Source organism: Amblyraja radiata, chromosome 1 (genome assembly GCF_010909765.2).
Source record: "Amblyraja radiata isolate CabotCenter1 chromosome 1, sAmbRad1.1.pri, whole genome shotgun sequence".
Classification (NCBI taxonomy): domain Eukaryota; kingdom Metazoa; phylum Chordata; class Chondrichthyes; order Rajiformes; family Rajidae; genus Amblyraja; species Amblyraja radiata.
This window is the reverse complement of record NC_045956.1, coordinates 8077219-8141321: the sequence shown is the minus strand read 5'-3', so window position 1 is coordinate 8141321 and position 64103 is coordinate 8077219. Positions and strand designations below refer to the sequence as shown.

The window sequence follows — 64103 nt, the reverse complement described above, 5'->3', positions numbered from 1 at the left end:
TTGAATGACGGTGCTGGCTCGATGGGCCAAATGGCCTACTCCTGCACATATTGTCTATTGTTCAAGAGCCTGATGGTGGTGGGTGGAAACTATTCTTAAACCTTGTAGTCACAGTTTTCAGACTCCAGTGCCTTCTTCCCAATGAATGAGAGCATGGCCTGGATGGTGTGGGTCTGATGATATTGACTGCCTTTTTAAGGCTGCGACACCTATAAATCTCTTAGTTGGGGGGGAGGTCTATGCCTGTAATGGACCAGGCAATGTCTACCACTCTCTGTAATCTCTTTCATTCCTGGACATTCGAGTTGCTGAACAAAACCCTGATGCAACCAGCCAGTGTGTTCACTACCATACACTCATAGAAGTTCGATAAAGTATTCATCAACATGCCAGATTTCCTCAGTCTTCGAAGGAAGTTTAGGTGTTGATGAGTGTTTGTTGTGATTACACCAATGTGCTCGGCCCAGGACAGACTTTCATATGCCTTTGGGACGTGGGAGGAAATTGAGGCACCTGGAGGAAAATATACACAGTCACAGGGTGAACATGCAAACTCCACACAGATTGCACCTTAGGTCAGAATTGAACCAGGGTCTCCGGCAGTGTGAGGCAGCCGTGCATGAGTATAGAGAGAATGTAGCAGGGGACTGAGCAAAAAGCCTTGAAGTGCTCCTGTTTTAATGAGGAGGAAGTGTTGTCAATTCGTACTGATTGTGGTGACAAGACAGGATGCTGATGATTTAGAAGGGAACCTGTAGATGGTGTTTTCTCATGCCGCTGTTGACCTTTTGAGATATGCTGTCAGAATCGGTGAGAAGGTACAGCAGCAGTATACTTTGTAGATAGAATACATTATAGCTTCAGTGTGCCAGTAGTGGAGGAAGGGAATGTTTAAGATAATGAATAGGGTGGTAAGAAGGCTGTTTTTTCCTGGATGGTGTTGAGCTTCTTACGAAGCTTAATTTACCCAACCAAGTGGAAAGTATTTGTGCAGAAAAGATGCACCAGGATGTTTCCTGGACTTGCGGGCTGAGTTACAGGGAGACCCAGTGTTACCACCAGGACAATTGAAAACTACAGAATAATGGAAGGCCTAGATAGAGTCAATTTGGAGAGGATCCTTCCAGTAGTGGGAGAGTCTAGGATAAGAGGGCACAGACTCCGAAAAAATGGGTGTATCTTTAGAATGGAGATGAGGATGAATTTATTTTGTTCAGACTGAAGAAGGGTTTCGGCCCGAAACGTTTCCTATTTCCTTCGCTCCATAGATGCATGGACGGGAAAGGAATGGAGGGTTATGGTCCGAGTGCAGGTAGATGGGACTAGGGGAGAATACGTGTTCGGCACGGACTAGAAGGGCCGAGATGGCCTGTTTCCGTGCTGTAATTGTTATATGGTTATATGGTTATGCTGCTGCACCCGCTGAGTTTCTCCAGCATTTTTGTCTACCTTCGAAGTTCAGGAGAATATTCTTCTTCCCAAAAACCGCTTCTGGATTAAGTCCAAGAAGGAACTGCAGATGCCTCTGGCTTAAGTCCTCCCTCCACCACCTCCAGTTTCAATTCCATTTGGAATATTTTGGAGGACCAAGAAACCAAGAACTAAGGGAAGGAGGAACATCAGGAGGAGGAGGAACATCAGGAGGAAGGAGGGAGGGAGGAGATAGGAGATCTGCAGCTGCTGCTGGAGGTTGAGATAAGATCTTTGCTGCTGTTGCTGGTCGCCGGCTGGTGACGTGAGAGGCGGGCGCCGGGTGGAGAGGAGAGGAGACGAGAGGAGATGAGGGAGACGCCGCTGTCCAACTGCGAGCGGCAGCTCATCCTGCAGGCCATCGCCGACAGGCAGGTGCGGTTCAACTCAACTCAACCGGGGCGGCCATGCGTGTGTGTGTGTGTTCACAGCGGCTCACGGTGTGCGGGCCTGCGGTGTAGGGCCGGGCGGCAGCACCTCCTCGTGTGCGTGTGTGTATGTGTGTGTGCGTGTGTATGTGCGTGTGCGTGTGTGCATCTTTGCTCGTGTGTGTGTGCGTGGGCATCTTTGCTCGTGTGTGTGTGTGTATATGTGTGTGTGTGTGCATCTTTGCTCGTGTGTGTGTGCATCTTTGCTTTGTGTGTATGTGTGTGTGTGTGGGCATCTTTGCTCGTGTGTGTGTGTGCATCTTTGCTCGTGTGTGTGTGTGGGCATCTTTGCTCGTGTGTGTGGGTGGGCATCTTTGCGTATGTGTGTGGGCATCTTTGCGTGTGTGTGGGCATCTTTGCTCGTGTGTGTGTGTGTGTGTGTGTGGGCATCTTTGCGTGTGTGTGGGCATCTTTGCTCGTGTGTGTGTGTGTGTGTGTGGGCATCTTTGCTCGTGTGTGTGTGTGTGTGTGTGGGCATCTTTGCTCGTGTGTGTGTGTGTGTGTGTGGGCATCTTTGCTCGTGTGTGTGTGGGCATCTTTGCTCGTGTGTGTGTGTGGGCATCTTTGCTCGTGTGTGTGTGTGTGTGTGTGTGTGGGCATCTTTGCTCGTGTGTGTGGGTGGGCATCTTTGCGTATGTGTGTGGGCATCTTTGCGTGTGTGTGTGGGCATCTTTGCTCGTGTGTGTGTGTGTGTGTGTGGGCATCTTTGCTCGTGTGTGTGTGTGTGTGGGCATCTTTGCTCGTGTGTGTGTGTGTGTGTGGGCATCTTTGCTCGTGTGTGTGTGTGTGTGGGCATCTTTGCTCGTGTGTGTGTGTGTGTGTGTGGGCATCTTTGCTTGTGTGTGTGTGTGTGTGTGTGGGCATCTTTGCTCGTGTGTGTGTGTGTGTGTGCCCGCACACCGTGGGCATCTGTGTGTGATGGGAGGGATGATGAGCGGATCTGTCTGGGCGGTGTTTTCAAAATCAGCTGCCTCTCTCAGTCAGTGCTGGGACTGCGTTTCTTTCGTTCCAGTTGGGGGGAGGGGGGGGACTTTGCCCTCCCAGACCCCCCACCAGTTCATTTCCACACCACCCTGCTGTATCCCTGCAACTTTCTCCCTTCCACATATTCCCACTTTTGTCATCAACCTGCATGGTTTACTGCAGTAGTCCATCTGTGCAGGTGTCTGTCTGGGATGTGGGGGGAATGGACAAGAGTAAAATCTGAAGGCAGGAACGGTATCCTGACGGCAGGATAGGGACAAAATGATATTCAAGTCGGGGGGGAATTAGAAGATCAATGTCATCTGGGGTAAATGCCCCTTTTCTGCTGCAGTTAGACCTGACAGCTGTACTCAACAGTTTGGTATCAAGGGCAATGTTTGAGTTGTGATTGACGTTAGAATCAACAATGGAGGTGAAACAAGGATTGAGGTTGGCTGAGGGACTATGGATGCAATTAAAACATATTTTATTGGTAATAAGTTTAAGATTATTCTGTTCTTATTCTGGCTTTTGTTCCAACTCGTATGTGTCGATTCATTACCTGCCACGCTTTGTGCAGGCTCTTCATTTTCTAGCTTTCTTCTCCCTCCCTACAATCATTCTGAAGAAGGGTCTTGACCTGACAACCCGAAACATCACCTGTCCATGTTTTCCAAATGGCCACTGCAATGCTGCCTGACCTGCTGAGTTACTCCACCACTTTGTGTCCTTTCGTGTGTTAACCAACATCAGCAATTCTTTGTTTCTATGCCCTTCCTCTGCTCATTATACTGCCAATTTTGGTGTTGGCTGCAGATTTGGTTATGTTGTTATCCTAATTAATAATGTAGATAACAAACTAATGGATCCAGCACGGCTCCTGCCGCTCCTCCTTGTCACTGGTCTGGTCTCTGAAGAAGAGAAGCATGGAGAAGATACAAACCACTTTTTGTATAATGATAAGCAAAATATAATGGGATTAAATAGAATTTCACACTAAAACCAAATAATGAAATAAAGGAAAATGGTTTAAAACATAATGAATAGATAGTTATGAACTAACAGTTGATGCAAATATCTAGGTCATGGGTGGAAATTGTTTTCCAGGAGATTTGATCTTAAGAAAGGACAGATCTTGGCAAAATGTGCATGTTGCCCCAGTGGAAAAGGTGACATTTCCACAAGCACAATAATAAGAATATAATTGGAGAGCTCATGTCTTAATTACATCAATAACGTTGGAGAAAGTTTTTATCAAGTAATAAGGAAAATTCGGACAATATTCACAGGGACTTAAATCTTTGTGTTGATCACACAAATTAAATTGATGGAAGTAGTTTGGAAGATGAGTTTGGTGAATTTCATGGAGTAAGTCGATAATGGTTCTTAGATCTTGCAATTAATTAGAACTAGATAACTTACATTTATTGCAAGAATTCTGATGTAGAAGAGAGCCTGCGTTCTGCTGGCTGTGCTTGGAAGGTACAGTCTAACATGACTGCTTTAACACCACTGCTGTTTCATTGGGTGGCAATTGCAAGCTGTTCCAATCTCTGGACAGATTGAAACCAGATTGGGCGGGTTACTAAAAGATTGTGCACAGCAGACAACCATTAGACATTCATGCTATTTTGAAAACGTAAATTTGAGATACACATTTTTAAAAGGTAAGTGTAACTTCTGGCAATACACAATTATGTAGACCAGGAAAACTAGATGAGAATAGCAGTATTAGCAAGTAGGCTGTGGAGTAATTGTTAGTTACAAGAACTGAGAGGTACCCATTCCTGCATTCTAATTCGTAACTAAGGTAAATAAACTCTGTTTTGGTGATATTTTTATTTCCTCTGATATTTTGTGAAATGAAAATTGAGGTGTGGGAGAAGAGCTCTATATTCAAGGAAAAATAAACAAACTTTTACATCCAAGCGGTGACCTACCATAAATATTGGTATCAACTTTTGTTATTACATTGCTGTAAGCTGTCTAGTTTGTTTTAAATTTAGTTAATGTGCTTTATTTTTGATCAACAGCGTCTTGATGGAAGGCAGACATATGATTATAGAAATATCAAGATAACATTTGGAACTGAATATGGCTGTTGCATTGTGGAACTGGGTAAAACAAGGTAACAATTATTTTTATCAGAGGAGAGCTTTAATTCATTATTCTGGTCTATGTTTGAAGCATTATTCCTTACTGGAAGAAAATTGGCATTTTAAATGTTGGAATGGGTCATGGTGTACTGCCTTGGTACCCCATTGTTTCAGTACTGTCGTATTGGATGAGTACGTTTTGATGTCCTCTCTCCCCTATCCTTTCTTACTAACTGGCTGTGCTGCATTGGGGAAACATTCAGCATTACGGGCTTCCCCCTATTCTGTTAAGATGTTGAAGGAAAGACAAAGATACAGCCTGTATAATCATATGTATGCTGGACCTGGTGCATGTTCCCTGTGATTGGGTAACATTAATTCAAGTATGCTGTTTAAATTTTGCAATCCAGGTTCTAAGCACATGGGAAAGAAAAGAGGTGTAATTTGATGGAGGATTGGAAAGATGAATTGATAAAAGGGATTGGGCAAAGCAATGAGAATAGTAAGGGGGAAAAGGGTCCACGGGTATAAAAATGAAGAGTGAAATCAACATCTGAAATATAAACTTAGTTGAAGTCCAGCATCCAGTAATTCACTTAAACAGAAAATAATGTGCAGTTCCTCAAGTTTATCTATTGAGCATTGCAAGCTTAGTCTTTCCTTCTGTTCTGTTAAGTATTTCCAACCTCTTGAAGATAGCCACAGAGTAACTCAGTGGATCAGACAGCATCTCTGAAGAAAAGGAATAGATGACGTTCCAGGTCGAGTCTCCCTATTCCTTTTCTCTGGAGATGCTGCCTGACCCACTGAGTTACTCCAGCATTTTGTGCCTTTCTTCGGTGTAAACCAGCATCTGCAATTCTTTCCTACACATTCAACCTCTTGAAGTTGTGGAAAAAGACAAAAAAATGCCAGGTCGCGAGGGAAGCCAATCCCTACTTATTTTCAATAGCAATTCAAAATGACATCCATCTGAAGATGTAGAGTGGTTCCATTTAACTCCATTTCAAAAAATGCTCCTCTGCCAATACAGAGCCTCCTTGATACTGCACTTTAACATGATTGATATTGATATTTTATCGTCCTGCTTTATTGTCAAGAATAAATTAAAAGATGCTTAATTGTTTTTCAACTGTGATTTCAGGGTCCTTGCACAAGTATCATGTGAACTTGCTACTCCTAAACCTAGTCGGCCGACAGAAGGCACCATCTTCTTCAATTTGGAGCTCTCTCCAATGGCATCTCCTGCATTTGAACCCGGCAGGTTAGTTTAACAGGAATGAAAGACAACTGTTGTAAATTTCGAGTAACCAACCAGTATTTTCTTTCCAATTCCAATCATGTTTTTTTTTTTTCGTTCTTGAATGTGGAAAATGTTTTTGACTAACACCTTTCACCATCAAAACTCTGAAATGACCTCAGTTAGGAAATTCCATGCAAACATGTGTCGTTAATGTAGAAATCTCAAGAGTTATTGTTGGTGATTCAAAAGCTTTTCCTGAGCGTCTGCTCCTCTACCTTTTCCTTTGGGTTAAATTGACATTGGTCCCTAAATTGTTTGAATTAATCTCAAGTTAAAAGACAATGAAAATTGTGTGCATTATTGCATTAAGTCTACAAGTACTATCTCACAATTACTGCTTGGAAAGACTACAATATTCAGAATTTGAGAAAACCAAAATAATATAAAATATTGATGCATGATATTTCAGAATTTATTTATTAAATGAATATTCTGATAGCATGTTTACATAAAATAAAAATTGTGCTTTTTTGTCCTGGTGTGGTACCTGCAAAATCAAATGTTGCTCAGGCATCTTGATGGCACCATAGCTGCTCAGTAGCAGAAATCCTTTTGAACTGATATTTTACAGCATGTTGGAACAGAGTGCTTCTCATTTATGGGTGCTGTAGTTTCAGCAATCTACTCTTCGTTTGAATTAGGATAATTTTGTGTGTTGGTACACTTCTTTACCACTGTTTGTGTAAAATGACTGGATGTTCTTTTAAAGTGATATCGTAAAATATGATCTAATTTTTTTTTGATTTGCAGACAATCGGAGTTGTTAGTCAAACTGAACCGCCTGTTGGAGAGATGTCTGAGGAATTCAAAGTGTATAGACACAGAATCCCTGTGCGTTGTAGCAGGTGCAAAGGTGAGACAAATTTGTACGGTGCTTTCTGATTGGAATTTGAGGACTTTTTTCTTAAATTTGTTCTCACTAACCACTATCACTGCTGAACTAGACAGTAATTTACATGGTAGAGAGAGGGATTTGTGACAGGCTGAAGTACAGCTCAATGCACTGACACATTGAGAATGACCATTATATTTTTTCACATACAGAAATCTCAGTATAGATGATTTGGTTTAAGTTTCCCTACTGTGGCGCAACAGTAGAGTCGCTGCCTTAAGGGCCTGTCCCACTTGCGTGTTCTTGGCACGCAAATTACGCGACCTTGTGGTCGCGTTGAGCCACGATGGTCCTGTAAAGGTCGGGCGCGATTACCAGCGTACGCACAGCTGTCTGGAGCGCGTGACGTCATTTGAAGATGGACACAAAACTGGAGTAATAATAATAATAAATTTTATTTTTATAGCGCTTTTCTAAGACTCAAAGTCGCTTTACAATAGTAACAGACAATAGCAAACGGAGAAGCGGCGAACAAACAGCGCCAGCGTCCTCTCCGTGCAGGACATAAAGAAAGAATACAGACATAACAATAATAGACATTTAATCGGAATAACATATAATCGGAATATAACAAATAATAAAGACATCACAGAGACACAAATTAAAAACAGAATTCAATCCAAAAACAGAAAATCAAAAACACAGTGTGAAGAGAGAGCAGCGGCAACCAATTCGTGCCAGCGTCCACTCTCCCTTCACGGCAGCCATCTTGGACACAGACCTACAAGACTACAGTTAGACAAAAAAAAAAAAAAAAAGGACATAGAGTGTAGGAGTATCCTACACTCTATGTTCAATTAAACATAGAACACTGCAGCACAAAAACAGGCCCTTTGGCCTACAATGTCCGTGTTGAACATGATACCAAGTTAACCCAATCTCCTCTGCCCGCATGAGATCCATATCCCCCTTGTCCCAACATATTCATGTGTTTATCTAAAAGTCTCTTCAATGCCACTCTCTTATCTGCTTCCACAACCACCCTTGGCAGGGTGTGCCAGGCACCCACCGTTCTTGGTGTAAAAAAAAAATCTTGGCCCACACATCTCCTTTAAATTTTATCCCTATCTCCTTAACGCTATACCCTCTAGTCTTTTACATTCCCCTATGCCCTCTAGTCGTGACATTTCCACCCCAGGAAAAAGATTCGGACTGTCTACCCCAGTGGTTCCCAACCTTTTTTTGGCCATGCCCCACCTAATCACCTCTAAAATCCTGATGCCCCCCATATTTTAGCACGAGCAGACAAAGAAATAATTCTCAGAAAATGGAATTTACTCAAAATAACATCTGAAACATAAACTACATATGTTTACCTGATGCCCCCCTTAAAAATCAAATTGCCCCCCTATATGTGTATCTAATTTTAAATTGCCTCGTAATTTGAATGATGCAAAGCAGACATGCTTTGTCATTGAAGTATTTGTTTGTGATCTTTTCTCAAACAGCAACATTCAGGTCTAGAGTTTGATAGTAATTGCCACAAAGCTACCGTGAGTGACCTGTATCGGCAATGAATAATCCTTAATCTCAGGGAGAGTTGTGCTTTATTTGCATTAGTTAAGATTACTGCTGATTCTGAATCCATTTAACTTCAAAATTAATTTTTCAGAATTATCAAAATGATTACGTGCAATACTTTGCTTGTTGTTGGACGGATTTGGGTGTTTGTCCTGCATGCTGAATCTGGCTTTCGCGAGGGGCTCAGTTGCCCTCTTAATTACGGCCACACAAAGAAAAAACACCACACAAAGAAAATCTCATACTTCAATGACGAGTTTCTCGGACAAGTTGGTTTATTCAGTCCTTGACAGTATATACAAGTTCAAGTTACATTTATTGTCATATGCACCAATTGGGACAGTGAAATTTCAGTTACCATATGAATATTTTTTTGTCACCGCAGTCTGATTCACAAACGTCCTATGTTTATGTGGGTTTCATTCTAACATGACCTTTAAGTTACCGTCACTATGTTGGCCTCATTTCTGTTCAAGCCTCACCTGCAAGTTAGGTTCTTGGGTTAACCATATTGCAATCAAGCTCAATTTTGTTACACTTTCCAGAAACTCATACAGTAGTAAAATTAATATTATAACAAACAGTAACTGAATTCATAAGAATATGTATTTTAATTAATTAGAACAACAATGACTCATCTTATTATTAGCTCAGTTGATGGCATTTCTGCCTCACTACTAAATATGGGTTTAAGTTCCTATCCATGACTGCCGAATTGTTCCACAAAACCTTTTTTCTTAGAGGATATAGATTTTATTGCAATTCTTTGAAGAACATACAGTTCTCTCAAAAGCCTCTCTGTGTACCTGAACCAATATCAATAAATATAATGAACTTCATTCATTCTTTTCCTATTAGTGGGATCATACTGTAGTTATGAGTGGTGCTGATTCGAAGGGCCGAAGGCCTCCTCCTGCACCTATTTTCTGTTTGGTGCTATATTTGCATGCATTTTACAATTCAGCAGTAATTCATTGCATGTGAAGCAATATGGAATGTGATAGAAACTATATAAATGCAAAATTACTTATTGTTAAAGATAGTACAGTTAGTTAGCTAATATTTAGTTAGGTAGCTAATATTTTTTCTTTGATTCAGAGAAAGGAAAGGAGCAGAAATTATGACCTAAATGATTATGCAGTCCAGCTGCAGTGAAGTTGCATTTGATTCCTTTTTTTTCACCTGAGCTTGAAAACAAGTTTGCTCTTTATACTGAGATAGTTGTAGTTCATATCTCAATCAACATGCCTATATCTTTTTTTGCAGAAGGTTATTGGGCAGAATGATAATGGGTCTACTAATGATTCCAAAGGGAACTGCAATTGTTCAGTCATACACATAACATTCAGCAATATTACTGCCGATACCAAATCCATTTAAACATTTAATTTCAAAACAAATCATTTTAAAATGGGTACTTTATATGCAATATCTGTGTTGTTTACTTTTAATAACATTAACATTGTACCAAACTATAACTGAGTTTAAAATTTATTTTATCTTCGTTTAGATAAAATCACAAGATTTCTTCTGAATGTTAGCTTAAATGATGGCAGTTCTACGTCCGAACAGGATGTACATTTAAACTCAAATCCTGAACTTGAGGTGCACGTTTGGAGCATTACTCAATGCAGCAATGTTTCAAACTCCTGTTAACATTTTCTGAAGGATACTGAAGATCTTATTGTCACTGCATGTTTGTCATTGGATTGCACATAGAGCTCATTGTTGGAACCTAGTTTGCTGGGATATCCCAGTATTATGCAAGGAGATCCTGCTCTTTGGTCCTCTGCCAGCCATTCTTGGCTGTGGATCAGAGAACCCATTCATCCTGGAGAATAAGTAGTTTTTTTATTATTAAATATTTATTTTAAAACTTCCATGCATGATTTAATTTTGAAATGTTTCGAATACATCTGAATATTGGAGACATTTAAAAACTTTGAGAGAAAAGGGTATGCTGTGCTTTTTCCCAGCTTTTCCTCCATGTCATGTGTTCATGGCAGTTTGCAGCCCAAATTGTTCCGGGGGTGTCACTGACTGACACAGAGTGCAGAAAGTCACCTGCATTGGCCCTCTGCACCTGACCCAGGAACGTGCAAGTTGGTTTGAACCATGAGAGCTGATGCTGGGCAGCAGTCCATATTCAAGAGATCATAAGAGTTGCTAGATCCTTACCACAGCAGTGACTGAACAACTTTTGAAATGTTGTGGAAGGAGACAAGGTGCTGGAGTAACTCAGCAGGTCAGGCAACATTTCTGTTCTGATAGATAATGTTTTGTGTATAGACCTTTATTTTGCAAATTTATATTGTCATTGTAACTGCCTTTTAATTCTAAACTATATCCACATCTTTTCAGTACCACCAAGAACATTTTAGGGTTTATATACCAATCATGTTACTCAGTTTTGTTTATTGGGGTTTTAGAACAGACTTTACTTGCCTTGTAAAGGCTCCTGGGATGCTGCGTGGTAGCAGAAGGCTCCCGGGATGGTGCAGAGCTGGGAACCCACCCAGGAGGCCCGGTAGCCGGGCAAGGGAAGACCCGGCCGGCTGCAACCTGTAGAGGGAAGCCACCGACCCCCCCCGCAGCAGTGCGGGGCGGCTGATCTGGCTTGCCACCATGAAGAAAGTCCCAGCGATTCCTTTGAATTCTCTTGGGTAATGCCTGTAATATAAGTTTAATTTGGTTTCTTTGCTGTTGTTTCAGGTGTGGCAGATTCGTGTAGACTTGCACTTGTTAAATCACGATGGCAACATAATTGATGCAGCAAGCATAGCAGCCATTGTGGCACTGTCTCACTTTAAAAGGCCTGATGTGTCAATCCAAGGAGAAGTAGTCACTGTAGTGAGTATTCGCAAACCTCTCTTCATAATTCTGTTCCACAAGGAAAAATCAATGCATCATCACAATCACCCCGACCCGGACTGCTTTCCTATCTCATCCATCTGCTGACACTTGGTAACATGTTCAAAAACAAGTTCAGTCTCCATTGTACCACGAAAATCACTGAGCTCTAACTTATCACCACTTCACCTCTCCATCATGCTGATAATAATGTTATAATGTGCCGTACATCTTTCTACTGTTGAATCCTTCTAATACATCTTTGACAATAGCAGAACAGTTGTCTCTTTCTTGCCATAATAAACTTGAGGTGAACCAAAACTCTGCTCTATCACAATTCCCGTTTGTCCATAGACCTCTTTGCAAATATCAATGTTTGACTCACTGTTGCGTATCAGGCTATCTATATTAACAGTCTCAAAGAGGGTATTGTTTTCAGACTCGAGCCAGATCAATGAACTAACTGAAGAGCTTCAGGAATGTCAGCTAAAGAAAGAAAAACAGATTGTAAAAGCCCCTATATAAATGGTGCAATGAAGTATCTTTCAGCTAAAGTAGTTTTGAAGCAAAATAGGAAATGCAGCTGGCATTTTTTGCAAACAGCAAGATCCCATAATGACACTCTGACAATTATTAGAGATGAACCGTATACTCGCATTATGCGTTTAGAAAAGTAAGAGGCATTTTCATTGAAAATTCATGGATGGCTTGACTAAGTAGATGCAGAGTTGGATGTTCTAATGATGCGGTTGTCTTGAAGCAGGGTTCAGTTTCTAAATAAAGAGTCAACCAGAGAGAGAAATTACTTCACCCAGAATGTAGCAATCTTTTGAGTTCTCTGTCAAGCTTCCATGCTGTGGAAGTTTGTGCTAAGTATGTTCAACACTGCGATTTATAGCTTTTTGGATTTTAAACAACACAAGTGACAGAGAGTAAGTGCAGGAAACTGGCACAGGTAGAAAAACAGCCACGGTGTTACTGAATGGAAAGAAGGCACAAGGAGCTGCAGAGTTTGCATTTGTGGAGGAAAATGGAAAGGTGACGTTTCGGGTTGAAGTCAGATGTCATCTGTCCATTTTCCTCCACAGATGTTGCCTGACCTGATGAATTCCACCAAAGACTCTCTTTGCTGGTCTTATAAGATTTCATTGTTGGTCCCCAATAAAGCTTCTGTCAATAATCACCCTTGTGTCTGTTTGATAAATGTTGGTGGTAATATCATTTCGTAGTGAATCTTGTTATTGCTTCACAATAATGCAATGTGAATATAAAGTGTCTCCTACGTGGTATGTTAAATCTGCCTGTGTCGTCTGAGCCCATCACCATCCTTCTAGGGCAATGCACCCCTTAGTTACATGATTCTGATATTTATTGGCCTTTCACCAGTGCTTTCACAAACGAGAGATCATTAAAAATTATACTGCTAAATCTTTGTATCCAAATCCTGATCAAGTTCCACTGAATCCATACTGTTGTGGTCACTCATGATACAGTTGGGTGCAGAGGAGGTATATCAGAATGATAGACACAAAATGCTGGAGTAACTCAGTGGGACAGGCAGCATCTCTAGATTGGAGAATATCAATTATAGGAGAGGATGGATGGACTTAGATTGTTTTCTATGGAATGCCAGATGTTATGGGGGAGACCTGATAATAAAAGAATATAAAATTATGAAAGACATAGATAGGGTAGATAGAACCTGTTTCCCAGGATAAATATCAAATACTAGACGGCATAGCTTTTAGGTGCAAGGGGCAAAGTTTAAAGATGTACAGGGCAAGTCTTTTACACAGTGGACGGTGAGCTGCCGGAGGTGGTGGTGGAGGCAGATGTGATGGTGGCATTTGAGAGACTTTTGGATAGGTATGAGGATATGGAGGGTTATGATTATGTTCAGGCAAATAGTTCATGACATCATGTTCGACATAACAAGAGGATTTCAGTATCGGAGTAAAGAGGTTCTTCTGCAGTTGTATAGGGATCTGGTGAGACCACATCTGGAGTATTGCATACAGTTTTGGTCTCCTAATTTGAGGAAGGACATCCTTGTGATTGAGGCAGTGCAGCGCAGGTTCACAAGATTGATCCCTGGGATGGCGGGACTGTCATATGAGGAAAGATTGAAAAGACTAGGCTTGTATTCACTGGAGTTTAGAAGGATGAGGGGGCGATCTTATAGAAACATATAAAATTATAAAAGGACTGGACAAGCTAGATGCAGGAAAAATGTTCCCAATGTTGGGCGAGTCCAGAACCAGGGGCCACAGTCTTAGAATAAAGGGGAGGTCATTTAAGACTGAGGTGAGAAAAAACTTTTTCACCCAGAGAGTTATGAATTTATGGAATTCCCCGCCACAGAGGGCAGTGGAGGCCAAGTCACTGGATGGATTTAAGAGAGAGTTAGATAGAGCTCTCTGGGCTAGTGAAGGGATATGAGAGAAGGCAGGCACAGGTTATTCATAGGGGACGATCAGCCATGATCACAATGAATGGCGGTGCTGGCTTGAAGGGCTGAATGGCCTCCTCCTGCACCTATTTTCTATGTTTCTATGACATAGATATTGTGGGCTGAAGGCCCAGTTCTTGTGCTGTGCTGTTCTATGTGGTGGAATGCTGTGTATTCTAAATACTGTAACTAGTAATCTAATTGTGATGCTTGAGTTTACTGATTGAATCAGGTGGAGAAGAGCGATAATGGGGAGATTTTGGTGACTTGTGCCTTGCAGCAGCTCAGTATTGTTATCAGAAAATCATTGAAGTGGAGTGGAGAAAATAGTTTGATTATAAAATGCTACACGATTTTCACTTGAAGTTTGTTTATTTATTTGGAAGATCGAAACTGTTCACAGAACATTGTCTCAAAAGGAGCACTAAAGCCCTGTCCCACGGTACGAGTTCATTCCAAGAGCTCTCCCGAGTTTGCCCTGATTCGAACTCGGATATTTACGGTAATGGCCACTCGTCGGCACTCGGGGCTCTCGTGGACATTTTTCAACGTGTTGAAAAATCTTCACGAGTCTTCCCGTGCTTACCTGCCGTTAGCGTTACGAGCTGTTAAGAGACGTCCCCGAGCTCCGACGTACCCGCTACGTTCATTCTCCATGCTTACCACGAGTTTGATTTTTTTTTAAACTCAGGAGAGCTCTTGGAATTAACTCGCACTGTGGGACAGGGCTATTAGTAGTACTTTAAAATGATCTTGTAACACATAAGGGGAGTTATAAGATCACAGTGTAATTTGCTGATTTGATGGGTGTGATTAGGAACGTCTTCTTACTAAAACCTTTTCAATGAGGTGAGGTGTCCACCAGTCCCAACTGCTGTGTGTCTTCTGTTACGGATTTTGGGTCGAGTCTCTTTACTTTTTTGCCCCCCCCCCCCCATTCATTGTTGGCAACATTCATGTACGGTACTTGAGAGAATCTAATGAGCATAAGGAATAAGAGTAGATTTTGGCCATCTACTCTTCCATTCAATCATGGCTGATCTATCTTTCCCTCCTAACCCCATTCTCCTGCCTTCTCCCCATAATCTCTGACACCTGTACTAATCAAGAATCTATCTATTTCTGCCTTAAAAATATCCACTGACTTGGCCTCTACTGCCTCCGTGGCAAAGAATTCCACAGGGATATGGGATAATCAAGGGATATGGGGAGAAGGCAGGAACGGGGTACTGATTGTGGATGATCAGCTATGATCACATTGAATGGCAGTGCTGGCTCGAAGGACCGAATGGCCTACTCCTGCACCTATTGTCTTATGTATCTATGTATTCACCACTCTGACTAAATAAATTTCTCCTCATCTCCTTCCTAAAAGAACGTCTTTTAATTCTGAGGCTATGACCTCCAGTTCTAGACTCCCACTAATGGAAACATCGTCTCCACATCCACTCTGTCTAAGCCTTTCACTACTTTTAATGAGGCCCCCCCCCCTCATTCTTCGAAACTCCAGCGAGTACAGGCTCAGCGAGTACAGGCCTACATGAAGTAGCTGAGTGCATTACTCAGATACTGGTGGCAGCCATGTGATGCATAGCGTGTGGTCGAATATGTGTGTGGTTTCCTGCAGACTTGTATGCTGTTTCGTGTTATCCTCGAGTGTGGATAATTATATATTTAATTTTGACGGTTACAATGTGGATATTGCTAACCTTAAGGTGGGATGTGCAGTATGGCCATGTGGTGTTAATGACACAGTATTTTTAAAGAAGTGATGGTGTGAATTTGCTTCTCTTCTGCAGTGAGAAAAATGAAGAGGTTTTTCCTGCAGTTATAATACCTTATGATCATTTGGCTGCTTGGGAATTTCTCCTGGTTTGGAGTGAAGGGGAGCAAACTTCCTGGGGAATAGCTGTAATGTGAGAAATTCCGCTTGCGGTCCATAAATTGAAGCCCTTTTGATCAACATCCAAGTGCTTCAATGTTTAAGAAGGAACTGCAGATGCTGGAAAATCGAAGGTAGACAAAAATGCTGGAGAAACTCACCGGGTGAGGCACCATCTATGGAGCGAAGGAAGTAGGCAACGTTTCGGGTCGAGACCCTTCTTCAGACGTGTGGGGGGGGGGGGGGGGGGGGGGGGAGAAGAAAGGAAGAGGCGGAGACAGTGGGCTGAGGGAGAGCTGAGAAGTGGAGGAGAAGGCAGGGACTGCCTGAAATTAGAGAAGTCAATGTTCATACCATTGGGGTGTAAACTGCCCAAGCAAAATATGAGGTGCTGCTCCTCCAATTTATGATTACAATTACAATTTACGTGGTCCTCACTCTGGCCATGGAGGAGGCCCAGGACAGAGAGGTCGGATTCGGAATGGGAGGGGGAGTTAAAGTGCTGAGCCACCGGGAGATCGGGTAGGTTAATGCGGACCGAGCGGAGGTGTTGGGCGAAGAATCCACTGCTCTATATTAGTGAGACCAAGCGTAGGCTTGGCGATCGCTTCGCCCAACACCTCCTCTCGGGTCGTATTAACCTACCTGTACCATTAGTGCCAGTCCATTTTCCAGATGGTGTGGTGTTAACTCAAATAATCACAATAGTGTTTCATTCCAGGTAGAAAATTGCAATGGACATTCAGTATAATTTCCAGACGATAGTCTCAAAGCCTGCTAACTTTCCATTACATTCCACTATCTTGAAAGTATTTTTTTCCTTAATTACATTTACTCTCTTCAACTGCTTTTCCTATCTTTCTTCAGTCCTTGGAGGCTGGCATATTTAGTTTCCAAGCTTGACTAAATCATAACCAGGTAATGTCTTCCATGTTTATTCTCAAGATGAATATTCACCCAAATTCTTATCCATATTTTATGTTAAAACTATTGTCCAACCTCTTTCAGCAGCAACCTGTTCCAGCTGTACAGTTCCATTGTGTCTAATGTAGGTGTCAAAGTATCTTGAAGTTGACCTCCTCTTTCCCACATCACCCACTGTTGCAACATATTCCCAAACCAAATCTTATCCCCAAATCTTGAAGACTGGTCTTTAGAAATTTAACACTAAGTTATCTATGATTTATCTTCTTAGATCGACACTGAAACATTTTAAACATGCTACACGTTAATTAGCACTTAAATTAACATCTTGGCACATATCTACAACACTAAACAATCCTTTTCTACTTTCAGAACATTACCTGAAGAAACTGAATGAGCAGATTGTAATTGAGAATATTTTACAAAGCATCAGCTACTGCTATAGTTATACTTGGCATATTGAAACATAGAAACATAGACAATAGGTGTAGGAATAGGCCATTCGGCCCTTCGAGCCTGCACCGCCATTCACCCGGAAGGTCCAGCAGCTGTTAAAAGAGAGGAACACCGCTTTTAGGTCTGGCGATAGGGCTTTATACAGCACGGCCCGAGCTAACCTGAAGAGAGGCATCAGAGAGGCCAAATCAGACTACAGGAGGAAGATAGAGGACCACCTGGACAGCAACAACAGCAGGCAGGTGTGGCAGGGGATCCAGTACCTCACCAACTACAAGGCCAACCTTGGAGCTGCTGAAGGTGACGCCTCGTTGGCAGAGGAGCTGAACCTCTTCTTTGCTCGCTTTGAAGTGGAGCCACCCGAGACAGCCACATCACACCACATGGTCCACAGCAGCCTAACCCTCAAGATAGAGGAGCATGAGGTGAGGCGCACGCTGCGGGCCATCAATCCAAGGAAGGCTACTGGACCCGACGGCGTCTCTGGACGCGTGCTGAAGGACTGCGCTGACCAGCTGGCTGGAGTCTGTACGAGGATTTTCAACCAGTCTCTGGCCCAGTCCACTGTTCCACCCTGTCTGAAGTCCGCAACCATAGTCCCCTTGCCCAAAAAACCCCACATTTCCAGCCTCAACGACTACCGGCCAGTCGCACTCACACCAGTGGTGATGAAGTGTTTTGAAAAACTGGTCCGGGGTCACATCACATCACTCCTGCCCCGAAGCTTTGACCCCCACCAGTTTGCGTACAGAGCGAATAGATCTACAGAGGACGCTGTAGCCACAGCTCTCCATGCTGCACTGTCCCACCTGGAGCAGCGGGGGAGCTACGTGCGGATGCTCTTTGTGGACTACAGCTCTGCCTTTAATACCATCCTTCCCCACAAACTGGTGGACAAACTGGGGGACTTGGGACTTCCACACTCCACCTGCATGTGGATAAATAGCTTCCTGTCGGGTCGCAGCCAGAGAGTCAGAGTGGGCCATCACACATCCACGGCCCTCAGCCTCAGTACCGGCTCTCCACAGGGCTGCGTGCTGAGCCCCCTGCTCTACACCATCTACACACATGACTGCATCCCCGCCCACCACAGAAACACCATTGTCAAATTTGCGGATGACACTACGGTGGTGGGACTCATCTCCGGGGGGGACGAGTACGCCTACCGGGATGAGGTGGAGCAGCTGACAGTGTGGTGTGGAGAAAATAACCTGCTCCTTAACACCTTAAAGACCAAGGAGATAATAATAGACTTCAGGAAGAATAAAACGGACATGGTACCATTAATTATCAGAGGGGACTGTGTGGAGAGGGTGGCGGATTTCCGCTTCCTGGGAATCCATATTGAGGAGGACCTGACGTGGAGCGTGAACACCTCTGCGCTGCTGAAAAAGGTCCAGCAGAGACTGCACTTCCTGAGGGTGCTCAGGAAGAATAACATCACTCAGAGACTGCTGCTGTCCTTTTATCGGTGCTCCATTGAGAGCCTCCTAACATACTGTGTATGCGTATGGTACACCAGCTGCACAGCGGCTCAGAGGAAAGCGCTCCAGAGGGCCATTGACAACGCCCAGAGGATTGTCGGATGCCCTCTCCTTACCTTGGAGGACTTACACAGTTCCCGCTGCATCAAAAAATCCCAGAGTATTATAAAGGACATTTCCCACCCCGGACACTCCCTGTTTGAACTGTTACCGTCAGGCAGACGGTACAGATCTACAAGGACAAGGACAAACAGACTTAAAAACAGTTTTTACCCCACTGCTATAAAGGCACTAAATGTAGCCGCCAAGGAACGCAGGGGCGATACATACATACATGAAATCGACAGAAGGATGTAGGGCTGGGTGTTTATGCGTGCTATTTTTATGATATTTATTTTAGTTGTTTATCTTTTTAAATATTTTACTTTGTATGTATCGTTAGCTTTTAGAAATGTTTGAATGGTGCACTGACTGGCTGACATTTTACAATTTCGTTGTACATGGTTCATGTTACAATGACAATAAAGAAACTATTCTATTCTATTCTATTCTATTCTATTCAATATGATCATGGCTGATCATCCAACTCAGTATCCTGTACCTGCTTTCTCTCCATACCTCCTGATCCCTTTAGCCACAAGGGCCACATCTAACTCCCTCTTAAATATAGCCAATGAACTGGCCTCAACTACCTCCTGTGGCAGAGAATTCCAGAGATTCACCACACTCTGTGTGAAAATTCTTTTCCTCATCTCGGTCCTAAAAGATTTCCTCCTTATCCTTAAACTGTGACCCCTTGTTCTGGACTACCCCAACATCGGGAACAATCTTCCTGCATCTAGCCTGTCCAACCCTAGAAGATTTCATTTTGTCTTTATATTTCTTACTGATAAACTGCTGTAATTGCTCATTGCTTTGCATGGTCAACTGAAATGTTTTGAATAATACTTAATGTGTTGAAACAAATTTCTGTCTCTTAGTATACAGCGGAGGAGCGTGATCTGATCCCACTGAGCATCCACCACATGCCCATTGCAGTCAGCTTTGCTTTCTTTCAGCAGGGGTGAGTACAAAAATTAAAGGTGTTTTCGTTCTTGCACTTTTTGCTCCGTTTGAAAATAATTTTAGGATGTGGAAACACACTGAAATCAGATGTAGAGATGAGATGTTCAACAGCAGCCAACACTTAGTTAAAGCAACTTGATCTACCATTGTATCAACTCTGAAAAGGATCTTTGTCTACTCAGCAACATTTGGCATTTCTGTTTTTCAACCTGTTGAGAAAGGATCCGAGAGATTCTGTGGATAAATAGTATATTTCTCTTGCATATGAAAATAGATGTACGGTTTAGGACAGAGTGCAAGGGAAACTTGTAGAAAGGACCGTGAACTGTAGTTGTGAACAATTGGAGCAGAGACTGCATCAACATTTAAGGAACCAGCCAAGTTGTTGAAGGAAGCGCAAACAAGAATTAAGACTGTTCCCTTGTAACTAATACTCTTATGTCATAGAACCTACTTGTTAGTAGATCCAATTGAACACGAGGAGCGGGTCATGGATGGACTCTTGGTGATTGCCATGAACAAACACCGTGAGTTGTGCACCATTCAATCCAGTGGTGGAATTATGCTCCTAAAAGAACAGGTCAGTAAACTTGTGCACTTCTGTTTTCAAACAAGTCTACAAAGTATGCTAGAAATCTAAAACCATTTCCACGTGCTGCAGGTTAATTGCTACCCAAATTAACACTAGCACAAATTAGGGCAGCACGGTGGTGCAGCAGTTTAGTTGCTGCCTTACGGTAGCAATGTTACAACATTTTGAGATTTTAAAAATCAAGTCTGTAATTTATCCCATCAGATAAAGCATAAAAATAAGTTTAATTTGACACCTAATTCACTTTCATATCTCAAGTATTTAAAAAGTTATGGCCATTTTCATACTCGGAAATGAGCATCTTGTTCCCTATTGATTTTCTATGGACATAACAAAAAAGCTGTGATCGTGAACAGTCAAAAGCCCATAACTTTCTTAAAAATTAAGAGAACTGAATGAAATTTTCAGTTATCATAGATTGAAGCATTCTGAAACAAATATAAAATAATCTTACTTGGATGACCTGAAATTAAAGCATATAATTAGTTAGTTACCTAATTGTAGCTAATTTCAGACTTCAATTACTAGATCTAAACATCTATCCATTTCTTAATAAATGATTAACATTTTTAAATAGCCTAAATGTCCAAATAATATTCACAAATAATTCACAATAAAACATGATTTTTAAATCTCATTTAGATTAATTTATAGGCCAAATGGAAGGAATTTAGTGTTCAATTGCTGTAAATAAATGCCCATTTAAATCAGCTTTCCAGTGGGTCCCTGTGGAACGCGCTGGTTTAGAACGTTCACATTGCGGTAGATTTGTGCCCCCAAATGCCCAGAAAAATACTGCGGGATATAATGGGCCCAAAATGAGCTACTCGCAACATTAAACTTTGTATAAAAGGATCTTTAGAAGCCCTTTTTAATGTAAAAATATACAGCATACCTTCAGCTGTCTGCTTTATGAGACCCTGCGGTTGCTGGCGGTCGCGGGTTTAGAGATTGATTTTTAAACTACTATAACTATTATACGAGGCCTTTAAAACTAATAATAGCTTTTGCGACGGGGTCTTCCAGCGATTTTTCGTTAATAATTAACTAGGCTGAACAACTTCGATTTGAACAGCCTAGAGAAAATCGCGTTTTAAACCCGCCCCCTCTAAACGGCGCCAAAATCGCGCACACCCGCAGCGACAGATTTTCAACGACGCTTCAGGTAGGCTTTGCAACATACCTACTTACGGCACCAGACCCGGGTTAGATCCTGACTACGGGTTTGTATGTTCTCCCCGTGACTGCGTGGCTTTCCCCCGGATGCTCCAGTTTCCTTCCATTCCCAAGACGTACAGGTTTGTAGATTAATTGGCTTCGGAAAAGATTGAATATTGTCCCTGGTGTGCAGGATAGTGCTTGTGTACGGGGATCGCTGGTCGGTTTGGAGTCTGGGGCCGAAGGGCCTGTTTCCATGTGATATCTCTAAACTAAATGTCAGCACCATTTACTCCTGCATCAATTCATTTATTGTTAAAAATGTCATAAATGCCTTTGTTAGCATTAGCTGTCTACTTAAATGCATTCCTCCCATTATTTGGCCTCCATAAACTTGTGTTCATCTAAATCCCTACTTCAGATTCAGATTCAACTTTAATTGTCATTGTCAGTGTACAGTACAGAGACAACAAAATGCAGTTAGCATCTCCCTGGAAGAGCGACATAGAATATGATTTCAATAAATAAATCTATTTACATGCATACAGTCATAGTGTTTTTCCTGTGGGAGGAGTGTGTGGGGGGGGGGGGTGATTGCCAGTCACCGAGGTACATTGTTGAGTAGTGTGACAGCCGCAGGGAAGAAGCTGTTCCTGGACCTGCTGGTCCGGCAACGGAGAGACCGTAGCGCCTCCCGGATGGTAGGAGGGTAAACAGTCCATGGTTGGGGTGAGAGCAGTCCTTGGCGATGCTGAGCGCCCTTCGCAGACAACGCTTGCTTTGGACAGACTCAATGGAGGGGAGCGAGGAACCGGTGATGTGTTGTGCAATTTTCACCACCCTCTGCAGTGCTTTCCGGTTGGAGACAGAGCAGTTGCCATACCATACTGTGATATAGTTGGTAAGGATGCTCTCGATGGTGCAGCGGTAGAAGTTCACCAGAATCTGAGGAGACAGATGGACCTTTTTCAGTCTCCTCAGGAAGAAGAGACGCTGCTCATTTTAGACACCACCACCCACCCCTCGTGTTATTTGAAAATAATTGCATTTGTTAATGCAATGACTATTTTTAAATTCTCATCCTTGTTTTCAAATTTCTCCTCCCTGCCATCTGAGATATCTGTAATTTCTGACTTGTTTTCCTGGGATATTATACATTGTCCAACTTTTAAACCTCTTAGGTTCTGTGCTAAACTACTCTACATGTTCAACTACAAAATTTGGTTTGATAAACATCCTGTGAAGTATTGTGAGACAGTTTACTGCTTTAATGATGCGGTTGTTTTGTTGTAAGGAACATTGGGCACATTTCTGCTTTATTTTCCTCTCTAAGAATAATATAAATGTTATGGTGACGATGCAGATTAGGATGATATTCGACATATCAATGGGATAAAAGTGCGTTCCTATAAATTGCTTCTTCATTAAACTAGATAAAACTAGCTAAGGTTCTGCACTTGATCAGCCAATGACCTTGCCTAAAAATGAATACATGGAGGCTTGTATGGAAAACAATCTTGGCTTGAATAGTCTTGTAATTGCTCAGACTGGTGCTGTTCACCCCTTTAGCATCTCACAGAATGAATAACAAATGGGTTAAAGTGGTAAGAGGGCTGCTGAGTTCCCATCCTCTATAATAATCAATAACACTTGGTGATGAGGAAGAACAGTAATCCAATCTCTTCATTGTAGATTCTTCGTTGCACTAAAATAGCTGGAGTGAAGGTGGCAGAGATCACAGAACTAATGCAGAAGGCTCTTGAAAATGATAAAAATGTCAGGCAAGTTTATTTTGAACAATTTAATATTTGTATTCACAGGTCTTTGTTTGAAAAGAACTAAACTTGAGTTGCCGTTCTTCTGATGTGTGAATGGGCGTGGTCGTCGTATGTGTATTAGATTTTGACATAGAAAGTGATGCACTGCAATTATTCACCCTGCTACACCAACAGTATCTCCAAAATGTGACTTCCGCCACCAGAAACGGCAAGGGCTACAGGTTCATGGGAACAACATCAGCCGTAGGTTGGCCTCTAAGTTATGCCATGTCATTGTTTGGAAATACATGACCATCGCTTTATCATTGCTGAGCCTGAATTCTGGAATTCTCCCTGATAGCGTTGGGAGCAAGTTCACCAGAAAGACGGAGGCTCACCACCAGTTCCTTAATATGTGCGGTAGTTCCCAATAGATTGCCTTGCAAAGATGCAGATCCAGAAAATGATTTTATTAAATCCTGTTTCTGGATTTGTCCTTTGTATTTATAAATAATTAAGTGTCACAAATCCTTTCAACATCAAACCTATCTTTTCTTTGTAATTATTGTCTTCATGTTTTGAGGTGCATAGATTGTTTGTGGCCTAACTCATTTGTAAGAGAGCAATTCTGACAACAGTTTAAGTTTAATGTTTGATTTTTTTTTTTTTACCTCAACACGCATCAGGGTGCAGGTTGACTGTTCACTGCATAATGTTATTAATGGATAGGAAAAAATTCTCACTGTCATTTGCACTATTTTTTTTACACTATTTCCAACAAATCATCTTGTCAACATTTTACTTTTATTTTTCGCAATGTGTTTTCTCAGATCCTTGGTACATTTTCATTTGATCTTTATCGATAGTATAGTTTCCAACCAAAAAAAAACTTAAATAACTTGGCCAGACATCATTTCCTTTTTACAAAGCCAAGTGACTTTATCTGATATTTCCAAATCTGATATTACCTTGATTTTCCAAATCTGGATAATTTTGGGGAATTTTTCAGCTTTTGGGGAATTTTTCAGCTTTTCATACCTGAGGTTGAAGTCCAAACTTTGAAGCTCCAACAGTTCACTCGTTATCACTTCCCTGGTATTTGTAATCTCCTACCGGCACTTGATTTACAGCTATTACTGGGAATTGAATTGTATACTCCACAATGAAGCTTGATGCAAAATTCATGTTCAATTCATCCATCATTACACTGATTTCCATTATTAATTCTCCAGATTGCTTATCATAAGGTTATTATTCACTTTAAAGCAACTACAGTGCCCTCCATAATGTTTGGGACAAAGACCCATCATTTATTTATTTGCCTCTACTCCACAATTTGAGATTTGTAATAGAAAAAATTACATGTGGTTAAAGTGAACATTTTATTTAATGCTATTTTCATAATGCTAGTTTCACCATGTAGAAATTGCAGCTGTGTTTATACATGGTGTTCCCCTCCTATTTCAGGGCACCATAATGTTTGGGACACATGGCTTCACAGGTCTTTGTAATTGCTCACGTGTGTTTAATTGCCTCCTTAATGCAGGTATAAGACAGCTCTCAGCACCTAGTCTTTCCATCACCTTTGGAAACTTTTATTGCTGTTTATTGACATGAGGACCAAAGTTGTGCCAATGAAAGTCAAAGAAGCCATTATGAGACTGAGAAACAAGAATAAAACTGTTAGAGACATCAGCCAAACCTTAGGCTTACCAAAATCAACTGTTTGGAACATCATTAAGAAGAAGGAGAGCACTGGTGAGCTTATTAATCGCAAAGGGACTGGCAAGCCAAGGAAGACCTCCACAGCTGATGACAGAAGAATTATCTCTATAATAAAGGGAAAAAAAACCAAACACCTGTCCGACAGATCAGAAACACTCTTCAGGAGTCAGGTGTGGATTTGTCAATGACCACTGTCTGCAGAAGACTTCATGAACAGAAATACAGAGGCTACACTGCAAGATGCAAACCATTGGTTAGCCGCAAAAATAGGATGGCCGGGTTACAGTTTGCCAAGAAGTACTTAAAAGAGCAACCTCAGTTCTGGAAAAAGGTCTTGTGGACAGATGATACGAAGACTAACTTATATCAGAGTGATGGCAAGAGCAAAGTATGGAGGAGGGAAGGAACTGCCAAGACCCAAAGCATACCACCTCATCTGTGAAACGCGGTGGTGGGGGTGTTATGGCCTGGGCATGTATGGCTGCTGAAGGCACTGACTCGCTTGTCTTCACTGATGATACAACTGCTGACTCGTAATGAATTCTGAAGTATATAGACACATCAATGCCTCAAAACTCATTGGCTGGCGGTTCATTCTACAGCAAGACAATGCTCCCAAACATACTGTTAAAGCAACAAAGGAGTTTTTCAAAGCTAAAAAATTGTGAATTCTTGAGTGGCCAAGTCAATCACCTGATCTGAACCCAATTGAGCATGCCTTTTATATGCTGAAGAGAAAACCGAAGGGGACTAGCCCCCAAAACAAGCATAAGGTAAAGATGGCTGCAATACAGGCCTTGCAGAGCATCGCCAGAGAAGACACCAACCAACTGGTGATGTCCATGAATCGCAGACTTCAAGCAGTCATTGCATGCAATGGGTATGCAACAAAATACTAAACATGACTACTTTCATTTACATGATGTTGCTGTGTCCCAAACATTATGGTGCCCTGAAATGGGGGGACTATGGATAAACACTGCTGTAATTTCTATATGGTGAAATCAAAATGGCATTTATTAAAATCTGACAATGTGCACTTTAATCACATGTGATTTTTTTTTTCTATTACAAATCTCAAATTGTGGAATACAGAGGCAAATAAATAAATGATGGGTCTTTGTCCAAAACATTATGGAGGACATTGTAAATAATTTGATGAAATGTTGATTTAGAAACCCAACTGTTACGATTTTATATATATGTTTACTAAATGAATAACTTTTTATAGAAAGGAAGGTGGAAAATTTGGTTTTGCTGAATCCATACCAAACAAAAGGATTACATCTTTTAAACTTGATGAAGTGGCTGTGCCTACAGAAGGAATTGAAGAACAAGCTGAAGAAATTGTGTCAAAGGCTGAAACATCTCCAGCAGTGTATCTTTTATTTCTGGCTTTGATTACTAAATTAAATGATTTAGCTTATTTAACATAACTTTCATTTCGTGCTTCAGAACAAACGTAAACCACTTTTGTATAGAGACATGATCTTTTGTTGCTGCATGATTTGAACTTAAACAATTCCTTGCTTAGCAAACTTTCCATATTTGCTTGCAGGCTACAATTGATAGTATTTAAAGCATACAATGTACTGGAGCAACAAAACTGAATGCTGCATAGTGGATGCAAGGAACTGAAGATCTGGTTCACTAAAAAAGGCACAAAGCGCTGGAGTAACTCAACGGTTGAGGCAGCATCTCTGGAGAACCTAGATAGGTGATGTTTCATGTTAGGACCCTTCTTCAGACTGGGGGGTAATGCTGGAAGAGAGGAGGGGCAGGACAAAGCCTGGCAGATAATAGGTTGCCACAGGTGAGGAGAGTTTTTAATAGGCAAATGGTGGACAACAGCCAGAGTCAAAAGAAGTGTTCCAACCCAAAACATCATCTTTCCATGTTCTATGTGGCTGCCGAGGTGTTCCAGCAGTTTGTGTTTTTGAATGTGGCATAGTTCGCTGTTTTGGGATGGATGAAAGATTGACTTGTACAGAGTAATTTTGCAAACTTGGTATCCCAACTTGCACAGCTAATGAAGTACTTTAGAAGTGTTGGACTGGTGTAATGTTGGAAATGTAGCAGATTATGTGCACAGCAACATTCCATAAACAGTAATGTGATAATGGGCATTTTTGTTTAACTAGTATTTAGACAATAATTATTGAAAGGGATTCTAATGCTCCTCTAAATAGTGCAATGACATTGCAAGCATTTGCTCCGGGAAGTATGAATATCGACAATGTTTCATTCAAAAGGCAACGTCACTGAAGCTGACCCTTCAACCCTATTTATCGATATTCCAGGGCAGCACAGTAACACTGTTGGTAGAGACTCTGCCTCACTGCCAGAAACTCTGCTTTGATCCTGACGCCAGGTGCTATGTGGAATTTGCACGTTCTCCCTATGTCCGCATGGATTTCCAGTTTCCTTCCACATCCCAAAGACATGTGAGTTTGTAGATTAATAAGCCTCTGTAAATTGACTAGTTTGTTGAGAGTGGATGAGAAAATGGGATAACACAGTGAGTGAACAGGTGATCTATGGCCGGCATGGACTTGGTGGGATGAAGGACCTAATTCCATGCTGTGTCTCTAAACTAAACCCATCATATCCATGCTGACCATCTCGCCCATTTATACTAATCCCATTTGTGTGTGTTAGGTCCATATCATTCTACTCTTAACATGCACAAATGAAAAAGCGAATATTTAGACAAAAAGGATATTGCTGACAGTTTTGCCTTTGAGACATCAACAATTTCCTGACCAATCATTTTGCGTGTGTTTACGCCATTTTCCTACTATTTTTCTTAACCGGAACCAGCATTCCAAAACCAATTGTGCGTGCTCCAGGTACAGGTCAAATTGGAGAGGGAATTCAAAATGAATGGATGATCAATGATCTGGAAGATGATGAGGACGAAGATGAAGAAGATATTGTCCCTGAACTAGGTGCCCAAAGTTTGGGTAATGAAGGTGAACTGTGAAAATATTGAATGTGGTAATATTCTATTGAGAATTTGAGATTGGCTGGATACTAATTATCCTTTATACTTTTTGTTAAGCTGAGATTATCCATCTGTCTGAAAGTGAAGAGGAGGAAATGGTAATATTGGAACCAGAGGGATGTCAAAAGAAAGAAAAGTGAGTTAAAAAGAAAATATTACAAATCCATTAACCCTCCAAATTGATGCAATCCATGCACCTGTCCTAATGTCGTTTTAATGTGTTGTACCTGCCTCAACTACTTCCTCTGGCAACTTGTTCCATCGACCCACCACCTTCTGTGCCCCAGGGTTCCCTATTAAATCTTTCCCCTCTCACGCTAAATCTATGTCCTCTAAATCTTGAGTTTCCCTACCCTGGTGTTCACCCTATCTGACCTCCAAGCTTTCAAGCCATTGACATTTCAAAATGTCTTGAAATGTTGGGAGGAAAATGATTTAAGACCTTTGCTTCAGATTGAACTATTTCTATATTCGTCATTCTGATGTCCTAAAAGGCCACAAAACTACAAGGTTACTAATTTAATCTTTCTCATTGCAGAACACTAGACCTAAAATTATGTTGCTTTAGTTCTTCAATTTAATGACATAATGTTTGGGACAAAGACCCATCATTTATTTATTTGCCTCTGTACTCCACAATTTGAGTTTGTAATAGAAAAAATCACATGTGGTTAAAGTGCAGATTGTCAGATTTTATTAACGAGTATTTTATACATTTTGGTTTCACCATGTAGAAATTACAGCTGTGCTTATACATAGTCCCTCGATTTCAGGGCACCATAATGTTCGGGACACACCATCACAGGTTTTTGTAATTGCTTAGGTGTGTCTAAATGCCTCCTTTGTGCAGGTATAAGAGAGCTCTCAGCACCTAGTCTTTCCTCCAGTCTTTCCATCACCTTTGGAAACTTATTGCTTTTATCGACATGAGGACCAAAGTTGTGCCAATGAAAGTCAAAGAAGCCATTATGAGACTGAGAAACAAGAATAAAACTGTTAGATACATCAGCTAAACATGAGGCGTACCAAAATCAACTGTTTAGAACATCGTTAAGAAGAAAGAGAGCACTGGCGAGCTTACTAATCGCAAAGGAACTGTAGAATAAACATCACCTCCATTTTCACCATAAATCTGGTTTACCCTGACCCTGTCTAATGATCCCATGCTATTACCCATGTGGCTGGTCATCTGTATGGTGGGCACCTCTGAAGACCTGCTATACTAATAACAATACCAGTGCTGATGGGCAAGGAAGGCTGATTCTGCAAAATTACATACTTAATACATTTTCTATTAACTGTTTCTTCGACTTCAGAAATTGATGAATGGTTTTTACTTTATCCCTCAGAAAAACTTCTAAAGGAACACAGCAGAAAACAAGCAAAATAATATCTCAAAATAAGAACAAGAAAACACAGAGAAAAAAAAGATCTCAACTGTGATATCTCTTTGCTTTGAAATAAATTGATACATATTCTTGCATTAACTTTTTAACGCGTTGCATGGGCTCTCGAGAAAAATGATAACAAATTGCCCCATTTTCGGTATCCAACAGTATAATTGGTGTGCCTATGGTTTTATAAAACCAAATGCATTTTGATCAGGTAGAATTGTTGATTGTTCACAAGTTATAGGAGTAGAATTAGGTTATTTAGCCCATTGAGTCTACTCCGCCATTCAATCATGGCTGATCTCTACCTCCAAATCCCATTTTCCTGCCTTCTCCCCATAACACATTGTTTTAATCGGAAAGTTTCTTGCTATTTATGGATAACGTATAGTTAACGTATTGAACAAAGCTCTAACGGTTTTAAGTTCTAATTCATTACACATCACTATTTTAGCAGTTCGGCATCTGATACTGTTTAATAGTTTAACTCAGGGGTTTCGTCATTTCTGTATACATTCCCTTCAAAATATGTTAGAATAACCATTTTGCCATTTTTTAAAAAGTTTTTATTCATTCCAAGGAACTCGTGGCTTGGTTAACTTGGTTGTGTCTTTTTCTGTTGAGAATTTTGTATATGACTTGAGTTGTAAAAAATAAAAACTTTTCTTGGAAGTTGAAAAGTTATAATGCCTCAGAGCATAGCCAATATATACTTTAGTAAAGTAGGACAGTTTCCCCTCAGTCTTTAATTCCACGTTCTCACCACAACCCCTTCCCCAGCCTCTATATCCAACACATCATTCTGACATTTCCACCACCTTCAGCACGATCACATTCCATCTTCCCATCCCCACCCCTTTCCATAGACTATTCCCTCCTGGATTCAGTCATACCTTCCCATCTTCTCCACACAAGTTGCAATATTTGTCCCTACGCCTCTCACTTCCATCCAGCAACCCTTCCATGTGAGGCAAATGTTCACATGCACCTCTTCAAACATTATTTAGTGCACCTGAAGTGGCCTTATTTACACAGAGAAATCAAGCGGAGCCGAGGCGACTGTTTCACCAAATTTGCCAAGGCTTGCTGGATTAGCAATAGGCCATTTGGCCCATCAAGTCTACCCTGCCATTCAATGATGGCTGATCTATCTCTCCCTCTCAACCCCATTCTGCCTTCTCCCCATAACCCCTGGCACAGAACTAATCAATAATCTATCACTGCCTAGCAAATATCCATTAATGGCCTCCACATCCTGTGGCAATGAATGCCACAGATTTACCAACTTATAACTAAAGAAATTCCTCCTCATCTCCTTCCCAAAGGAACGTCCTTTTATCCCGAGAACGTCCTAGACTCTCCCATTAGTAGAAACATCCACTCTATCCAAGCCTTTCACTATTCTTACTTACTTACTGCCTATTGGGGAGATGGCTGCCCTGTCGGCAGTCTGTTCGTATTTTCTTTCTTTTTGTTATTTCTTAGTGCGTTAAGTTTGTTTTAATGTTCTTTGGTTTGTTTTATGTGTAGGGGGGGGAGGGGATCAGGGGGAACTTTTTTTTCAAGCTCTTACCTGCCTGAAGATGTGATCAATTTTCGGATCACATCCTCCGGGCTCTGCAGCCTACCATCGATGGAGCTGGAAGGCTCCTCGGACTGTCGTGAGCCCCACCGCGGGGTGCGGACTTAACATCGCTGATCCATTGCCTGGGATCGCTCCCACCGCAAAATCACCATCAAGGGCTCGCAATCTTGGGTGAGGCTAGTCAGGAGCTCCAACCTTGCGGAAGGTTCGATCAGCCCCGTCGTGAGGTTCGATCGCCTGGCGCAGGGAGCTGACATCCCCCTGATGTGGGAGCTTGATCACCTCGACGAGGAGGGCCCGAATGCCGCCGGGTACGGGAGTCAAGATCAACGGGGGCTCGAGGCCCATGACCGAGGAAGAACAAAAGGAAGAGACTTGAACTTTATTTTGCCTTCCATCACAGTGAGGAATGTGTAGGAGTCAGTGTGGTGGATGTTAAAATGTTTTTTTGAGTGATCTGTTCCTTTTTAATTGTATGACTGACCTGGCCAATGAAATTCCTCCTATGTTGCAAAATATACTTGGCGAATAAAGTCTGATTCTGATTCTGCCTCCTGGCATGTAGGGCACCAACAAAGGTCCTCCACTCCTGTGTGTTCGGGGCTAGTTTCTGGACACTACGTCAGGTCCATTGTTTTCATGTCCTCCTCTACAAGTTCATTTCACTGCACTTTATTGTGTATGTGACGAATAAATCTGACTATTGATTATTGAGTTCGATGCAAGGCAGTTTTGGGTCTCCCTCTTTTCCCTCCAGTGCATGGCTATTCTTGGAATGCTGTCTGGTCCTTTTGGCTTTCATCATTGACATTCATCCTAGCATCTGTCGATAGCCCTAGAAGTCCATCACACTCAGTGTTGATTCCTTCAGTTGCTGTATCCGTAAGATATTTGTTTTACGAGACAGGGTCGTTAGCCCTGTGCTCAACCTCCAACCTGAAGGACTAGTGGATCGCTCTTCGTCTCGCATCTACCCTTCGACCTGTCCAGCATGGAAGACCCTAACAGGAGACGAATCTCCCGCTGGCATAGTTCTAGGGGTCACTGAGACACACAAGCTCCCCGACCAAGACAAGGTTGCAATCCAACTATTGGGTAAGTATCAATGACGCCCCCCCCCCTCATCTTTCTAAACTCCAGCAAGTAGGGGCCCAGTGCCGTCGAACGCTCATCATGTTAACCTACTCTTTCCTGGGATCATTGCTGTAAACTTCATCTGGATCCTTTCTAGTGCCAGCACATCCTTCCTCAGATATGGGGCCCAGGATTACTCACAATACTCCAAATGCAGTCTGACCAGCACCTTGAAGCCTCAGCATTACATCCCTGGTTTTGAATTCTAGTCCTCGAAATAAATGCTAGCATTGCGTTTGCCTTTCTTACTACTGATCTCCCAGTTGCTAACCATTTTAACTCCCGTTATGTCTTTGGCCTTCTTTGCTAGTGAGCCCACATGCAAACTATAGGAACAGTACCTGATATTAACATTGGGTTGCTGGCTGCCTACCAAGTATTTTCCCAATTTCTTCCACTATCCAATCTGCTGTCATCTTGTTCTTTTCCCCTCCTTCATACACTTTCCTCCCATCCCCATTTCCCCTTCAAATTACATTCGTTCCTCCAGCTTTACATTTCACTCTTCTCCTCGTTACCAGTTACCATACAATGCACAGCATTCTCTATTAGGAAAGATTTATAGGGATATGGGCCAAATGTAAGTTGCTTAGATGGTGCACCTTGGTCAGCATGGAGTAGTTGGGCTTCTGTGCTGTATAACTAAGGCTCTCTATTGGCATGCTAGCTGAGAATCCAGTGGGATGGGCAGCTTTTGAAAGTCATCCATCAGTCTTGGGCTCCAGTGATGCTCTGCATTGGAGCAAGAAGAAATGGCACCATGGACAGCAAGAACCCATCTATCCCACTGGTTCCCCAAAAGCAAAGCTAAGCAAGATAAGTCAGAGACTGGGGTGCAAACATAGGTCAAACTAAAAAAAAGAGACACCATGAGATAGATAGTAATACCACCAAAATGAAGTCCACTTTTCATTCTCCAGATGTGGCTTGTGAACCCTCCCAGGAGTACTTGTATTTGTTGCTTGGATACCCACTGGTTGATATGCATTATATATTTGAGCCCAGTCAAACTCTGGTCCATATATTGCAACACCTCCCACTTTCTCCTTCACCCTATGCATTCAGATACAATCGGAAGAGTTTTATCTGTACCTTCATTTTTTAAATCCCGTCTATAACTCCTCTCCCAATTCCCAGGGTATTCATTGCTGTTTAACAGCAATAGCCTCATTTTACTGTGCTTTGTTCCATATTTACTGGGTTTAATATCTTTGTTCTCACCCCTATTTTCAGATCAATTACTATTCTCTCCATTTTCTTTCACCTTCCATCCAATGCTTGCCAAGTCCAGATCATTAATACTTAATAACCTGTAAAACCAAATCCCATCCACATCCACGCTCAATGCTTAAGCATTTGTCTCCATTGTTGATGCTTTCTGTCCTCTCAATTTATAAACCTATCTAGTATTTTCAGCCACTCATTTAACACTGCCAGCACAAACCTCTTCCAGCCCCCCCCCCCACCACCACCACTCTTTAACCAAATTGTTCTCTGCCCCTGCCCACCAGTTAATATTTACTTTGTTCCCCATCTGTTCTTAAAATCTATCCATCAAAAAAAAACTTAAATGACACTTGTAATTTCTGCCATTCCCAATCTCCCCTCTTCAGTGGCTCTGGGATTGCAGTCACTTTTCCCGTTTCACTTCTGAATCTTCCTATGAATGTAATTTGTGACAGGTGAAAAGCTGTGAATTTGACCAAATAATATTTGTAAGTCAAAAAAAAAATGTGACCTCAGTCTGGCATGGTTGATCACACTGTCTTTCTACAGAAGTTCCTCCATACTGCAAAGTTGGCATCCATGCATATTTTGTACATCACCCTTTTACTATTATGCCAGTTATATGCAGTCTCTCAGCAATAAAACAATTGCACATTGTTTACACATCCAGGGATTTCCCAGGTTATAAGTGACCCAACTGACAGAAATCCAACATTAAAAAATATTGAAGAAATTGCATAAAGCATTTTAAGCTAATATTTCACACCATTAATAATGGATCTAGTGTATATTCCATTAGTTTAATTATGTGTAGCAATAGGATGATTATTCACCAAAAATGAAATAATTATAGTATGTGGAGCAATAAAATATGCATTAGCATGTAAAATGAATGTTTCAGACTTGGAGAAATTAGCATACTGACAGTTCCCAGTAATAGAACACTTCATAACCTGGGGACTACCTGTATCATCAAATTCTGCCTCATTATCCCCTCTCAATGTTTCCACCATCTGTTAATGTTAAGCTCCCCATCTGTCTACCCAGTTAAGCTAAGAGCTTTCTTCCAATTAAGTATGAAGACAGAAGCCATTGTCTGCATTCACTTGCTGCAAGCTCCATCCCTCTTGCTGATCAACTTTGCAAAGTTGTCATCCTTGAGTACAAGACAAACTTACGAATGTATCTTCACTCAACATGCCCAGTTTAAGCATCTCGTCTCTGGGGAAGTGTTACGGACAATCTTAACTCTTTCTCCTATCACAACATTTTTTTTCCAGTCTAAGTCGGCTTCAAATTTTAAACTGCAAGGAAAGTCATTCCTTTAGCTGCCAGCCCTAAATTCTAGTAATTTCAATATTTAGGCCAATATATTTTTTGACTTACAAATATTATTGTTTCAAGTTTTTAATGATTACCCCACTGATGCGACATCAAGTTTTACTTTTGAGCTAATTTCTTATATGGAATTGTGATCTATGCACAAGAATTGATTTATGTCAATCAATTAAATATTCAGTTCTATTGTGGAAACTTGTTTTGTAAATAAATTTAAGATTGAAATTTATCATAAAAACTACAAATTATGTTAAACAAATCATGCCAATAATCTGTTTAAGAAGGAACTGCAAAATCGAAGGTACACAAAAATGCTGCTGCACCCACTGAGTTTCTCCAGCATTGTTATGCTAATAATCTTTTTTCTCAAGAAAAAAGGTGGGGCAAATTCATTATAAAAGTATATTGTATATCTGGATAAAAGGAACCTCGTCAGACAAGATGGGTTGGAAATGGGGTGGCCAGGTAAGTGAAGCAAATGCCTTTGAGCATAGACAACTAAAGCAAGATGAATGCACAAGCTGGTATACAAGCAATTACAATTTAATGCAAATAGGGGGAAAAGCAAGACATTCAGACAGATTAGATGAAAAGCAGTCATAGCAAGTTAAAAAATACAAGGGAAGATCAGGTGCTGGATAGCAAGTATAGTTGACCAAGCACTTACAATTAAACTGTAGGGACAGATGGGTGGCAACAGGTGGGGGCAAGGCATTTTGGCAAGGATGAAATAACAGAATTTTACTCAAAACCAACATGCATCACATCAGAAAGGGTGTACTCAATTCCAACACAATATTTAGACTTTTGATTACATGGTGAAAATTCAAAAGATTCAAACATTAATCAGTTTGTAATACTTGATGTTCTTGAAATTGAAAAGCATTTGTCCATTCAAATATGCATTTAGCCAAAATACAGACAAATTAAAAACAGTTGCTATAACAGTGATTAATAGTCTAGAAATTTACTATTGGCAGCCAACAGCAATCATTCTCTTTGCCAAAAGTTGATGTGTACTTACAAATGTTTTACCAATTGCCAGGTGCAAGATAACTCTCCCCTTTAGTAAAATAAATCCAATCAGTTTTCCTCCTTATTCTGCTTTATTGGTATCCCTGTGTAATCTTAGCTCTGCCTCTTTCAACCAATTTTCAATGCCACAGCAACTTCATGCATTTGACCCCAGCAGACTACCAATCACGCTGGTCGCCTCCACTGGACCCATGATCATCACCAATCATTGGTCTACATTTTCAGCAGAAATAATATCTAATAGTGTTGTACAGAAATACTTTAAAATACTAGTAGCTGACACTCGTACTCAAACCAGATATTAGAGCCAATGTGTTTATAAGTTTACCACCGGTTCATAATTCACATGTGGAAGCTATTCAAATAGACATGGGGGCAGAACTCACTCTTCTGCTCCCATCATACCACTACTATTTTAGGTATTCAGGCATATTTAGTGCTGCCACCTCAAAGAGGACTGAAATTTTGTCTCAAAAATGTACATGCCAGGTGTTTTGGTATCAAAGGTTGAATTTTAAAAATGAAAAGACTTCCCTTTTGCCATAATAGAAAGAGAAAATGCTATGGTTTAAGCTTGAGAAGCGAATAAAGGGAAGAATCAAGAATGTTTAAACCACATGAAGCAACATTCAAAAAGTCAAAAAAGGGAGCATTTTGTTCAAAGCAATTAGATTTAATATCCTTATGAGCCACCACAAAATATTATTCACATATGTTAGCACTTCAAGACCTTTTACTCCAAATGGTGAGTAATAGGGAAATGAAATAAGCAGTAAATAGCTAATCTTCATCTTGAGCATGTTGACTCTCGGTTTAGTGAAGATTAAATTTTGACATAATATTGGTCATATTATAGCAGGCCTCATTTGCTATAAACCATTCAAGCATTTTACACTTTAGCACAGACTCCAATATTCTAAAAAATTAGTGTACTGTACAGGCTGGCCTCATTTAACGTGCTTAGAATTTTTAATTCACATCTTAGTTGATGTCAGTTAGGATTATCAAAAATCTTAAAATGGCATTGTTTCAAGATACCTAATACTCAATTAAAAAAATTGTATGCACATAGTTCCTGTGAATTAAGAAAAAAATTCCCTGTAGGCTAATCTGGGCTAGGTTATTTCAGCTCTAAATATAAAAGTTGTATACAAAGCGATTGCACATATTCATAATTCATAAAAATATACAAGTATAAAACAATGCTTGTAATATCCCGTACGAGTCAGCAAATTACTACAGGTTTGGATTGCAGTTATTCAGTGCTAAACGTAGTGGCAAGTTGAAAGTCCACATTTGTCCTCAAAAATAACGAGCTGTACATAAAAGGTGTCCAGGTTCTACAAATGTATGCAAAATAACCACTTGGCAAAGATGATGGCATCACTGAACAAACAGCAGGTCCAAGGAGAGTGGAGGATCAATGATCGATACAGAGTGATACCTGAAAGAGAAAACTCATTAAAAAAAATACAATCGTCTTCTTTAAAAGCTTAGTGCTAACACAAATGAAATGTTGAACGAAGCAGAAGGTCAAAGCACGTGAAGTAATGCTAGCTCTCCAATAATGTAAAGAGCAGAGATCAATATTTAAGAGCCAAAATGAGCTAGATAAACATTCACAACACAGTATTCCTCACGTTTACAATAAATCTATAATACTAAAAGTTTGATCTTGACCGCTCGCTGCGGCGTGATTTCCGAGAAAACGCCGCCACCTACGGCCGTCATTTTTGGCCACCTCGCTCAGAGCCCCCTCCGCCTTCCGGGACCATAGGATTTTTCCCCATCGATGAAAAATCAGAGAGATATTAATATATATTTTTTTAATTGCCATTCTCTCTGCTGACCCTGCTGGTGGGAGGGGGAGGGACTATAAAACCCGGAAGTGGTGTGCCTCACTCAGTCTCTGCAAGATGGAGGAACCAAGAGGGTCACGTCTCTCTGAGCTCTGAATAACACTGAACACATGTCTACTCAACTGTGAGTGCCCTTAATGTGGTTTGAAAATGAAAATATGGTTGGTTTGAAGTAAAAATGCACCGCTAATGGTTGTTAGTGTTTAAAAAATGTTAAGAATCTCTCTCCTGTCAATCACACCATGAAGACCACACCTTTTCCGGTGGAAGGGGGAAGGATTATAAAACCCAGAAGTGTGGGTGTGGCTCAGTCTCTGTATGATGGGGGAGGGAGAGGTCACAACTCTGTCTGAGCTGTGAATCAACTGAACACAATGAATGTCTACTGAACTGTGTGTGGTGTTTTGTGTGGTTTTATGGTGGTTTCACCTTGCTGGAATGGTATGAAACTGCATTTGAATATGGTGGCCTTGCACCCTGCATGAAATGGTATGAAACTGCATTTGAATGTGGTGTCGTTGCACCCTGCATGAAATGGTATGAAACTGCATTTGAATTTGGTGGCCTTGCACCCTCCTTGAATGGTATGAAACTGAACCTGAATTTGGTGGCCTTGCATCCTGCTTGAAATATTAGGGAAATGGATTTGAATTTGGTGACCTTGCACTCTGCTTGAAATGGAATTTCAAGGAATAGCCGCGAGTCAACTGCCAGCCCACCAGCCATGAGCTGCCAGCAGATCAGGCTTGAGGGACTGAGCTGCCACCCCAAGAATCCATTTGGCCCACAATGTCCATACTAGCCCTCTGGAGACAAGTAGTCCCTGCAGCCAACAACACCCATACCAGCTCTCCAGAAAGCCCCCCCGGCCACCAATATTGGAATTGGTGGAGAGGTGGAATATTGGTGGAGCGTTGGGGGACCAGCCCTCCCGTGTGAACATGGGACCCAACCGGTCCCACTTAGTCTAGTATTTTTTACAACTAAAGCTCGACAGCTTGCAATTCTTCCGGCTACATGTTAAAAACTTAAACCTTTCATGGTGGCCTAAAGAATAAGAACATTACATGACCAGGAGCAAAGATTACAAAATGTCTGGTTAATCTTTCACTAGTTTCATTCTGTTGAGAAATATTCAGGCACAATAACCAAATGGCAGCTGGGTCAAAAGAATACAAAACCAACTCTCAAAATCATACTTAATGAAATGGTTGTTACATTGTTGGGAAAAGTTTAACAAATGACCTAAAATATCAACATTATTTGCAATTTGTTTACCCTGTTCAATACACTGCATAAATAAGTGGCCGTGCAATTCGGACATAGTCTAGAAAGCTAGAATTTTATACTTTTAATTTCAAGTAGGCTTCAGTCTCCTCTTATAACCATGGCACTATTCTTTAGCTTGATGACTCGACATAGAGTATCACTTTAACAGGCTGCAATTACAAATCTCTTGAATTAATCCTGCAGATGCAAGAAAAAAGGGAATCTTAAAGTTCAATCATTTCATCTCTCACTTTGACAACCAAGCATACAACTCACACCACGCTTACCTCGAGCTCTTGTACTTCTCTCTCACTGCTTGCTGTGCATGTTCTGGTGCTTTGAGGTAGTTTTGGTAAAGGTCCGTCACACATGGCTTTAAGTTTTTGACGGCATATCCAGATAACTGAGCTAGTGTCATACACTGTACAGAAAAGACTTTAAGTTAATTAAATATATTTTTTAAAAGGATACCCACCATGAAGGGCAAATGAAAAACATATCCAAAGAATAAAAAAAGTTTAGCTGTAAAAACATGAAGAAATAAGGAACCCCTGTTGCAGCTTTACTAAGGAAAGACAATATGCTAGATCACCCCCATAGAACATGGATAGAAGATGTTTCCAGTTGGAACATGCTGCCAAATTAAACTAATCTGCTCTGCCTGATCCATATTCCCTCATACCCTGCATATCCATGTGTGTGCCTAAAGACTTAAATGGCACTGTCAAATCCACTTCCATCACTACCCATGGCAGCATGCTCCAGGTAACATTCACTTAAAAAAAGTCCCCCCTCTGTGCTTAAAGCTATGTCCCTCTAGTCTTTGACATTTCCACCACGAGGAAAGAGGTTTTGACCATCTGCCCTACCCATGCTTCAATTTTATATACATTTACCAGGTTTCCCTCAGCCTCCAACACTCAAACATTCCAAATGTGCCCTAATACTAATACCCTCGAATCCAAGAAGCATCTTGGTCAATCACTTTGACACCCTCTCCAAAAACTCTGCATGCTTCCTGTAATTGGGCGACCAGAATGGCACACAATACTCCAAATGCAGCCGAACTAAAGTTGTATAAATTTGCAACACAAGTTCCTGACTCTTGTACTCAACTTATTATGCCTTCTTTACCGCTATCTACAAGTGTTGCCACTTTCAGGGAGCAATGGACCCAGAACCCAAGATCGCTCTGTACATTAATGCTGTCAAGGGTCCTGCATTAACTCTAGACATCTCCCTTACATTTGATCTCCCTGGTAGATAAAGAGCACAGCAGCCCTGCACGGAGATGTTTAATCCACATGCCTGCTGAATGGAGAGGATTTGACAAAGGAATGAGTGTGTGAATGCCAACCTATCGGCAGTGATATCATACCCAGATTTTATTGCCCATGGTATTTATGTGATATGACTTTGGGTGGACAAGAGGATGGGGACTGGACTTTGTGCCTTCCCCCACAGTGGAAATCACTGTGGGGGGATGTTTTTATGTTTTGGTGTTGAATTTCTTCATGAATACTGTGTTGTATTTTTATTAGTGTGCTGCAAGGACATCAGAATTTCCCCTGAATAAGGGGATTAATAAAGTCTATCAATCAATCAATAAATAAATAGACAAAATAGCAAAAAAAGTCCAACCATGTCAGGTGTCTGTTAAGGATAGCCAAGGGGGGGTTTTAATTACAAGGTTAGGCTGGAGAAATTAGGTGTTAGCTCCCCTCACACACACCATGTGGGAAAAGTGAGAATGTGAGATTTAAAAATATATACAAGATATTGATGATACTTGCTCATTCGGAAGATTACCAAATTTTTCTAGTTGTGGTTTAAGAGAAAATATGAAACTTGCCTTTTCAATCTTGTTTTGTCTGCTGCATTTTTGTACAGGTTAGACAAGAAAAGCTCGTTTCATCAGGATGATGGTACAAGGGAAACAAATGCAGATTTAAATTTGGGGGCACAAGATTCAAGGATATTCTAGTGATGCAAAGAACATTTTCTATCAGCAGGAGGCAAACTTGCAACTTTGTTTGTGAGTGGTGGCAGTAGAGATCAAATAATCCCCCCAAAAAATTGGATCAGCATTCAAGGAAATGAACTTGTAATGTACCAGGGAAATGGGACTGCATAGATTGCTCTTCAGAGCTGACATGTACTTGCAGATTGAAGGACAACGTTCCCTACTAGTGCCTATTAAAGGAAGATTGTCTGAAAACAAGACAGCAATAGGACAGCAAATGGTTGCAGTGGGTGGGCTGGAGAAAGAACTGCGCATGTTCCAAAAGTGGACCTTTACGCTGATAAAGGAAACCATGAAAAAAAACACCAGGAGGAACAGTATTGAGAAAATTTGATTTAAAATGTTTCATTTTAATTAAAATAAAGATAGATTTTCAATGGTTACAATTGGGTAACTTGGTCATTCCAAGGCTTTTTTTTAAAAAGTGTGCTCTGCATCAATGATTTAGATCAATATCAAAGAAAAAGCCAAATGAAATGGTATCAAACACAGTAGAAGATGGAAGTAGGAATGGAAGCAAAGTGTACAAAAGAGGAAAACCAAAGATGGCAAAAAAATTAATACACATGGAATGCAGCAAACGAACAAGATTGAAAAGGCAAGTTTCATTTTTTTTTTTGAAAACCACAACTAGAAAAATTAGGTCATCTTCCTAAGGAACAAGTGTGGGATTTTCTGCACAATTGCAAACTTTTTGTAAATGCATTCAGAATTAAGTATTTATGACTCACCCAGCCAGCATGTGATATTGTATAGTTGGCCAAACAAAAGGCTGATGCAGCAAGGACAGATGGTGGGTATTTCAGAAACGGTTCAGAATCGATCATGCTGAGTTCTCCCAGGTACTGTCAAAAGAGAATCTGGTTAAAAAAAATATACAAGTAGAAATTGTGTCATCTGTTCAGCAATTCTACACGATCGCACTGGATCCTTTACACCAACTCTCATCTTTGTGCCCAATCCCAACACTACTCAGTATCTAAAATATATTGGGCTCAGTCTTAAATCTAGAGCTGGACAGCATTCAAAACCTGGTGTTAAAGTTTCTTTTCAACTCTTGTCCTGAACAACTATCATGTTATGAGACTGGGCATATAATGCCAAAGTCTATACTCCTTGTGCATCGGATTCAGTAATCCATAGTTTTTAAAACAACATCCTTTAGATTTAGGAACAACGTGCCTTTTCAATCCCAACATGTAGTTCAAAAATTAAAGTCAGATCTTCCACATGATAACTCACCATTGATAGACTCTCAATTTTACTGCTGGCTTTCGTGCGGCCAACATATTGAGTAAGAAATTGGTTTATTGTTGGTGCTGCCAAGTCAAACGATAAAACTTTAAGAATGAGATGCTCCATCCGTAGAACTTGCTTCTTTGTGTAGGTGTCATCAGTTATATAAACAAATTCAGCAACTTCAGGTGGATATATTTCTTCAAATTTTCTGCAAAAAAGAGTTTATAAGCATGATTTTTAAAGTTTCATAATTGTTTTCTAAACTTAATGTTTAAAAAAAGATCAGTAACTAGTCACTAATTTCTTTACTCCAAATGCACCAGCTTTGAATAGCTTAATACTCATACATATTGAGCACAGGAAGCATCGATTTAGACCAGTAATTAACTGCGCGCTCGATTTCCAGAGATGCTCAGCTTTTAACATAAAGCGTTCAAATTTTCTCCACAGCCAATTGCTGTCAAAAGCTCTCGGAATCTAATGCTGTCATTATATTTATTCCCCTTTAACATTTCTAACATATACCATTGGAACCACTTGTCAAAGAAAATTTCTTTATTAAAACACTCAATTTTGAAAACCATTTGGTCTGCCTTATTTTATACATTAAGAACATTCAAGACCTTGGGGGATTTTTTTCAGCTTTAAATCATTGCACTAAACAAGACTATCAGTGAGGGTAATATTTTGGTAATCCTACAAAACAAAGAGATGCCCATGCAAGGCCATGCAGATCTGTTTTTGTATTCAATATCCTCATTTACAAGGCTAAATTGCCCCGCCATTTAAGAATTTTTCACGGTATAGCTCAGACTGTTTGTTCTTGTCTTGTTAATTAATGATTAAATATAAAAAATGGCTGCATTAAATTGCACCTGCCATTTGTTTGCCCAATTTACAATAAAGTGGTCAAACATGCATCTTTTCCCTCTCAAATCAATGATCCATCTGTTTTGTGCACTCTCCCATCTCCAGGTTATTTAGACAATGAACAGCTGCTATGTGTGCACAGTTGGGCAAGGAAGGATGAGGTAGGGGTGTGAAGCCTGTTGCACAACATCCTAAAACCAGAAAAAGTATCTGTTCAGTAAAATGCAGCATTCCAACAATAAGCAGTGTACTGTTACCACTGTTCACTCATTACCATGAACATTTCTTAAATAAGCCAAGACCTACTTTATTAAATAGCTTTTGAAAAGTCCAGTTTGCATTCCCTTTGTTACCCCTTTTCAAAACCCCATTATTCAGATAGGTTTCCTCTTAATTTGTTTCTTTAACTCATTCTTTAAAACAATATGCAACTCATCTTTGTTAAACACAATCCTCACTACATTGAAGATGTTTTTTGTTGCAAAAAAAAATAAAACCTCCCCCAATGCTATCAATACTTTGTTTTTAACCACCATTCAGCAACTTTGGATGCATCCAGTCTGCGTCAATAGTTACATTTTATGACTTTTTTTCTATCCACTTTTAACTTATTGAACAATTTCCCTCTTCTCGGTGATTCATCATTTGTAGACAAATATGGTATTAATTAACCTCATTATTTGTTCTTTCAGCTAATTAAGCATTCTTTCCAGGCAGCAATCCTTTGCATATTTAAAAAGGATAGTTTTATTTATTGTCTGCTGATCTTTTGCACACTTCCCACAAATTGTAGTACCCCAATTCTTAATGAAATATAGCTGTTCTTTGAACTTTTCATTGTATATATTGCTGAAGAATGACGATTTAAAAAAATCAATACCATCATTCCCATACCACTCTTCCCCCCCAATGCATTTTTCAACTTCCCTAACTCTTAAATACCTTGCAGTCAGGGACATTTGTTCTTATTAATGCCCTTGCGCTAGCTACAATTCCATATTAATGCCCTTGCGCTAGCTACATAAACCAATATGTAATTGCACTGCTTGTTTGATCTTTCCCACTCTACAATTTTGTTTTGTGTTAAATAACATTCCCATCCTCCCATTCTTTTCTCCAATCTTATTCCCTACCAAATGAGATTTAACTTTACTCAACCCTTCCATACCATCCAGCCTTCCTGTATGCAATTCTCAGCTTCAAATGCAAACAACCTTGCTCAACCAGGTAGTTCCAACCTACCTCAGATAGGGTCCCAATATCTAAGGAACATGAAGCTATTCAGCTATGCATTCACCTTCCATTAACCATGGTGTATTTCTGTGTGAATAATTGCAATGAGAGACGATTCCTTGTAGACAGTTATCGTACAAGAGGAAACATACATCTCACCTCCATATTGTCAAGACCCTGCAGATTTACTATAAATTCACACCACCCTATGTACACTAGCACCAGCATAACCAACTGTTACAATCTGTACTCTTACAATGATATATGTGCTGTGTACTCACATCAGTTGAGCAGTCTGAAAAAGCATCCCAATACAGAAAGTCACCTTTCCATTCTCCCCCCCCCCTCCCGCCCCCCAAAACTTGTTCAGACAAGAATTTGTTGACCCCTAAAATAAGTTGAACAGAGTTAAATTCATACTCACGAAGCCAACAGCATGGCAGCTGTTCCTACAAGCTGGAGTTTTCCTCTAAGGACCGACATAGATGACAAAAATCTGTCAATATAGTTTACAGCCAAATATAGTGTTTCATTTTGCAATTTGTATTCTTCTCCAACTTCCACCAACCAATCAACAAGAATAGCTCTCATACTGTTGGTTATATCAGGCTGTTTCTTCATGTAGCCCACTTTGGGTCTGTATTTCAACTAAGGGGAAAAGAGGAACATGATATTTCACACAAATCTGATTTGTTCCACAAAGCCCGATGATCCAGGCTTGTTAGTCCAACTCAGAACCCCTTATAATATTGCAACTTCACTGTTTTAATATTGGTTAATGATAAAACATGGCATTCCCTTTACATCGACACTCTTTGCCATAACACCTACATCCCATTAACAAATGCATGTTGCCGTGAACTCAGTTTTACAAGGTGAAGGGCAAGAATAAAACCAGGAAAAATACTCAGCCATGTTTAAAAATACTCAACTCAGTTTAAAACATAGTTAATGTATGTCTACATTTTGTTATGTGGACAAGTGATTCCGTCTCCTCAGTATCCCGCAGCTATGTTCTTGCTCTCCCTCCCCCAGTCGCAACAGGGAGTCCCCCTAGTTCTCACCTTTCACCCGTCACATACAGCACATAATCCTGACATTTTCGCCACCTCCAATGGGATCCCACCACTAGCCACATTTTCCCATCTCTACTTTCCAGAGACCATTTCGTCTGCAACTCCCTGGTTAACTCATCCCTTCCCACGCAAACCACGACCTCCCCATGTACTTTTCCCCTGCAACCGCACCTGTCCCTATACCTATATCTCCTCCCTCGACACTGTCCAAAGATCCCAACAGTCCATTCAGGCGAGGTGCGCTTGCAACTCCTCCAACCTCATCTACTGTATCGGCTGCTCCAAGAGTGGAATCCTATATATCGGCGAGACCAAGACAAGCTCGGCACTTGTTTCGCTGAACACCTCCGCTCATTCCGCCTAGATCCACATGAACTCCCGGACACTTTAACTCCCCCTCCCATACTGACCTTGCTGTCCTGGGCCTCCTCCACTGTCAGAGTAAAGCCCAATGCAAATTGGAGGAACAACACCTCATATTTCGCTTTGGGCAGCTTACAACCCAGCGGTATGAATATTTACTTCTCTAACTTCAAGCAACCCTTGCTTTCCCACTCTCTCCATCCCTTCCCCCATCCTAGTTCTCCGACCAGTCTGACCGTCCTCCTGATTAAATTTTACCTTTGTATGCTTCGTTGTCACCTTCCCCTAGCTAACTATGATCTATTTGACATTTTCCATGAACTTCGTCCCCTTTGTTCTCTCGTTTTCACACCTTACCCTACCATATCGGTGACTCCCTCTCCCCTGACTATCAGTCTGATGAAGGGTCTGGACCCAAAATGTCACCCAGTCCTTCAATCCAGAGATGCTGCCTGTCCCACTGAGTTTCTCCAGCATTGTGTCTAATTTAAGTGATTCATATTTAATTTAAGTCCTGAACGTTTGTTCAACTAAGTTCCTCAAACCATTTATTAATTAGATCTTTAATAAAGTCAATAATAACAAAGACTTAAATGGTCAGAAAACAAGGTTCACACTCCATCGATATCCTTCCACATTTGAACTATCAATACAGCAAATCATCTGAGAAATAGTCATTCCAACAAGGTTATCAGATATGAGCATTAGTCCACTGTGATGAAATAAATAAGACGCTTTTGCAATGAAAATTGATGTGCTATGTCTCTGCAGCTATCGTAGACTAAGAAACAGGGATTGAGATGCAAGGAATGGACTGTATGCCCAATGTTCTTACCTCCATTTCCCTTAAGTATTTATGTATATCGTCTGCATATTCAGATAATTTATTAGCATTTGCCTGTTTTTCTTCTTCACATGAAGATATTGATTCATCCAGCACCATCGGTGAATCTATTTGCAAAGAAAATTGTAGCAAACCTAATTAAACGGAGTTAGGATGGCATTACATCCATTTTCGTTGTGAATTAACAACAAGTAACCAAGGACCAAATCAACTGGGCATTACCCAAGATGTCTGCTTTGGTCAAATGTGGACTGCTGAATAAGCCAACTCTTTGCACACAAGAGGGATTATAGAACTGTTTCCACAGGTAGGAGAACAAATACAACTTTAAAAAAAGATTAGTTTAACTTCAGTAGTAGAAAAAATAAACTTGTGATAACTGAGAACTGAAGAAAATATCAAGAATAGACAAAGTCAGTGTGGATTTTTACACACGTTAAAAAGTGCTCAACAAACAAGCTTTTTTTTAACTTATTATAATAAAAGAGAAAACCATATAATTTGCATTTTGAAAGACTTTTGATAAAGTATGAGGTTTCTGTGGTGATTTAAAGTACCCGGGATCAGGGGGTAATATACCGGCACAGATTAAAAATGGTTGACGGGTGGAAAATAGGAAGAATAAATGGATCTTTCTCAGGATGCAGGCAGGGAACAGTGGGGTGATGTAAAGACGAGTTATTCACAACACGCATCCAATATATTGCAATACAAAATACATCAGAGCATTATTTAAATGAAAAGACGGTGGCAAAACGTACAATGGCAACCTGGGGGTCCTTATACAGTCACTGAAAGCAAACACGCAAATGCAGTAAGAAAAATATGAAAGGCATATATTGCATGTTGACTTTTATTAGAAGATGCATTGGGTGCAGGAGCAAGGATGTCCTACTATAATGAGAGCACTTTTGAGATGACACTGAAATGTGTGCAGTTTTAGTGACCTTAACAAAAAGGATAGATTGCCATTAAGGGAATACAACAAGCATCTACCTGATAGATTTCAGGAATAGGGGTGGTTGGGATAATAAGCTACCATGAGGTAGTTGAGAGTTCAGAGGGAGAGAGGATCTCTCATGACACAACGGGCGAGTTGCAGCATGGATATTTCCCTTGATGAAGTTTTTGGAACAAAACCAAATCTGGACAAATGTCATCATTGAATGGTGAACCTATTGCATTCTGTTCAGTGTAGGATAAGTCACAAAATATATTTAAGGCAATAGATAGGTTTCCAAGCAGAGTTGAGCAGGAACATGTCAGAGAATCTGCTACAATTACACTGGATGATGGAGCAGGCTTGAAGGCCAGATGGTTCACTCCTACACAGTTTTCTATTACATTTCTCACAATAAGGAACAAAGGTAGACACAAAATGCTGGAGAAACTCAGCGGGTGAGGCAGCATCTATGGAGCGAAGGAATATGTGATGTTTTGGGTGGAGACCCTTCTAAGTAGCACATTAAAAATGTCACAAAATGCATTTCTAAGTCTCTTGGTATCTCTAGCCAAGTCTAAATTGAAAACAAAAAGCAGCAAACTTGGAAAGAAAAGGTAATCGGAAAGCAAATTGAAGATGTTAGAAACTGAAATAAAACAAAGTACAGGAACTTTGCAGTACACAAGAAATATGGTTAAAATTTCAAGTCAATAACTGTTCATTAGTAAAGACGGGTTCTGATAAAAGCCCAGACTGGAAACATGAACACTGTTTCCCTCTCCAGAGATGTTGGTTTAACCGAGTATTTCAGCATAGATCACATTTTTCTTTTTTAAATCAAAGATGGGCTTTTAAAATCTCCAAGAAACAACAACTATGACAATTACAGAATTTTGCTATTAGCAAAATAATCAATGCAATTAGATATTAATAAGTCTGTAGGAAAGGAAGAAGAAATCAGAAATTTGCCTTTTTAAATTGTTAGAGAACCACTCAACCGACCTCAAAACACATAAAATGGATGTTTCAAATCTCGTGCTACTAGTCTTAACATATACCCATTATATTGATCGTACTCCATAAACTAATATACTAAGCAACAGCAGTTAAAAACAGAGAGAAGTGATGCATGGTAATATCAGATCAAAGATGCCATCTGCTAAAGTCCAACAACGAAAATGATTTAAAAAATGCATCCTGCAAAACTTACCAAAACTAACATCTGCAGAACGCTTAGTAGAAGGCAATGGCTGGTACCTTCCCAATGAGAGTACTGTTGAAGTTAGCGCCAAACTTGTGACAGATCCTGCAACGCTGTTTGTGCTTCGATGTCGTGCACCATCAGGTTCATCCACATGGATAGTGAATGCCGGTTTGCTTGTTGCTTTTCCTGTGGGTATTGGACCAGAGTTATCTTTGCTGCAGAAGAGTCCTGATGTTGAAGCCTGTAAGTGTAGTTTAGATGCACAAAGAAATTAGAATACATTTTGTTCTGCTCAAAGAACTCTTATTATTAGAATCAAATGAGCAAACTTTACGTGGGTACATCATCAAGGACAGATATGGGGTACTGCCATCTTTTGGACTACATTTTCACATTTATCGCATTATTTAAATAATTTAAAAACAAGACCATAATTTTAGAATGTATTCCAAAAGAGAACTAGGAGTGACTAATAGCAGTACTACCAATCTGCTAGCCCAACATATGGCCCCATAGCAGAAGCATCCACGATGCAGGGCTGGACACTGCAAGTATCCTGAGCTACTTCTGCTACAACCATCATCTAATGGGACAAGTGATAGCTTCCACTGAGTGTTGCCGGAAGCTTGCGTCCTTTTCAGGACGGACGATGATAGCGAGGTCAACATTTGTAACAAGATGGACACGAAAAGAAGAAGAAGCCCAACATATTAGGGAAATGTATAAAGAATGTAATTAAGCACCCATGAATATTAACTATCAACCAACTATGGCTCTGCATTCAATACCATTATCTAAACAAGGTTACCTCCAAAAATTATGGAGAACTACCCTCTGTAACTGGGTCATCGACTTCCAGACCACAGTTGGTGAGGATAGGTGACAAATCATCCTCTACTATAATCCTAAATTCTAGTGCCCTGCAATGATGCATTCTCAGCCCGCTGCTATACTTTTTATACATTCATGACTGTGCAACTAGATACCAATTCACAATTTACAAGTTCGCAGATGACACCACCAGAGTGAGCCGGGATGACGAGATGAAGTAAAGGAAGGAGATTGAGAACCTCGTAAACTGGTGCCAAGACAACAACCTCTCCCTCAATGCCAGCAAGTCAAAGGAGATTGTGGCTGACTTCAGGAAGCAAAGCAGTACAAACACCAACCCAGTATACATTGATGACACTGAAGTAGAGATGATGGAAAGCTTCAAGTCTTTGGGAATAAATATCGCTGGCAATTTTTCCTCAACCAGTAACATCAAAGCTATGATCAAGAAAGTACACCACCGCCTCTACTTCCTTAGAAGACTTGGCAAGTTCAGTATGTCCCCAACAGATGCGCTGTAGAAAGCATTTTATGAGGATGCATTACAGCATGGGGAACAGCTCCATTCAAGACTGCAAGAAAGTGCAAAGTTGTGGACGTAACCCAGACCATCGCGCACTGTGGACAACTTGAATGTAATCATGTAGTCTTTCTACTGACTGGATAACATGCATCGAAAAAGCTTTTCACTGTACTTTGGTGCACCTGACAATTAATTAAACCAAACCAACTTCCCTTCCATTGGCAGTAGACAAAAATGATGGAGAAACTCAGCGGGTGAGGCAGCATCTATGGAGCGAAGGAATAGGTGACGTTTCGGGTGCAGTCCTGACCTCCCATCTACTCATTAGAGACCTTTAAATTATCTGAAATCAGACGTTATCCTTCATTAAATGTGGTACCGTTGTTCTGTGCACTGTGGATGGTTTGATTGTAATCATGTTTAGTATTTTCTTTGACTGGATAGCATGCAAAAGCTTTTCATTGTACCATGCAGTACCGCCCACTCCCCTGACATCAGTCTGCAGAAGGGTCTCAACCCGAAAAGTCACCCATTCCTTCTCTCCAGAGATGCTGCCTGTTCCGCTGAGTTACGCCAGCAGTTGGTGTCTACCTTTGATTTAAAACAGCATCTGCAGTTCTTTCCAACCCATAAATTATATGCTCATTTTTATTACAAAAGGCTTTAACTACTGGAGTAAAGTTGCCTAACTGCACGACTGTTGGACCACAATTGGAGTTCTGATAACCTTACCTTAATTAAGGGTGTAAAGAAAATTCACTAGACTGGTATGGTTTTTGGGGATGGCAGGTCTACCATACAAGTAGACCTGCCATCCGGAAGTGGCGGCGCTGGGAACGGCTGCGGCTCGCCTGCAGTCCGTTCGTCTTTTACTTTTTTGTGTTGTTTTTTTTCGTTTTGTCTAGTTACATTTTTGGTTTTTAGGTTGTGTTTATGTGGGGGGGGGGGTTAAACGGGGCTTGCCGTCTCTCCCTTCGGGGGAGTACGACCTTTTTGTCGTATCCCCCTTCTCTGCCTCCGTCTACGCGGAGGCCTAATGGCGGAGCCGGCAACCTCGGGATTCTGGAGGCAGCTGACAGGACTCGCCCTGGGCTCGCTCCCGTGAGGGTGGCCCAGCCCGGGGCTGGAACTGCGCTCTCGTGAGAGCGGCCTGGCGAGGGGCTGAGAGACTCTCCCGTGAGGGGCTGTGGCCCGTCGGAGTGGCCCAGCCCGAGGGAGGAACGGCGCTCCCGTCGGAGTGGCCCAGCCCGAGGGAGAACGGTACTCCCGTCGGAGTGGCCCAGCCCAAGGGAGAACGGCGCTCCCGTCGGAGTGGCCCAGCCCAAGGGAGAACGGCGCTCCCGTCGGAGTGGCCCAGCCCGAGGGAGAACGGTACTCCCGTCGGAGTGGCCCAGCCCAAGGGAGAACGGCGCTCCCGTCGGAGTGGCCCAGCCCAAGGGAGAACGGTACTCACGTGAGGGCGATCCGGCTCGGGGCTGGAACAGTGCTCCGGTGGCTGGGACGGCGTTCTGGCGGCGGTGACCCGAGTCTGGGGTTCAGCCGCGGGCCAGCGGCTGCGTGTGCTGGACTGGAGGGCGGCAGCTTCGACCACCCCCGGGCCGCGGTGTTTGAACCGGCCCGTTTGCGGGGTTCGGTGAGCCGCGGGACTGTTTGTACCATCGCCCGGTGGGGAATAGCCTCAGCGCAGAGGGAGAAGAGGAGGGAAGAGACAGCAACCCTAAGATTTTTGCCTCCACCACAGTGAGGAGGTGCTTGGAGGATACACTGTGGTGGATGTTAATTTGTGTTTATTGTTGTTTATTATTGTATGATTGTATGTATGACTGCAGGCACGAAATTTCGTTCAGACCGTAAGGTCTGAATGACAATAAAGGTATTCAATTCAATAAGTAAACTAGGGCTATATTTTTCCAGAGTTATGCTCACTGAAACTTAAAAAAATCTTGCATGGCTCAACAGGGTAAAATTAGAAGTTTAATATTTCCACTGGCTCCCCCCCCGGCTTGGGTCTCAGGATATGGGAAAGGCCATTTGGGGCACAGGAAATAAATTTATCTTTCGAATTTTGATCTCAAATTGCCATAGAAGTTTAATCATCAACTTAATTCAAAACAGATATTAAGTGGGGAACCAAGAATTTGGGGAGGGCAAGGGAAAAAGGCCATGGAAGATCATCAGTCAGAACCTTAAGAACAATAAAGCAGGTTCAAATGGCTGATAGCCCACTCCCGTGTCTAATTCGTATGTTCCAAACACATTACTAGAAATCAAGAGAAGATTGTAACGCCTGTCCAAACATTTCCAAAATCTCTAATTTAATGAGGCCTGATGCTGCCAATACCCTTAAGGCGCCACCTTTTATAGACAAGTGCAGAAATAAATTAATTACTTGTTTCTGCAATGCTGAATCAAATGCAACTGGGCAATCTATTCCACTTTGTGGAGGGAACGCGTTGATGCTTGAAATCTTGTCAGTGGGAGATAGCTTGAGATTTGCAAGTCGGATATCCAAAACGTTTCAAAAAAACTGTTGCATTGAAAAACAGTTTATGGTTGATAAATCGTTAATGCTTTAGTTCCAAGGAATTCTAGTCATTAAAGACAAAAGCCCACAATAACCCTTAGAAAACGTTCGCTTTAACAGCGAAAAATCATTTATTCTTGTACTTCCAACAGCCGCCATAAATTCAAATTCACCAGTCGCCCACCGTATATACAAAAGGTCACGACGCTTCATTTACATTTGGTGAAAAGGGTTTATCCTTGTAAAATATTACCCAAGCTACACGATAAAACGCGTTTCCCTAGAATTGTCTACCTTATCGTTTGCATGGCCTTTTCTGCGGCAATGACAAACAAGTCCATTCTGATCCGCAAATTCACTGCAGTTGGTGCCACGGGACCACAGCAACCCTTGCTCGGAGGCGGCAGTAACTTATGTGCAAAAAATATTAAAGGGGGCATAGATAGTTTTCAATTCATCGCCTATATCCAATTGTGGATGTCTTCAAATAACTGAAGTGTGAAAATTGAGTGGAGGCCCAGATTTAAAAAAACTCATGTTGGGAACATTCGTTTCGATATATTGTTGCAACATATGAAAGTAAGGAGATTCTACTACTACCACGTTCGACTACAATAAATCGGGTGTCGGGAGAAAAGCCACTATGATAAGGGGCTTACATTTGAGATTCCAGCTACCAAGACAGATATGTACAGCAGGTACACAAAAAAGCTGGAGAAACGCAGCGGGTGCAGCAGCATCTATGGAGCAAAGGAAATTCTTGCACCCGCTGAGTTTCTCCAGCTTTTTTGTGTACCTTCGATTTTCCAGCGTCTGCAGTTCCTTTATTTCCTTTGCTCCATTAGATGCTGCTGCAGCCGCTGAGTTTCTCCAGCTTTTTTGTGTACCTTCGATTTTCCAGCATCTGCAGTTCCTTCTTAAACAGATATGTACAGCAATTCGTTCTTCCCCCGCACAATTAAAGCATGGATAAATCTTCACCCTACCATAGTTACCCAACCAGATACAACTACATTTAAGGTAGCTCTTTCTACCCAAAAACCCTTTCTGGCTTAAGTCTCCCTCCACCACCTCCAGTTTAAATTCCATTTGGAATATTTTGGAGGACCAAGAAGAAGAAACCACGTTGATAATAGGTACACAAAAATGCTGGAGAAACTCAGCGAGTGCCGCAGATAATAATACATCGATGGGCAGTCGCACAATGGAAGTCAGAAAAATAACGTTTATGTTGTACAGAACACCATGCAGATTTGTGGAAAGAGAAACTCCACATCTCTTTCCATAAATGCTGCCCGACATTTAGATTTCTTGCATGGTTATATTTTCAAGCAGTCAGTTCTCATTAAATAATACATTTAAACCGGTGCAGTGGCCAGGCCATTGAGTAACCAGGAGGCCGTGCTTGTGTCTTGCAAGAGGCCACCTTGTGACAGGAGGCAGCGGCGTTGTTTCACACTTACTGGCTTGAGGTGAGGCTGCAAATCCAAGTTGTTCTGCAGCACCCCGAGCACCTTCCTGCCGCCCTGGCCGGCGGCTTTGCGTGGGTTTCGTTCCCGGCCTTCTTGCTCCGCTTCCTCCCATGTTGTCGCGCCCTTCAGACCCGGCGGGAGCACGTTTTCCCGGTTCTCCGCGGCATGGTGACCGGGGGAGCTCAGGAACATCACGAGCGGCTGGAGTTTAAAACGACTGGTGAAGAAAAACTGAAACGGGGGCCTCTCATAAAAAGGTCAGTTTTCTCCTCCTCCTCCTCCCCACCGAGAGCGGGAACGATGGGGGCGGCGGCGGCGGCGGTGGATCCCGGCCCAGGCCTAGGCCCAGGCGGGCTCGGGGAATAAAATAACCCGCCCGGTTCAAGCTTTGGTCCCGGCCGAGACCCGCTCGGTCTTCACTTCCCCGCCGGCACCAACACTCTCCCCCGAGGCCGCGCTGCGTGGGTGGATGGTGGTGATGGTGGGTGTAATGGCGGCTGCAGCTTCTTCTTCTTCCCCCTCCCGCGGGCAGTTGCTCTCCGCCAGCCACCCACCCCCGGCTCCAGCTCCAGCCGCAGCAACCGTAACGTTTCCCACTTCGAGTCTCCCGCGACTATTGAAACCAACCAATGGCCGCTCCGCTCCCCGCCCGTTGGCCGCGCTGCCGATTTGAATTTGTGCGTGTGATGGTGATGGCGGTGGCGATGGGCGCGGCGACTGTCAGTCAGTCAGATGCATGGACGCTGGGCGGCTCCAGGAGTGTCACGGGCTGTCACCCCCCCCGCCCCTCTCCTGCAGCAGCAGCAGCAGCCTGTCAGGCGGCAAACTCAGGATTAACAGGTTGCTGGCCAAAGATTATAGAAACATAGAAAATAGGTGCAGGAGTAGAGGCCATTTGGCCCTTCGAGCCTGCACCACCATTCAATATGATCATGGCTGATCATCCAACTCAGTATCCCCATCCCTGCCTTCTCTCCATATACCCCCTGATCCCTTTAGCCACATCTAACTCCCTCTTAAATATAGCCAATGAACTGTGGCCTCAACTACCTTCTGTGGCAGGGAATTCCAGAGATTCACCACTCTCTGTGTGAAAAATGTTTTCCTCATCTCGGTCCTAAAGGATTTCCCCCTTATCCTTAAACTGTGACCCCTAGTTCTGGACTTGCCCAACATCGGGAACAATCTTCCTGCATCTAGCCTGTCCAACCCCTTAAGAATTTTGTAAGTTTCTATAAGATCCCCCCCTCAATCTGAGTCTATCCAGTCTTTCTTCATATGAAAGTCCTGACATCCCAGGAATCAGTCTGGTGAACCTTCTCTGTACTCCCTCTATGGCAAGAATGTCTTTCCTCAGATTAGGAGACCAAAACTGTACGCAATACCCCAGGTGTGGTCTCACCAAGACCCTGTACAACTGCAGTAGAACCTCCCTGCTCCTATACTCAAACCCTTTTGCTATGAATGCCAACATACCATTCGCCTTCTTCACTGCCTGCTGCACCTGCATGCCTACTTTTAATGACTGGTGTACCATGACACCCAGGTCTCGTTGCATCTCCCCTTTTCCTAATCGGCCACCATTCAGATAATAGTCTACTTTCCTGTTTTTGCCACCAAAGTGGATAACCTCACATTTATCCACATTATACTGCATCTGCCATGCATTTGCGCACTCACCCAGCCTATCCAAGTCACCTTGCAGCCTCCTAGCATCCTCCTCACAGCTAACACTGCCCCCCAGCTTTGTGTCATCCGCAAACTTGGAGATGTTGCATTCAATTCCCTCGTTCAAATCATTAATATATATCGTAAATAGCTGGGGTCCCAGCACTGAGCCTTGCAGGTACCCCACTAGTCACTGCCTGCCATTGTGAAAAGAACCCGTTTACTCCTACTCTTTGCTTCCTGCCTGCCAGCGAGTTCTCTATCCACATCAATACTGAACCCCCAATACCGTGTGCTTTAAGTTTGTATACTAATCTCAATATACTAATATAGAGCCTCTAGTATCTCTGTTGCTGGCTGCCAGACAGACAGAAACAATACAATAATAGACAATGTCGCCCATTCCTTCTCTGCAGAGATGCTTGCTGCCTCTCCAGTATTTTGTGAATCTTCGATGTAAACCGGCATCTGCAGTTCCATCCCTACACATGGAAACAGGCCCTTCGGCCCACTTGCCCATGCTGACCAAGATGTCCCATCTACCTCGTCTCACGTATGGCCCACATCCCTCTAAACATTTCCTATCCATATACCTGTTCAAATGTTTTTTTAAATCAAGTTGGGAAAAGGGGAAGTAAAATGGGATCTGGGGGGTCCTTGTACATCAGTCTGTGAAAGTAAGTATGCAGGTGGGGTGGAAGATTGCAACCTTCACGTGGTCCGCCCTGTTTCGACTAATGCAATCAACTCGACGTGCACAAACGGAAGATCAAATAGAACAAGTTGTCCAGCAACATTAGGCTGTGCACACCACACGAAAGAAGAAGCATGCAGGTACAGCAGGCAGTGAAGAAAGCAAATGACATGTTGGCCTTTATAACAAGAGGAATAGAATATAGGAGCAAAGAGGTCCTTCTGCAGTTGTGCAGAGCCCTAGTGAGACCACACCTGGAATATTGTGTGCAGTTTTGGTCCCCTAATCTGAGGAAGGACATTCTTTCTATTGAGGGAGTGCAGCGTAGATTTACAAGGTTAATTCCCAGGATGGCGGGGCTGTCATATGCTGAGAGAATGGAGCAGCTGGGCTTGTACACTCTGGAGTTTAGAAGGATGAGAGGGGATCTAATTGAAACATATAAGATTGTTAAGGATTTGGACACGCTAGAGGCAGGAAACATGTTCCCGATGTTGGGGGAGTCCAGAACCAGGGGCCACAGTTTAGGAATAAGGAGTAAGCCATTTAGAACGGAGACGAGGAAACACTTTTTCTCACAGAGAGTGGTGAGTGTGGAATTATCTGCCTCAGAGGGCAGTGGAGGCGGCTTTCAAGCTAGATAGGGCTCATAAAAATAGAGGAGTCAGGGGATATGGGGAGAAGGCAGGAATGGGGTACTGATTGGAGATGATCAGCCATGATCACATTGAATGGCGATGGTGGCTCGAAGGGCCGAATGGCCTACTCCTGCACCTATTGTCTATTGTCTATTGTGTCTATCTTCGGTGTAAACCGGCATCTGCAGTTCCTTCCTACACATGGAAACAGGCCCTTCGGCCCGACTTGCCCATGCTGACCAAGATGTCCCATCTACAGTGGCTTGCAAAGGTATTCATACCCCTTGAACTTTTCCACATTTTGTCACGTTACAACCACAAACGTAAATGTATTTTATTGGGATTTTATGTGATAGACCAACACAAAGTGGTGCATAATTGTGAAGTGGAAGGAAAATGATACATGGTTTTCAAATTTTTTTACAAATAAAAAACTGAAAAGTGTGGCGTGCAAAAGTATTCAGCCCCCCTGAGTCAATACGTTGTAGAACCACCTTTCGCTGCAATTACAGCTGCAAGTCTTTTGGGGTATGTCTCTACCAGCTTTGCACATCTAGAGACTGAAATTTTTGCCCATTCTTCTTTGCAAAATAGCTCAAGCTCAGTCAGATCGGATGGAGAGCGTCTGTTAACAGCAATTTTCAAGTCTTGCCAGAGATTCTCAATTGGATTTAGGTCTGGACTTTGACTGGGCCATTCTAACACATGAATATGCTTTGATCTAAACCATTCCATTGTAGCTCTGGCTGTATGTTTAGGGTCGTTGTCTTGCTGGAAGGTGAACCTCCGCCCCAGTCTCAAGTCTTTTGCAGACTCTAACAGGTTTTCTTAGAAGATTGCCCTGTATTTGGCTCCATCCATCTTCCCATCAACTCTGACTAGCTTCCCTGTCCCTGCTGAAGAAAAGCATCCCCACAGCATGATGCTGCCACCACCATGTTTCACAGTGGGGATGGTGTATTCAGGGTGATGTGCAGTGTTAGTTTTCCACCACACATAGCGTTTTGCATTTAGGCCAATAACTTCAATTTTGGTCTCATCTGACCAGAGCACCTTCCTCCACATGTTTGCTGTGTCCCCCACATGGCTTGTGGCAAACTGCAAACAGGACTTCTTATGGCTTTTTTTCAACAATGGCTTTCTTCTTGCCACTCTTCCATAAAGGCCCGATTTGTGGAGTGCACGACTAATAGTTGTCCTGTGGGCAGATTCTCCCACCTGAGCTGTGGATCTCTGCAGCTCCTCCAGAGTTACCATGGGCCTCTTGGCTGCTTCTCTGATCAATGCTCTCCTTGCCCAGCCTGTCAGTTTAGGTGGACGGCCATGTCTTGGTAGGTTTGCAGTTGTGCCATACTCTTTCCATTTTCGGATGATGGATTGAACAGTGCTCCGTGAGATGTTCAAAGCTTGGGATATTTTTTCATAACCTAACCCTGCTTTAAAGTTCTCCACAACTTTATCCCTGACCTGTCTGGTGTGTTCCTTGGGCTTCATGATGCTGTTTGTTCACTAATGTTCTCTAACAAACCTCTGAGGCCTTCACAGAACAGCTGTATTTATACTGAGGTTAGGTGACTGAGATTTACTAATTAGGTGACTTCTGAAGGCAATTGGTTGCACTGGATTTTATTTAGGGGTATCAGAGTAAAGGGGGCTGAATACTTTTGCACGCCACACTTTTCAGTTTTTTATTTGTAAAAAAATTTGAAAACCATGTATCATTTTCCTTCCACTTCACAATTATGCGCCACTTTGTGTTGGTCTATCACATAAAATCCCAATAAAATACATTTACGTTTGTGGTTGTAACGTGACAAAATGTGGAAAAGTTCAAGGGGTATGAATACTTTTGCAAGCCACTGTATATAGTCTCACGTATGACCCACAAACCTTTCCTATCCATATACCTGTTCAAATGTCTTATAAATGTTGTTATGGTACCTGCCTCAACTACAGCTTGTTCCATAAACCACCATCTTCTGTGTGAAAAAAATTGCCCCCCAGGTTCCCATAAAAAATGTCCCCTCTCACCATAAACCTGGGGGTGGGATCTTATACAGGGCATAGGCAGGTGAGAGGTTAGAAGTTGGTATGGAGGGTGGTGAGAAAATGTTTAGAGGATGGAATAGGGAGGAGAAAGGTGGAGAGCGAGGAAGGAAGGTTATTTTAAACTACACGTATTTTAATGCAAGGGGTCTGACTTGAAAGGTAGATGAGCTGGGGGCATAATGCAAGTTGGACGTTGTGGTCATCACTAAAACCTGGTAAAGAGAGGGGCAGGACAGGCGGCTCCATGTTCTGGGTTACAGGTGCTTGAGGAGAGCCGGGGGTGAGGGTAAAAGAGGAGATGGGATTGTGTTATTGATTAAGGAGGATGTCATGGCAGTGTCAGATGTGATATTGCAGACAGTTCATCTAGTGAGGCTATGGGTGGAGCTCAGGAACAAGAAAGGAATGATCACCTTGTTGGGGGTGTACTACAGACCCACAATCAATGGGAATTAGAACAACAAATGCTGTATGCCTGGAGATTGCGGACATCTGCGATTCAAATAAAGTTGTTGTAGTAGGTGATTTTAACTTTCCCAATATTGACTGGGAAAATCAGAGTGTGAAAGGTTTAGACTGGGTGCTATTTCTCACAAGTGCTCAGGAGAGTTTTCTCCAGCAATATGTAGATCGCCCCACACATGTGAGGGCAACACTTGACATAGTCCCGGGGTAAGGCCAACTTTGACAATATGAGAGAAGATCTTGCTCAAGTTGATTGAAGCAGGTTATTTGAGGGGAAAGGAACATCAGCCAAGTGGGATGTTTTTAAAAGTGTGCTGACAAAACCTCAAGGTATGCACGTCCCTGTTAGAGTGAAAGGCAAGGCAGGCAAATGTAAGGAAGCTTGGCTGATGAGGGAAATTGAGGCATTAGTCAAGAATAAGAAGGAGGCATGGAACAGGTATAGGTAGCTGGGATCAAGTGCATCCCTGGAGTAGTTGCAGGATCTGAGGAGCAAACTATAAAAGGAAATCAGAAGGGCAAAAAGAGGCCAGGAATTCTAGCAGACAGCATTATGGACAATCCCAAGATTTTATAAATACACAAGGGGGAAAAGGTCAACTAGAGAGAGAGTGGAACCACTCAGGAATCAAAACGGGCAATTCTGTATGTTTGATAGCTCCAGTTCTGATGGCTCTTCAGCCTTCTTCTTCTTTCGTGTGGCTTGCACACCCTAAAGTTGTTGGACAACTTGTTCTATTTGATCTTCCGTTTGTGTACGTCGAGTTGATTGCATTAGTCGAAACAGGGCGGACCACGTGAAGGTTGCAATCTTCCACCCCTCTCTTCAGCCTGAAATATTAAAATGTCTCTTTCCACACATACTGCCTGATCTGCTGCGTTTTTCTCTGCATGATCAATTTTTATGTTAGTTTGCAACTATCTGCAGTTATTAATGTTCATCGGCCAGCATGTAGCTGTTGGAACGGTGAATGGAATTAGAGTGAATGGACCAGAGGGCAACCCAGATACATATATAGTGTCCATTTAAAGGCAGGTCTCCATTTATTGTGCGTGTACCCTACCGCTGTTTTCACTTCCCATAATGCATCACTTGGTACTTGTCTCCATTTATTGTGTGCAAGGTATTGCATTTTGGGAAGTCAAACAAGGGCAGGACTTTAACAGTGAATGGTATTGTCCTGGAGATTGTTGTAGAGCCGAGGGATTTAGGAGTGTAGGTACATAGTTCCCTGAAAATGTCATCACAGGTAGATAGGGTGGGCAAGAAGGTTTTTTGTACACTGGCCTTCACCAGTCAGGGTACTGAATATAGAAGTTGGAATATTATGACATTGGTGAGGCCACACTTATGTTCAGTTTTGGTCACCTTGCTATAGGAAGGATGTTGTTAAGATGGAAAGATTGCAGAGAAGATTTATGAGGATGTTGCCAGGACGAGGGTCTGTGTTAAAGGGAGAAATAAGCCAGGCTGGGATTTGACTCCTTGGAGCGCATGAGTCATAGAGTGATTCAGCGTGGAAACGGGCCCATCGGCCCAATTTACCCACACCAACACCAACTTACCCACACTGACCCACAACTTACCCACACCCCCCGACTACACTAGTTCCACCTCCCTGCTTTTGGTCCATATCCAGGACTGCCAACTCGCACGCAGTGAGCATGAGAGTCACGCATTTCATGAAATTCTCATGCTCTCATGCTGATGACAGAATTTCTCACACTCAAAAAAATATATATTTTTAAATATCCAGGGGTGATTTATGAACATTTTGGCAGGCTGGAATTTTTTTTTCACTTTGCAGAAAGATTTGATAACTGGGATTGTATTCTCTGCAGCAACGGAGGTGAAGAAAAGACTTGTTGAGGTTGAGGTGAATACTATTATGAGAATAGGACATGTTTAGCTTAACAAAGAGTGTAGGAAGGAACTGCAGATGGTGGTTTAAACTGAAGATAGACACTAAAAGCTGGAGTTAACTCAGCGGGACAGGCAGCATCTCTGCAGAGAAAGAATGGGTGATGTTTCGAGACCTTCAGACTGAAGAGGTTGGAAACCAGCCATATAGATGTAAAACACAATGACTGGAGATTCGTGTTATCCAACTAAGGGGAGAAATCAAAATCATGTGTTCATCTTTATTGACGTGACACAATTATAAATATATTACAGAAAAATTAATTTAATGGGGTGGCACGGTGGTGCAGCGGTAGAGTTACTGCCTTGCAGCACCACAGACCCAGATTTGATCCTGACTACGGGTGCTGTCTGTAAAGTATTTGTACATTCTCCCTATGACCACATGGTTTTCTCTGGATATTCCGGTTTCTCCCACATCCGAAAGAAGTGCAGGTTTGTAGGTTAATTGGCTTCTGTAAATTGTCCCTGGCATGTAGAATACAGCTGGTGTATGGTAGGTTGCTGGTCGGTGTGGACTTGGTGGGCCGAAGGGCCTGTTTCCATATATATGTTTTACATATATATCTTAATTTCATTGAACCATATACGGTTGAATATGTGGCATTATTTTTGTCTTGTTTCTATAGTCAAAGGGTAAGGTTGATTGATTTATTTGTGCAGAACAGTGATGGAAGTCTGACTCCTCTTGCCTTGTTTCTATGTTATTGTTTCTCTATATATATGCATAACAGCATGAATTATAATCTGATTTCCATACATGAATATACTAAGGTCATTCATGTACTGCACGTGTTGATCAGAGCCTGGCTCTATTGTGGAATGTAATTAGGAATGTAATTTAGCCTAACCTTATTCATACCTAATCCAATTTGAAGCATAAATGTTGCATTCAAGTGTAAATTAAAAGACTCGCTACAGTATGCACCAGATTGCACAATTTCAAGCTGAAAAATGTAAAAGCTCCATACCATGGGAGGGGAGGGGGGACCCCCCCCCTCCCACACCTCCTCCCCCTCCCCTGGTTGCTGCACTCCCTCACAATTTCTCACTCTCGACTCTCACCCAATGTTGGCAGCCCTGCCATATCCCTCCAAATTTGTCCTATCTATGTACCTGTCTGTTTCGTAAATGTTGGGATAGTCCCTGCCTCAACTACCTCCTCTGGCAGATTGTTCTATACCCCCACCACCCTTTGAGTGAAAAAGTTACCTCTCAGATTCCCACTAAATCTTTTCCCCTTAACCATAAACGTATGTTCTCTGGTCCTCGATTCACCTATTCACCTATTCATCTACCCGATCTATTCCTCACGATTTTGTACACCTCTATAAGATCACATCCTCTAGTGCTGCAAGGAATAGAGCCCCAGCCTACTCGACCTCTCCTAACAGCTCAGACCCTCTAGTCCTGGCTATATATATGGCAACATATATATGGCAACATCTTCTTAAATCTTTAAGAAGAAACTGCAGATGCTGGAAAATTGAAGGTACACAAAAATGCTGGAGAAACTCAGCGGGTGCAGCAGCATCTATGGAGCGAAGGAAATAGGCAACGTTTCGGCCCAGAACTCCAGCATTTTTGTGTACCATCTTCTTAAATCTTCTCTATACCTCTCCAGCTTAATAACATCTTTCCTGTAACATGGTGCCCAGAACTGAACACAATACTCTAAATGCAGCCTTGCCAGTGTCTTAACCAACTGCAACATGACCTTCCAACTTCTATGCTCTAAGTGAATGAATAAGGAATAAAGAAACACAAAGTCACTGTGAGAAGATATAACTGGGCATTTGTTTATCATCTTTTTGATAAAATATTAGTGATAAGGGTGCTTGATTTGATATGCTAGGACCAGATGGTGAGGGAGAATTGATTGCGGGGGAAAGAGGGTCCCTGTAGGATGGGTGGTTGGTATTCATGCAAAGAGAAAACTATCGAGTGCGTTTGGGACTGTTATTTTCAGTGCTGTTGGATCACAGGTGGGTGGGAGTGACACTGACAGAGATTAAACCAGAATGATTGAATGCTTAGCTGGAGGCCAACTTTAGAAGTAAATAATTAAATCTGCCCCCAGTGGAATAGAAAGGTGTACAGAGAGGTGGATTCTAGTGGATGTTAGAATAAAAGATATTGAGCTACAAAGGAAAGAATGTATGGGAATATCAGGAGTTATGAACTAAATTAAAAAATAAAGATCTAAAGAACAGAAATCTTTGGATAATTGCCCCGCACACAGGTGGTTGGCTTGGAAACAGAATAGTCAGTATTGTTGGAAGTTGGCTAAAGTTGTTGTGGAGGGATTTCCTCCATGTGAGGCACTTGGCACGAACTGTGGGACAGGACAAAGCTGCAGTGAAGAGGTGGGCTTCACCTAAACTGCAAAGGGACCAGTGTTCTAGCAGATTGGGTGAGTAGGAGATGACAAAGGTTAAAGCTAGTTAATCAGGAAGAGAGATTCTCAAGAAATTGAACAGGAAAGAAAACCAAACAATTGACTCGACCAACTGTATATTAGTGGTTAAGGTACAAATACCTCAAAAAATAAAGGGAAAATTGCTATTAAATATGAGTTAATTTATCTGCACAGCAATGCAGAAAGTGCATCATAAAACAGGGACCCTGTGGCCTATGTCCCAAGGTAGAGCAGGGTTTTTTAGGTG

General features: G+C 41.9%; 2 protein-coding genes across 4 annotated transcripts; one reads left to right on the top strand and one right to left on the bottom strand.

Moving 5' to 3' along the window:
• Positions 1–1686: 1686 nt before the first annotated feature.
• exosc9 (exosome component 9) lies at positions 1687–30090 on the top strand. Of its 3 annotated transcripts, none has more exons than XM_033017185.1 (12): positions 1687–1845; positions 4895–4989; positions 6102–6221; positions 7011–7113; positions 11386–11523; positions 19699–19781; positions 20231–20363; positions 23226–23314; positions 26247–26393; positions 27836–27987; positions 28080–28155; positions 29369–30090. In XM_033017185.1, the coding sequence occupies exons 1-12, from the start codon at positions 1780–1782 to the stop codon at positions 29460–29462; spliced, it is 1296 nt and encodes a 431-aa protein (XP_032873076.1). In that variant the 5' UTR covers positions 1687–1779; the 3' UTR covers positions 29463–30090. The 3 variants fall into 3 exon arrangements, with proteins under 3 accessions (XP_032873076.1, XP_032873075.1, XP_032873077.1); XM_033017184.1 differs by having other exon boundaries at positions 28077–28155; XM_033017186.1 differs by having other exon boundaries at positions 28077–28159; positions 29369–29439.
• A 5126-nt stretch (positions 30091–35216) lies between these two features.
• ccna2 (cyclin A2) lies at positions 35217–54765 on the bottom strand. Its single transcript, XM_033017183.1, has 8 exons — positions 53994–54765; positions 48659–48893; positions 46497–46612; positions 44647–44870; positions 42123–42327; positions 41612–41725; positions 39145–39278; positions 35217–37173 (listed from the first exon to the last, which is right to left on the bottom strand). The coding sequence occupies exons 1-8, from the start codon at positions 54192–54194 to the stop codon at positions 37113–37115; spliced, it is 1290 nt and encodes a 429-aa protein (XP_032873074.1). The 5' UTR covers positions 54195–54765; the 3' UTR covers positions 35217–37112.
• Positions 54766–64103: the final 9338 nt, after the last annotated feature.

What these genes read in the sequence shown, in the direction of transcription:
- exosc9 (XM_033017184.1), top strand. Translation starts at nt 1,780, where the DNA reads ATGAGGGAGACGCCGCTGTCCAACTGCGAGCGGCAGCTCATCCTGCAG. An exon ending in GCGTTGTAGCAGGTGCAAAG is followed by an intron (nt 7,114 to 11,385) that starts GTGAGACAAATT and finishes CTGTTGTTTCAG; the next exon opens with GTGTGGCAGATTCGTGTAGA. An exon ending in TTATGCTCCTAAAAGAACAG is followed by an intron (nt 20,364 to 23,225) that starts GTCAGTAAACTT and finishes TCTTCATTGTAG; the next exon opens with ATTCTTCGTTGCACTAAAAT.
- ccna2 (XM_033017183.1), bottom strand. Translation starts at nt 54,194, where the DNA reads ATGTTCCTGAGCTCCCCCGGTCACCATGCCGCGGAGAACCGGGAAAAC. An exon ending in AATACTTAAGGGAAATGGAG is followed by an intron (nt 44,871 to 46,496) that starts GTAAGAACATTG and finishes TTTTCCCCTTAG; the next exon opens with TTGAAATACAGACCCAAAGT. An exon ending in GAGAAGTACAAGAGCTCGAG is followed by an intron (nt 37,174 to 39,144) that starts GTAAGCGTGGTG and finishes TTTCTCTTTCAG; the next exon opens with GTATCACTCTGTATCGATCA.